At 44.7% G+C, this 72,089-nt stretch overlaps 1 protein-coding gene across 2 annotated transcripts; it reads right to left on the bottom strand.

The window, feature by feature from the left end:
* Positions 1–14,801: 14,801 nt before the first annotated feature.
* LOC139583148 (N-myc proto-oncogene protein-like) lies at positions 14,802–60,193 on the bottom strand. Of its 2 annotated transcripts, none has more exons than XM_071413941.1 (3): positions 60,054–60,193; positions 20,333–21,035; positions 14,802–17,307 (listed from the first exon to the last, which is right to left on the bottom strand). In XM_071413941.1, the coding sequence occupies exons 1-3, from the start codon at positions 60,162–60,164 to the stop codon at positions 16,520–16,522; spliced, it is 1,602 nt and encodes a 533-aa protein (XP_071270042.1). In that variant the 5' UTR covers positions 60,165–60,193; the 3' UTR covers positions 14,802–16,519. The 2 variants fall into 2 exon arrangements, with proteins under 2 accessions (XP_071270042.1, XP_071270043.1); XM_071413942.1 differs by lacking the exon at positions 60,054–60,193 and adding an exon at positions 21,650–21,796.
* Positions 60,194–72,089: the final 11,896 nt, after the last annotated feature.

Consider the following 72,089-nt stretch of genomic DNA (forward strand, 5'->3'; position numbering starts at 1 on the left):
TATATGGCACATGGAAACCAACCGAGGGTGGTCTATGGTGATAGGTGGGATGGGCTGAGAGTGGCTGAGGGGTGAGATTAAAGAGCTTATGTTTGGTAATGTATTATTGTTATGAGACTGCTTTATATAAAAGTATCATGTATGTAAAATGTATATGTAAATGTATGTATAAAAATAATAAGAATTAAAAAATAAATCTGCTAAACACGTTTGTGACAAATGTCACGCCCTGACCATAGAGAGCTGTTTATTCTCTATGTTGGTTAGGTCGGGGTGTGATTAAGGGTGGGTTATCTAGGGGAATTAAATATCTACGTTGGCCTGATATGGTTCCCAATCAGAGGCAGCTGTTTATCGTTGTCTCTGATTGGGGATCATATTTAGGTAGCCATTTCCCCATTGTATTTGTGGGATCTTGACTATGTTTGTGTGTAGTTGCTTTCTGCACTGCATGTAGCTTTACGTTCATTTTGTATTTGTTGTTTTTTCGGTGTCATTTAAATAAAAGAAAGATGTACGCCTACCACGCTGCACTTTGGTCCAATCCATCTTTAAACGAACGTGACAACAAATAAAATTTGATTTGATGTCATCTGATTCACTCTCTGAAAATCCTCCAGAGCCAACCAGGGATATAATATTATCCTCGGAATCTGGACGAGAAATCGGAATGATCCTCACTCGGCTTGGATGACACCCCTATCAACTCCGACCACCACTGCTGCTTTCCCCCAGCCTCAGAAAACATCATTCCCCAGGTCACTTCACCAGAAGAACCTTCGCCAGCAGCCCCAATCTTTCTCAAAAAGTTAGCCTGACTCCCAATGGAAGTTGAACCCAGCCATTGACAATGGTCACACGAACTGAGCCAAAGCCTACTGAGCTTGTTTCCACCCCAGGCAAACAGGACAGCACTTGAGTATCTTTCATTTTCATTTTGAAACCATATTCCCTAGAGCACGGTACAAACTCGACTGGTTAGCCTTTTTGAACTTCCTCTTACCACTGGCCATCTTACTCAAGCAAGGAAGCACTGGCTATACAAGCAGATCAGAAAGTAGTGGGTTTTTAGCAAACACAAATCTTACCCATGCAAGGAAACATTAGCTACACAAGCAGAGCAGAAAGTAGTTAGCTTTTAGCAAACACAAAAACTGATACCAAGACCCAAAACCCTCAATCTAGGGGGACAAGTACCTCTTTCGTAGTCTTCGTTTGAAAAGTTTGTAAATTGCGTGACACGTTCTTTCTTCAGGCGAGGGGGATTCCGAGGGCGGGCTCGGCATCCATTGGCACATTGGGCGTGATTTCAGTTTTATTCAGGTGAATGTGATTGGTCATTGACTCCCCATAGTATGTTATACCAGGTGACCCACTGAAAGGGAACCACTTTAGACTGCTGAGATGTACTCTGGGTTTCCCCTCCTGCCAACACCAGATCCCTCTCTTTCAAGTTATCTTTCTCTCTTTCAGAATGTAAACACTTCAAAGGCGGTCAGTGTTGAGGTGTGCCTCTGCGCTTCAGCAAAGAAAGGTAAAGAAGGGGTGCGCAACAACAATGACAGACATATTGAGAAGGGCTTACCAAGAAAAACTTCCAAAAGGAGATACAGCACTCTACAAAAAAAGTAGAGATTGATATATTTTAGTTAAATAAATCAATCTCTACTTTTTTTTGTTGAGTGCTCCAACTACTTTCTACCTCAAATTAGTCCGTTTGGAAGTTTTTATTGGTAAGCACTTCTCACACTTTAAAGGCTATCCTTTCCCTTCCTGCTTTACAGTTATTCAACCTTTATTCAAGCCGTGCTTCTACTGGCACAAGTTATATTTTAAAATGTTTGCTTGGATTCACACACACTAAGCCCTGCGACTGAGTGCCCGGCATGCCATTGACGCTCTAGGTTGATACATGGGCTGCATGTATAATTCATAACGCAGCGGCACAATAACACTTGTCTTATTCCCTTACATACAACTTTAAGCTGATGTTTGAATACCCTTTTTAGAAACTACGATATGGCAGGCCACCCGCTACACCCCCATAACCTCCCTTCCCCCCTTCTCTCCATTGGAGTGCTCTCTCCTCTCCTCTCCACAGGCCGGTCTAACAGATAATGACGGGGGGGGGGGTAGAAAAAGGAGTATCTTGCCGTGTCCCCCCCCTCTCTGATTCATTAATCCGATTTCCACTGAGCTCTGTCCCACCTTCTACACCTTCCACACATTGATTCCCCTAAACTCAATTGATTGAATGGATATGCTCGTTAGGATGTGGAGAAATTGGGAGGAATTAACACTGCTGAAGCGACACAACATGGAGAGTTTTTCTGGTGAAACAATAGTCCTCCCACCTTACTCTTCCTACCTCTTTCCCAAATCCCCCCTACCCTGTCCACCCAAATATGCAACCCTCCACCCCCCTCCCACCTGCAGGCCTTGTCCATAGGGATTTGTATTGTACACAGCTGCACTGATGCCTGGGCAAATGAATGAGTGGACAGATTTGGGGGCTGAGGGGTAAGGGGAGGTGTGGATGGAGGGGTGGAGGGAGGGATGGATAGAGAGGGGCAGGGGTAGAGGTATTAGAATGGGCGGAAGTAGATTGTATGCAGTGGAGTTTGATATAATTAGTGCGACCCTTCTCCTTGTCCGTTCATACCCACCTAGAAGGACTTGCCCCAAACCCCCAATCTCTTATCCCCTTCAGTCCCACCCATTTCTAACATATACCCAGAAAGTCTAGCCTCCCCAACTCCGCCCCCCTCTGACACCCCTACACCCCCTACCCATCCCCGTCACCTCTTCTCAGTCTATAGAGTTAGAGGTCACAGTTCTTCCAAGCACCTGGAGGAGAGATCAAACGCAGCGTTGATTTGGCCCACGCTGGACACCGTAATTACCGTTATATCGCTGTTACATCGCGATGAATAGGAGCATGGAGCGGGACATTGTCATTGCAGAGAACCCACACACACACATGAACACGAACACACACAAACACAAACACACACTGACAAACTTCCTACCCATTCATGGTGAATTGGAGAGTTTAGGAGCCCCCCCCCCCCCCCCCCGTTCCTCCCTCTAACTCTCTAAACTTAAAACAAGACTCTGGGAGGGAGGAAAACTTCAGCAGCAACTTGCAGCGGTTATAAAAATGTGGTAGCGGAACTTGGTTTGTTTCAACTGCAAACTACACTTGCGACCATTGATTGCTAATGTAAACCACAAGGAGTGTAGACTGCAGCTTGAGCCTGAGGTTAACCCTCAATCAATTGGTCTCTCGCTGGGTTAACCCTCTCAGTTTTTATAGCTGACCTTTTATTTTCTCAGGCTGGGTCGAGTCAGAGACTTACCTAAAAGATGGGTGTAGCTTTCCAATGAGTTATTTACTGTGTGCTGTGTTTAGTAGGTCAGAGGACTATTGGTTATAGGTTTCCTCCAGTGACACAGCTATAAATCAATCCAAGTTTTTATGTACAAACACAGAAGCAGAAATGTGATTCCTGAAAACAAACACACACACAATGGAATAAGTACACACACATACTGTATGTACTGTAAGTGTACACATGAGCATATATACATGGCCGGACTAATGTATGGGTTTTCCAGGGCTGAAACCCCTGGGCCCAGGCCCGTGGGGGGCCAAGATATTACGGAATTATATACCATATTATACTATACATTGTTGTGAAAAGTATTTGCCCCCTTTCTGATTTTCTCTATTTTTGCATATTTTTGATACTGAAGTGCGCCAGAGGAGATGGCTGCCGTTTTACAGGCTCCTAACCAATTGTGTTATTTTGTGTGTTTTTTTGCATTGTTTGTAACTTATTTTGTACATAATATTTATACCACTGTCTGTCATGAACGAAAGAGCTTCTGGACATCAGAACAGCGATTTCTCACCTCGAACTGGACAAAGATTGTTTTCTTTAACTAGTCGGACGCAAAGGATTTACTCGAGATACCCGACCGGGCCCAAATCCCTGTCATTTGCAGGAAGAAGGGGACGCAGGTCGGGGTGCCTTGTGAGAATTTGTTGGCGAGTTAGTAACCCGCCTCTACCATCCATCCTATTGGCCAACGTGCAATCGTTGGAGAATAAACTGGATGATCTCCGTTCAAGACTGTCCCACCAACGGGACATTAAAAACTGTAATACTTTATGTTTCGTCAAGTTGTGGCTAAACAACGACATGGATAATACACATCGGCAAGATAGAACAGCTGCCTCCGGTAAGACAAGGGTCGGCGTCTGTGTCTATTTGTCAATAGCAGCTGGTTCACGAAATCTAAAATGAAGGAAGTCTCAAGGTTTTGCTCACCTGTGGTAGAGTATCTCATGATAATACCACCCTGCATACCACTGCTGGCTTGCTTCTGAAGCTAAGCAGGGTTGGTCCTGGTCAGGCCCTGGATGGGAGACCAGATGCTGCTGGAAGTGGTGTTGGAGGGCCAGTAGGAGGCACTCTTTCCTCTGGTCTAAACAAAGATCCCAGGGCAGTGATTGGGGACACTGCTCTGTGTAGGGTGCCGTCTTTCGGATGGGACGTTAAACGGGTGTCCTGACTCTCTGAGGTCATTAAAGATCCCATGGCACTTATCGTAAGAGTAGGGGTGTTAACCCCAGTGTCCTGGCTAAATTCCCAATCTGGCCCTCAACCATCACGGTCACCTAATAATCCCCAGTTTACAATTGGCTCATTCATCCCCCTCCTCTCCCCTGTAACTATTCCCCAGGTCGTTGCTGCAAATGAGAATGTGTTCTCAGTCAACTTACCTGGTAAAATAACGGATAAATAAAATAAAATAAAAATAAGCTGTAGACCACACAATTTACCAAGAGAGTTTTCATCTATATTTTTCGTATCTGTCAAATTTCCCACCACAAACTGATGCTGGCACTAAGACCACACTCAATGTGCTGTATAAAGCTATAAGCAAACAATATATCAAAAAATATATATATTTCACCTTTATTTAACCAGGTAGGCAAGTTGAGAACGAGTTCTCATTTACAACTGCGACCTGGCCAAGATAAAGCAAAGCAGTGCGACAAAAACAACAACACAAAGTAACACATAAACAATCGTACAGTCAATAACACAAAACAAAAGAAAAATCGAAAAATCTATGTACAGTGTTTGCAAATGTAGAAGAGTAGGGAGGTAGGCAATAAATAGGCCCTAGTGGTGAAAATAATTACAATTTGGCATTAATACTGGAGTGATAGATGTGCAGATGATGATGCGCAAGTAGAGATACTGGGGTGCAAAAGAGCAAGAGGGTAAGTAATGATATGGGATGAGGTAGTCGGGTGTGCTATTTACAGATTTGCTGTGTACAGGTACAGTGATCGGTAAGCTGCTCAGACAGTTGATGCTTAAAATTAGAGAGATATAAGACTCCAGCTTCAGAGATTTTTGCAATTCGTTCCAGTCATTGGCAGCAGAGAACTGGAAGGAAAGGCGGCCAAAGTAAGTGTTAGCTTTGGGGGTGACCAGTGCAATATACCTGCTGGAGCGCGTCACGGGTGGGTATTGCTATGGTAACCAGTGAGCTGAGATAAGGCGGGGCTTTACCTAGCAAAGACTTATAGATGACATGGAGCCAGTGGGTTTGGCGACGGATATGTGGTGAGGGCCAGCCAAAGAGAGCATACAGGTCGCAGTGGTGGGTAGTATATGGGGCTTTGGTGATAAAACAGATGGCACTGTGATAGACTACATCCAGTTTGCTGAGTAGAGTGTTGGAGGCTATTTTGTAAATGACATCACCGAAGTCAAGGATCGGTAGGATAGTCAGTTGTACGAGGGTATGTTTGTCAGCATGAGTGAATGAGGCTTTGTTGCGAAATAGGAAGCCGATTCTAGATTTAACTTTGGATTGGAGATGCTTAATGTGATTCTGGAAGGAGAGTTTACAGTCTGACCAGACACCTAGGTATTTGTAGTTGTCCACATATTCAAGGTCAGAATCGTCCAAAGTAGTGATGCTAGTCGGGCGGGAGGGTGCGGAGAGCAATCGGTTGAGAGCATGCATTTAGTTTTACTAGCATTTGAAAGCAGTTGGAGGCCACGGAAGGAGTGTTGTATGGCATTGAAGCTCGTTTGGAGGTTTGTTAGCACAGTGTCCAAAGAAGGGCCAGATGTATACAGAATGGTGTCATCTGCGTAGAGGTGGATCAGAGAATCACCAGCAGCAAGAGCGACATCATTGATATATACAGAGAAAAGAGTCAGCCCGAATCCTGTGGCACCCCCATAGAGAATGCCAGAGGTCCTGACAACAGGCCCTCCGATTTGACACACTGAACTCTCTCTGAGAAATAGTTGGTGAACAAGGCGAGGCAGTCATTTGAGAAGCCAAGGCTACTGAATCTGCCGATAAGAATACGGTGATTGACACAGTCGAAAGCCTTGGCCAGGTCGATGAAGACGGCTGCACAGTACTGTCTTTTATCGATGGCGGTTATGATATCGTTTAGGACCTTGAGCGTGGCTGAGGTGCACCCATGACCAGCTCGCAAACCAGATTGCATAGCGCAGAAGGTACGGTGGGATTCGAAATGGTCGGTAATCTGTTTACTAACTTGGCTTTCAAAGATTTTAGAAAGAAGGGGCAGGATATATTTAGGTCTATAACAGTTTGCGTCTAGAGTGTCTCCCACTTTGAAGAGGGGGATGACCGCGGCAGCTTTCCAATCTTTGAGGATCTCAGACGATACGAAAGAGAGGTTGAATAGGCTAGTAATAGGGGTTGCAACAATTTCGGCGGATAATTTTAGAAAGAGAGGGTATCTGGAATTAGGTGAAGGAGAAGAGGGGGGTATTTGGGCAAGTTGCTGCAGGGGGTGCTGAGATGTTTGCCGAGGTAGGGGTAGCCAGGTGGAAAGCATGGCCAGCCGTTTAAAAATGCTTATTGTTTCCTATCCTCAGTGCAGTGGGCAGCTGGGAGGAGGTGCTCTTATTCTCCATGGACTTTACAGTGTCCCAAAACTTTTTGGAATTAGTGCTACAGGAAGCAAATTTCTGTTTGAAAAAGCTAGCCTTCGCTTTCCTAACTGACTGAATATATTGGTTCCTGACTTCCCTGAAAAGTTGCGTATCGCGGGGGCTATTCGATGCTAATGCAGAACGCCACAGGATGTTTTTGTGCTGGTCAAGGCCAGTCTGGGATGAACAAAAGGCTATATCTGTTCTTTTTTGGAATGGGGCATGCTTATTTAAGATGGTGAGGAAAGCACTATTGAAGAGCAACCAGCCATCCACTACTGATGGGATGAGGTCAATATCCTTCCAGGATACCCGGGCCAGGTCGATTAGAAAGGTCTGCTGAAGTGTTTTAGGGAGCGTTTGACAGAGATGAGGGGTGATCGTTTGACCGTGGACCCAGTACGTACGCAGACAATGAGGCAGTGATCGCTGAGATCTTGGTTGAAGACAGCAGAGGTGTATTTAGAGGGCAGGTTGGTCAGGATGATATCTAAGAGGGATTTAGGGCTGGTTACGGATTTAGGGCTGTACCTGGTAGGTTCAGCCCTAAATGATGATTTGTGTGAGATTGAGGGCATCTAGATTGAGGGTGTTAAGCATGTCCCAGTTTAGGTCACCTAACAGTACGAACTCTGAAGATAGATGGGGCGCGATCAATTCACATATGGTGTCCAGGGCACAACCTGGGGCCGAGGGGGGTCTATAACAAGCGACAATGGTGAGAGACTTGTTTCTGGAATGGTGGATTTTTAAAAGTAGAAGCTCAAATTGTTTGTGCACAGACCTGGATAGTAAGACCGAACTCTGCATGGTATCTCTGCAGTAGATTGCAAGTCCGCCCCCTTTGGCAGTTCTATCTTGACAGAACATTTTATAGTTAGGGATGGAAATTTCAGGATTTTTGGTGTCCTTCCTGAGCCAGGATTCAGACACAACTAGGACATCTGGGTTGGCGGAGTGTGCTAAATCAGTGAATTAAACAAACTTAGGGAGGAGGCTTCTAATGTTAACATCCATGAAAACAATGCTTTTACAGTTACAAAAGTCAACACATGAGAGTGCTTAGGGAATGGGAGTGATGCTGGGGGCTGCAGGGCTTGGGTTAACCTCTTCATTACCAGAGGAACAAAGGAGGAGTAGGATAAGAGTATGGCTAAAGGCTATAAGAACTGGTCGTCTAGTGCGTTCGGAACAGAGAGTTAAAGAACCAGGTTTCTGGGCATGGAATAATAGATTCAAGGCATAATGTACAGACAAGGGTATGGTAGGATGTGAGTACAGTGGAGATAAGCCTAGGCATTGAGTGATGATGAGAGAGGTTTTGTCTCCAGAAGGCACCATTTAAGCCAGGTGCGGTCACTGCATGTGTGGGGGGTGAAAGATAAGAGCTAGCTAAGGCATATTGTGCAGGGCTGGAGGCTCTACAATGAAATAAGACAAATTACTGATCAAAACAGCAATAGACGAGGCATATTGACATTAGGGAGAGGTATGTGTAGACGAGTGATCATAGGGTCCATTGAGTAGCTATGCAAGCTGGAGGCACGGCAATTCAGACAGCTAGCAGGACGGGGCTAGCAGCTGTGCCTCAGAGGGACGTCGCAACAGGAGAGTCTGTTGAAGCCCCCTCGGATGGTTACATCGGCAGACCAGTCGTGATGGATCGGCGGGGCTCCGTGTCGGCAGCAAAGGGTCCAGGACAATTGGTGAAAGAGGTAATTGAATCCCAGGGATTGCTTGATCTCTTCGGCTAGTCGGGAGATGGGCCTAGTTCGAGGCTAGCTCCAGGCTAACTGGTGCTTGCTTCGGGTCAGAGACGTTAGATAGGAGTAGCCACTCGGATAGCAGCTAGCTAGCTGCGATGATCCAGAGTAAAGGTTCAGAGCTTGCAGTAGGAATCCGGAGATGTGTGTAAAGAAAAGCAGTGCTCTGTGCTCTGGGTAGATATTGCGCTGTGCAGGCTGGCAAAAGTTGCCCGGGCTGAGGCTGGCAGTCCGAGTTAACAGTGATGACCGCTAGCAGTGGCTAACTGACTATTAGCTAGTTAGCTGGCTAGCTTCAGAAGGGGGTTCCGGTTCAAAAGTGTAAAAATAGCAGATCCATACCACATTGGGTGAGGCGGGTTGCAGGAGAGTATGTTCAGATTTTTTTTTAAATAATACAAATATATACTAAATATATACGAAGAAAAACAATATATACAAGGGACAAGACAGTCAAAACAAACATCCCCACTGCTACGTCATCTTGGCGTCAGTGAAGAGCACTTTTTGCCAGTCCTGTCTGGTCCAGCAACGGTGGGTTTGTGCCCATAGGCGATGTTGTTGCCGGTGATGTCTGGTGAGGACTTACCTTACAACAGGCCTACAAGCCCTGAGTCCAGCCTCTCTCAGCCTATTGTGGACAGTCTGAGCACTGATGGAGGGAATGGCCTCTTTAGTGTCCTAAGTTTTCATACCTGTGCCTACCGTCTGGAAGCTGTTAGTGTCTTCACAACCGTTCCACAGGTGCATGTTCATTCATTGTTTATGGTTCATTGAACAAGCATGGGAAACTGTGTTTTAACACTTTACAATTAAGATCTGTGAAGTTCTTCGGATTTTTACAAATTATCTTTGAAAGACAGGGTCCTGAAAAAGGGACATTTGTTTTTTTGTAGAGTTTATCTTATACTGCTACCCAATAGGCAAGCGAAATAGTGCAGCTAACTGCCCCAGCTACCTAGCTAGAAACTGTACCTGATTTCAAAGGTTAGGTAACTGGCTAGCGTGCTAATCCAAAAACTAGAAACTCTGTCATGTCGATATTAGCTAGCTGTCTTCTAACGTTTGCTAGCTAGTGAAGCTAACCAGCTAACTAGCCAGCAAATGTGATCTACTTAGCTAGTTAGCTATATCATGCCAAATATGATCTCATGCTAAATTGTCAAGCAGAATGTCTATATTCAAAATAGGTTTTAGGTTTTACCTAATGCTAGCTAGCTGGCAAGCTAACATTTCCTAGCGAGCTAGGTAGGACAGAGCTGCTCACAAATGTTAGCTAGCTTGCTCTTAGCTAGTTGAGCAGAATGCTAAATCATTTAGCAGAATGTCTGTATTCAAAAGTTTCTGTCAACACTTTTATACTTTGAACAATGTTTCTTTCTAGAAATCTCTTCTGTCTGGCTTTTGCACACTTCTCATAGCCACTTCCATCATGGTTCTTCACAATGCACTCTCACATAACGTCAACACAACATTCTGGGCATCTTTATTTCAAGCACGTTTCACAGATGAGTAGATCTGACGTCGGGGGCATTTTTCAGAAACCAGCGCACCTCACCAACAATATGGCTTGAGATCTCGAGATAACGTCTTTATTCTAGGAATAATGAAGTTTTACCAACGAATCGTCGTGGTTTCAAACATGGGACAAGACACATCTTGGGAGTTGACTGTGGTCTGAAAAACAACCATTTCTGTTTCCTGGGACAGAGCAACAATGCATCACACCCAAAAGTGAGAAAATAACTATTGATTAACTGTGCGACCATTGAAAATAAGGTTGAATGAGTATACATAAGGGTTCAATATTATACACATATTATTTTAATGTGTTACCAGAAAGGCAGAAGTACACCGGTCCTCAAGGGCAGTTGTTGAAAAGTGACCAATGAGATGATAGATAAATCACAGTGTCATAGTAGTACTGTACTGCTGTCTGGCAGCAACAGCCGCTATTCCCTACATAGTGTACTACTTTTTTACCAGAGACCTATTGGTCCGGGTTAAAAGTAGCGCACTACAGTATATGGAATAGGCCATTTGGGATGCAAACATAATGACTAACAATGACAATGACACATTTATAGAACTGTCTCAATGGTGAAACATAAGAGGTGAAACACAATCATTGGCTGTCATGTCCCATAGGAGCTTGGGGAGTGACACACAGTTTGAGGGACACTTAGCCCAGCAGGCTAACAGCCGTTAGCTTCAAAATTCAACAATGGCTTCAAAGCATAGCCTGGCTAATATAAGAGGACTCCGATCGCATGAGCAACAATGGCATTCAAAACTCATAGGGACAAGAGAAAGAACGACTTGATGGATGGATGGATGGTTGGATTATTCCATATAAACATGCAATGCTTATTGTTCTTTTCATTCTGAGATACTAGTTGATACATGCCCTTTAAACCCATCTGTAAAGGTCCTATTCAGATGGGTTTGAGAAGCTTTTCATGACATGAAATTAGGTTTATCATTGTGATTCACTTGATTGAAGTTGGAGCCACAGTGAAACTCAGTACCAGTGGAGTGAAGGAAGAGTCCCACAGAATAGGCTTTGTCCCGTCTAGTAATTATATTTCTATGGGCCTTACATTCGCCACCTTCACCTTTTCTTTTGAACCTACTTGATCAGGATTCTCTGGACGCTCTCCCAGTTCTTGGAACTTCAGCATTAAGTCCTCTGTTTCTGTCTCTCTCTCTGTCTCTCTCTCTGTTTGTTTGTGTATCTACCCTCTCTCTCTTTATCTCTATCCATCTCTCTCCTCTTTCTCCCTCATGCTCGCTCCCTCTCTTTTTTTTCTCTCTCTCTCTTCCCCACTCTCTATCTCTCTCAATCCCTCGCTCTCACTCTGTCTCTCTGTCCTTCGCTGTGTGCTGTGGCCAAGGCTTTTTTTCCCTTCAAAACATCCACTTGAAAGGCTATTCAAGGATTTTTCAATGAGTCCGCTCTGCCACTGTGCGCACACATGAATGTGTGTGTGTATGAGAGAGAGAGAGAGAGAGAGAGAGAGAAGGGGAGGAGAGGAAAACGGAGGATGATGTTTTCAGGGCCGTGCTTCAGTACCATCTGTATGCTAATCTACTCAAACTTTGGTAAACTTTAATCAAACGCTCAGAGGCCTCCCTCTCTCTTTCCATCTCTCTCTCTCTCTCATTTTCTCTTTCCCTCCCTGCTGCTCCTCTTTCTGTCTCTCGCTCGCTAGCTCTCCCTCTCTCTCCCACCCTCTTCTTCCCCTTTTCTCTCTCCTTTCTTATACAAACATACGCACTTTTGCTATCTCTCCCTCTCTCCCTCCCTCCCTCCTTCCCCCTCCTCCCTTCTCTGTGTGCACAGCAATTACCGTAGCTCCACCGCCCTTTGTGTGGGCCACATATTTTACCCCCTATATCAACAGCAGCGGGCAACCCTTGAGTAAACCCCCCCCACCCCCCTCCCCAGTGCCCACTCCCTCACCCTCACCCCCACTCCTCACCCCAAAGCTCACCCCCAAACAACCTCCCCCCTCCTTAACACCGTCCTGCTTATCCCTTCCACGAATACCCCCCTTCCCCTCACCCTCTACACACACACAAATCCTCCCTCAGCACCTGCGACTATATTGCCCTGACCCACAACAGATGGATACCCCCTGGCATCAATGGCAAGGCCCTTGGCAAACAGAGTCAGTCGTGGCACAGTGGGCATGCTTTGTCTGGGCAGAGCTTGGCCACGTCTCACGGATTAAAATAACAAAACAATAACAAAAAATAGTAGCTGCTGAAGATGGCATTGGAAAGAACAGGAATGGATCATTTGAACACACCACACACGTTCACACACAGGCGTGTGCAGGCACACTCATATAGTAGGCACACACACAGACAGACACACACACACCGTACCTACTGTACTGTTCTGACCATATGGAGAGGTTGACATGCTGAATACAGATTCAGTGTCTCTGCAGTAGAGTGAGATGTAAACAGTGTTGTCAGCGGTGCAAGTCGTAAAGAAGGTATAAAATGGATGTGTGAGACACACACACACACACACACATACACCCTACCCCAGTCACACATCCCACCCCACATGGTGTGTGTGTTTGTGTAGGCCAGTGGGTGGGAAGGCAAGCAAGCAGGCAGGCAGGCAGAGGCAGGCAGAGGCAGGCAGGCAGGCAGGCAGGCAGGCAGGCAGGCAGGCAGGCAGGCAGGCAGGCAGGCAGGCAGGCAGGCAGGCAGGCAGGCAGACAGACAGACAGACAGACAGACAGACAGACAGACAGACAGACAGACAGACAGACAGACAGACAGACAGACAGACAGACAGACAGACAGACAGACAGACAGACAGACAGACAGACAGACAGACAGACAGACAGACAGACAGTGTATATTAATCAGGGAGAAGCCCTGGCAATATGTCTGCTTAATGCAGGAGACTGCTGGCCAGGGACTGACAGCTACAGAACATTAACAATTAGCCTAATTTCAGCTTTACAGTAGAGCAAGTTTGAGGGTACAGTGGGGAGAAGTGTGTGTGTGCGTGCGTGCGCGTGCGTGCGTGTGTAATAGATTAAGACATTGGCAATGCAATGTATGCCAGTGTTACTGTATATCAGAGTTCTCAAATGTACAGTATTGGTTTTCATAATCCATGCAGTCCCATGCAATTGTATTTGTTATTGTCCCTAAAAAATGTTATCTGATAACCAAGCATGATAAGCATGATAAACCATTAGGCAGATGGTAAGGGGTGACTCCCATAAAGACACACACACGTGTATGCAGAAACACACAGAAACACACATACAAAATCATACAAAGACACCAGACCCCTGTTATGTAATCCACCCTTCCACTCACCCAGTAAGACTCCCTCCCATTACCGCCCCCACCCCACTCACCCTCAGGTGGCTCAATCCCAAAATGGCCAAATCCAAAACAGAAGTCATTTGTTGACATAAGGCACTCTCATTCGGGTATGCAACAAGAGCGTTCAATACCTAGTCAAAGAGGGATAACTTGACACACAAAGTGCACAAACAGATATACAATTTAGACTCATGTCTTTTTTTATGACAGTGCCCCTATCCTCTCCAAAATATGCGTCCCTTTCTCCCCATCTCTTTTCTAACTCCAACGCCCCCTCAGTCTGGAGCAACAGATTTCTCTTTCAGAGCACTCCAGCGAGAAAGAGTGTTGGCCAGACTCCTGCCCACTCCCCCCAGAGTGTGTGGTGTGTATGTGGCACGTAGTTGGCTGAAGTACAGCATGGAGAGACGAAGGGATGGGCGAGAGGAGAGGGCGGGAAAGGGAGAGGAAAGGGAAGAGAAAAGAAAAGGAGGGGAGGAGAGCCATGTGGTTGATGTTAGTAAACAGTATCCAGTGTTGTTTTGGCATTGTGGTGGAGAGGAGTGGAGCGATATCAGTGGGGACAGGCCACACACGAGCAGGGATACAACAAGCAGACACACACACACACTCAAATACACACACTCTCGCAGACAAATAAAAGAAAACACACACGCTCGCTGTCTGCCACTTTGCAGCTGCACCAGTTTCCATGGCAACCGGGTGAACAATGTAGGAGGGTGTTTGTGTGTGCGTAGGTGTGTGTGGGTGGGTGTGAGTGGCTATGGGGAGGGGGATATAGCTGTGGGGTGCTGAACTGTGGATTCTAAGGACACACACCCACACAAACTCTCTCCTCGTTTTCTTTTGTGAATGAGAGACAGACACTAGTCTACCAGTAGAGAGAGAGAGAGAGAGAGAGAGAGAGAGAGAGAGAGAGAGAGAGAGAGAGAGAGAGAGAGAGAGAGAGAGAGAGAGAGAGAGAGAGAGAGAGAGAGAGAGAGAGAGAGAGAGAGAGAGAGAGAGAGAGAGAGAGAGAGAGAGAGAGAGAGAGAGAGAGAGAGAGAGAGAGAGAGAGAGAGAGAGAGAGAGAGAGAGAGAGAGAGAGAGAGAGAGAGAGAGAGAGAGAGAGAGAGAGAGAGAGAGAGAGAGAGAGAGAGAGAGAGCACGAGCACACAAAGACAGACAGAGGTAATTCTTTTCAATGTCTATTTATTTGTCAAAATGAGGTATTTCAAAGTGCTATGAGTCGCAGCACTAAATGTACATTATAAGAATGATACAACAAACATAGTATATCTGTTTCCCCAGTAAGTTCTATGCACCGATACTTACAAATACATAAACAAATGGGGGAAAAAAGAGAAAGAAAAAGGGGTCAGGTACATGATGATAGAACACATTTCTGTACAAAATGATTCACTTTGAATAGAGAGAAGAATAAGAAAATGATGAGATAAAAAGATATCTACCAATAAACTAATTTTCTTACAAAAATATAAGTATCAAATTTTTCACGATCAACACTAAAGCGTAATAAAGATGTGTAGAATTAGTATCATGGTTACAGTACAAAGTAGGACGATAGAAAAAAATGAAAACAATATGTCGTTATATTACAATGTTTCGCTTTGCCCGCGAGGCATTACAGTACTTTATTTTAAAGGTATAAAGTTTCCAGTCTATTAATTGGCAGCTTTTGGACAAAATGTATAAAAATCCAAATAAAAAAATGTATATAAAACAAGGCAGATTCTGAGTGTATTTCTGTTATTTACAGTAATGTTATTTACAGTAATGTTATTTACAGTAATGTTATTTACAAAAGTGTCAGCTAGCAAGGTACACAGTTAGTACATCCATTAACTTGGGGCGCTATTCAATCTGTATCGCTGGTCACCTCCCATTGAGCCGACATACGCAGAGTTTACCATGAATGCAGTCTCCACTAAATTCAATCACCTTGTAACGCCGAAGTTCCGTGAGACGGATTGAATAGAGCCCTTAGTTTGAGCACCAGTGCACGAGAGGAAGAACAAGAGGGAGAGAGAGAGAGGATGAGAGAGAGAGAGAGAGAGAGACGCCAAAACTTCTTGACATCATTGTCGTGAGCCAACGCGTGACAGCGGTACAGTCTTTGTTATACCGTGGTTTTACTAGTGTCTTCTGTTTGCAGTGGTGAAGGCATAGAAAGCGTACTCTGCTCCTAAGTGAGAACTTTGAACTCTGAAATACACCATGCCCGGGGTGTATTTATTACGCACCCAATGGTAGAAAATGGACTGAAACAGGGGAGGGAATACCTGAACTTGTCCATTGAGAAATGCGGGTTTTTTGCTTTCCGTTACAACATGATTTGCCATGGTGGCCCTAACGAACGTGACCTCTTTGAAAGTCACTAGGTTTGGGGCTATGTAAGTGTCACATTCAGTTCAAGAAAACAAGGTACAAAAAAAAGAAAAATGATACAAGAGAGAGGACCCAGAGAAGCATGCTCCTGCTTTCCTTCCTTTCACCTCCCTCCTTCTTTTCTCTTCTTAATTTTTTCTCCAGAAAAATGTAAAACTCGAAACATTCTTAACGTCAACAAATGTGCAAAGAAAGTGGCGGAAGTGAAAGTCCTGTTGTGTCCCGGCCACCCGCCTCTCCTGTGTCGCTCCAAGTGTGTGTGTGTGTATAAATTGAGACAGAGAGAAGGGGGTTAATCTGGGTTTGTGTGTGTGTGTGTGTGTGTGTGTGTGTGTGTGTGTGTGTGTGTGTGTGTGTGTGTGTGTGTGTGTGTGTGTGTGTGTGTGTGTGTGTGTGTGTGTGTGTGTGTGTGTGTGTGTGTGTGTGTGTGTGTATATATATATATGAGTGTGTGTGTGCCTATGTTTGTGTGTACGTGTTTGCGTTATGTGCCACTGACAAGTCTTAGCGAGTCCTGGCCTGCTCCAACGTCCTGATCAGCTGTTGCCTCCGCGCCTGCAGCCTGTCCTTCTCCTGTGTCAGCCGCAGCTCGTCCACCTCCAGTGACAACACATACTCCGCCGCCTTCTTCAAGATCAGCACCTTGGCCGCCTTCTCGTTCCTCGCCAGCTCGGGTACGTGGTCGCGGAGCGTGAGGAAACTGGAGCGGAGATCGTTGCGCCGTTGGCGTTCCAGGATGTTGTGGTTTCGCCGCCGCTCGGAGTCTTCGGAGTCGGAGTTGCCAGAGGAACCGCCGTGCGGGCTGCTGTCCCCGCTGGCGTTGCGTTTGCGTTTGGATCCTGCCGTTGCCATTGTGAAGGAGCCAAATGACGTCAAGGTCGACGACGACGACGATGAAGAGAGGGTGCGGGAAGGTTGGCGAGGAGCGTCAGAGGTCTTGTGTTTCCTGGAGGGGGGCGCGTGGTCATCGTCAGAGGCGTATGGCGAGGGAGCGGCGTAGTTGTGTTGCTGCTGGTGGACCGAACTCTGCTTCAGAATCAGCTCCTGACCGTAACCGTTTGACCCCACTGGTCCCCGGCTGCTGACGAATCGGCTCACGACGCCAGATGAGGCCACGCCCCCGGAAGCGGCACCCGTCTTCGGCCGCACTGAGATGGTGACCGTGCCGGTGGCCAAGGGCGACAAGCCACGCCGCTTCTCCACGGTGACCACGTCGATCTCTTCGCCGTCCGAGTCATCTTCACCCTCCGAGTCATCTTCGTCATCCTCTTCTTCATCATCGTCTTCATCTTCTGGGGAAGGAAAACAGAAGAGTGAGTTAGGTAATTGTTCTGACTCATCAACTGTGGGAACTGTCACCTGTGTGTGTGTGTGTGTGTGTGTGTGTGTGTGTGTGTGTGTGTGTGTGTGTGTGTGTGTGTGTGTGTGTGTGTGTGTGTGTGTGTGTGTGTGTGTGTGTGTGTGTGTCTTTCTGCCTCCATGTGTGTGTATGCCTGCGCGCATAAATGAGTCTGTATGTGTATGTGTGTGTGTGGGAGTAGTGAAATCATTACTAAACTCTCTGATCACTGCACAAAGAGAGTACTCTTCATGCTTATTGTCAGTCACCTGTAGCACTAATCTAGTCCACAGGCTTTTACATGCTTCATCTGACTGACTTGTAGACAGGTTGTATTCTTTGTTTTTCAGTCCTACAACCCTTCTTTGGCCTTTCCTGCTCAACTTTACCCACTACAGACATGTTTGAGTTGTGTCCATGTTCTCTCTCTCTCTAGAAAAGGTTTTGACATCACCAAGTGGGCAGTTACTGATGATGAAATGGGATACGCAAAGCATTTCAAAAGTCGTAGTTCCTGATCGGTGTTAACTTGAAGGATTTCAAAACAAAATATTTAGCTATTTTCCTAATTTACCGCCTTCTTTATCTCCATTTCACCTAAGCTGGTATATTACTGCCGCTGCTTATCACAAGAAGTAAATAAATAAATAATGTGTAGACTTAAATAAATAAAAATAATAATGGGTAGGCCTCTTTGAAGCCGCGAGAAGAAGAACGCAGTCGTAAGCAGTTGGTAATTGAGGTGGCAGCCCCAGTTAAAATGCCTTTCTGATAATGGCTATCATTATCAGCTTAGTCATTCGTAAAGCACTGTGGCATTTTACGGCTTACAGTAACCCACTTCTGACGCCTAGACCCTCCGGAGGCCATCTAGCACACACGCACGCACCCACCCACGCACGCACACGCACACACACACACACACACACACACACACACACACACACACACACACACACACACACACACACACACACACACACACTGAGAATTTGGCACAAGAATCAAAACAGAACCACAGCACAGACTCAGCTGGGTGGTAAAGGGGGTGTGTCTCGCTTCTCCCTCTCTTTTCCCCTTACCCTCTCCTCTCCCTTCCCTCTGTTTTCCCCCCTCTCTCTAGACAGACCACATGTGAAGCTGAGACAGCCTGGGTGATATGATACCTGGCTCACTGGGAAAATGGGTCATACTAGGAGTGAGTGAGTGAGTGAGTGAGTGAGTGAGTGAGTGAGTGAGTGAGTGAGTGAGTGAGTGAATGAGGGAGTGAGGGAGTGAGTGAGTGAGTACTAGTGAATCTCCAAGGTGCAAATGTCAATTGTCTAAAGTGGCATCCTCTCCTCGTCTCCTTTCCTTTTCCTACACTGACGTGAAAGAGATGGTCTGGTGAAAGCCAGCACCTGGTTGTCAGATATCCACCATATTGCTCAAAGCTCCTTTATTTTCCCAAATGATCAACGCAGATGAAGTGGAGATGGTGAAGAGAGGGAGCCACTTCATATGGAGGTGTATCCTTCATTGTTTTAAATGAATGACTACAGATAAACATGTGACAGGTGCCTTTGGCTTCCAGGCATACTGTAGGTGTTCTAATACGTGTTGTATAAATCAACATTTGATCAGAGAGTCATCCCATGATCTGCTATTGGGTACCAAATGCAGGAGGCCTATTCTGTGTCCATAGGACTTGGAACATGGATAGGATATACGTTGGTATCTATAGTGACACTGTCTAATTCTGCCTTTCAAGTCTGCAGGGCGTCTACTACTCTTTTTGATTGCAAGGTGAGGAAAGCGCGTAGAGAAAAAAGCGAGAGATGCGATTTATTAACGCTGCGAGCAGAAGAGGCCCATGCAAACGGTTTCATCTGCAGGCTGGCGGGGCGGGGGAACGTGGTGTGATTGGATCACCGGCTTTAAGCCGAGGCGCTGGACCGGCGCCAGAGAGACAGCTGTCGAGATGGGAGCGCCTGTTCAAAGCTGTCAGCCCCCTAAAGAAACAGGCCCTCCTCCTCTTCTCTCCAGCTATCTTTCTTTTGCCAGCGGGACGGTTGCTTTTGGCAAGGCTCTATAGCTCAAGCTTCCAGCCGGCGCTGCCCAGTTGGAGGTCTCGGTTTTACTACCGTTTCGCAGGCGTCACAAAAGAGCTCTAGTAACGACTCGCGTGAGTTCGTCGTACCATGGGTCCATGCCAACTGCCAAACGAACGTTGGGCTATTTAGAGTGTTAGAAGAACCTATTATCCTGTTATTACAGAGGTTGAATTTTCCACTTTGTTGTTATCACCGACCCCCTTTCCGAAACACACTCACCGACATCCTCAACACTAAACACTATAGATGGCTTTTTACACAATGCTGTCTAATTCATGCTGGCATGAATGGCATTCGTTGAATATGTAAGAAGCAATTTCACACCCGCGGGAGCCCTAGTTATTTCAATAACCCTAGCGTAAAGTGTGTAATCATAGCATCCAACGAATCGTGAAACAAGGCCCTTTATCAAGTAGTCCGTTTATTTAGCGCGTTCTAGATTGGGACTATTTGACTGCGCCAAGTACATCGCCCTATACAACCCGTGTGTCTAGATGTTCGGTGTAAAAGGGATCTAAATTCGTAATGCACACAATCCTCCAATTTTACTGCCATCTGCCGGTGAAGCGTCTGCCTATTACATAAACCCTCATTCACTGTGGCACAACCACTCACTACAAGGTAATCCTATTCTGGGCCAGTCATTTGAACTCTTAACTTCCAATCACCCCAATTACCATTACCCGAACAAGACAATAATAATAACAATAGCCTAATAATAATGACATCTGTTATTTGAAGCAGAATGATATCAATTCAACAAACTAAAACTGGGTTTTAGCATTAGTATTGAGGTTTTAGGCTGTTAGCTGTTGTATTGTAGGTTACTGTAATCAAAACGAAGGGTATTTTGCGTATGCATCCTCGCCGAAGGTATTCGCTTACCAGAGTCGCTCTGAGTTTCCTTGGCGCTACAATGGACAGTAGAGGCGGGGACCGTCCCAGGTGGACATCTGCTGCTGCTACCGTTTCTTTTGTTGACAGGGAAGGGGAAGACTATCGTGGGGTCCACACACTCCGACACGGAGCGGCTCAGCTCAGACGCCTTGGTAGTGATGACAGCGGCAGTAGTGACATTTTTACTAACTCCACAGGCAGCCGCTGTGGAAATGGCTTTGCTCAGCTTCTCTGTGACCACCCTCTCTAGCTTTTCCCTGGCGGAGAAGCCGCTCCACATACAGTCCTGAATGATGATGGAGTTGGGGTTTTTATTCAAAGCGGAGCCGCCGAACAGGTCTCCATCCGACGCACCCCAGATATCTTCCTCGGGCAGGAGCAGAAGCTCCGAGGTCCATTCGCACCCAAGCGGGTCGCCTAATCCAAAACTCATGGGACCTGCTGCCGAGTCGCCCCAGTCCCCCACGGACGCGTAGGCCAGCTCCCCCGGTAGCGCCGCTCGGCTCGGAGAGAGGGGCGGCGTAGGCAGTAACTCAAATTTCTTCCAGATGTCCTCCCCGGGAGGCGCAGAGTCGGGACCGCAGAAATAGAAGTCATCCTCGTCTGGATAGAAGCAGGGTTGTAGTGAGTCAAAATCCATGTCGGAATTTTTACTTATAATCGCCGGCATTCTATCCCACACTTGGAAAGCCTGTAGAGAAGGACACGGAGATAGTTTAGACACAATGGAATAAGGCAGACACACATCTCCATATAGTTCCTATTGTAAAGCCCAGACAACCTACACCGTATGCACAACATTCTACAGCCAGCCAGCCAAGTGCTCAAACGTATTGCAAGTCCTTTGGAAAGAACAGAGGCGAGTGTGGGTAAACTGACATGAAGTCACCTTTTCCGCTATGATGGTGTTCTTGGCATATTATTCAAAAAAGAATACCAGTTGTATTTTTTATTTGTTAATTTGATTTATTTAACTAGGCAAGTATTAAGTAGGCAAGTATTAAGAACAAATTCTTATTTACAATGACGCCTACACCGGCCAAACCTGGACCAATTGTGCGCCGCCCTATGGGACTCCAAATCACGGCCGGTTGTGATATAGTCTGGAATCGAACCAGGGTCTGTAGTGACCCCTCTAGCAATGAGATGCAACGCCTTGGACCGCTGCGCCACTCGGGAGCAATTATAACTATTAAAAAGTATATCTACTCTAAACGTCCCATGACATTCGTATTCGTTTGCAGGGTGACCATTTGGCAGTCAATAAAATAAGCGACTCTTTCACCCAAAAAGAAAGATGCTCACCTCGCGTTGACTGAGGTTGTGGTGTGAGTCGTGTGTTGTCTCGTCACTCTCTCTCGCAGTTCAGTTCTAAACTCTAGGAGCACACATGTACTCTTGTGTCGCGCAGACAGATCTCTGACACACATTGTATGGGCTACGGAGTGTTATAGCCTACACTCCAATCTACTGTGTGTGTTGGAGGGGAGCTCCGCCCACGGAGGGGCGGGTCCGGGCTTGGTAGACGGCGTGAGGCAGACGGGCAGGCATGTTGGCTGGCTCGCAGCGTAGCTTTCTATAGCTCACGACAGGCTTTAATCCCTCCCCAGAGAATAAATATTACATTATCATCCCTTATCCTCCATTATGGCTAATTTCCTCCCCTTTTCAGAAATGGATAGGGGTGAACTATGGGCAAATGCACAAAATTATCATACTTTTATGTATAAAGGCTCCAATAATCTATACCATAATGATTTGTTATCCAACCTCTAAGATACATTTGATGTAAATTATATTTGTTTAAAGATAAGCATATATGCTGTTATACTGGCTTGTTATAACAGGGACGGCACGATGGCCTGGCGCATTGCTCAGTCCTAGAGCGGAACCCAACTCTCACCATTGACGTAACCGCATATCTGGATCAAAAAGTCGGGATCACTGCGCCCTCATGTGGGCATGATTAAAACATAAACCTGAGCGTTTCAACAGATTAAGTGCTGTTGTAGGTTATCTGCGGTAAATTGTCGAATCATGGGTTGAAAGCGAAGTACGGATTTTGTTCTTAATAGTGAATAATTAACATGTTATTTATAACCATTACTTACACTAAACACACCTATAGGCCTACATTGAATTGATAGGCTACACCTTTAAAGCTGTCATCAAAACGTTCTTTGTCTTCTTTGTCTATGCACCTCCATGTCTCAGAATCAGCTGTGCTCAAGCCTGTTTATGTAACTCCACTGGCAGTGGTTGATGTAGAAGACATCCCCATTTCCTTACTCTCATAACAGGTTTGCAGGAATGTACAGTGCATCTGGAAAAAAATCAGACCCTTTGACCTGGGAGACAGGTCAGGATTGAGGGAAAGATGAACGAAGCAAAATACAGAGAGATCCTTGATGAAAACTTGCTCCAGAGCGCTCAGTACCTCAGACTGGGGGCGAAGGTTCACCTTCCAACAGGACAATGACCCTAAGCACAAAGCGAAGACAATGCAGGAGTGGCTTCGGGACACGTTTCTGAATGTCCTTAGATATTGTTGAAGAGTTGTGATCAGAAGCAGTGGTGGGAGATGAGAGGGAGGGTGACGACTCACAGCTGGGATCAGTGCAAGAGTACTGGGAACTATTTGTGAGGGACAGGGTTCAGTTTCCTGGGAATACAGACCCGGAACGTCGGATGCCTGGGATTGGAGACGGGATGAGAGCTGTGATGTGATGTTCTCTCATGTTTTCCCCAACCACTGCTCCGACTGTGACCCAACAGGAACAGCTTCCTGTGTGAGAGCAGCGAGGACAGAGAGTGGGAGTGAGAACTGAGAGAGAGGGAGAGAGGTAAAGGGAGGGAGAGAGAAAGATGGAGAGAGAGAACGAAGGGAGAGTGAGAGAGAGAGAAGAGGGAGTAAGGGAAAAGGATAGAGAGACAGAGAGAGGGGGAGAGACAGAGATATAGAGTGAAGTCATTGTCCCAAGGGAATGGGAGAGGGAAGCAAAGAAGAGTATAAACTAAAGTTGCATGGTTCATATGGTCCAACAGAGAACGGAAGGAAAGAAAAATGGAGGGATAGCGGACAACGATCAGCCCCTTTGGTCTTTCTTGGCATAGCAGAAGGCGTGTGTGAGTGTGTGTGTCCTCGCCATGGAAAGGGGACGGTGGTGGTGGAACATCTATAATTTGGGATATACTACTACACATCCTCATTCACCTCATCAAACAATAATTACAGACGGCACTCTTGTACGTCATATGATTACAATGTTGGGCTGATGTTTGAATTTGATTGAATGTATGCTATTACATAAATAGATGCTATTTCATGTCTAACGCAGGAATCAGACTAGTATCACACACACACACACACACACACACACACACACACACACACACACACACACACACACACACACACACACACACACACACACACACACACACACACACACACACACACACACACACACACACACACACACACACACACACACACACACACACACACACGAACAGGACTGGAGGGCCAAGTCTAGGTCCAAAAGGCTCCTTAACAGCATCTACCCCTAAACCATGAGACTGCTGAACATTTAATCACATGGCTACATAGACTATTTGCATTTACCCCCTTTTTTTTTTTACGCTGCTGCTACTCGCTGTTTATTATCTACGCATAGTCACTTTACCCCTACCTACATGTACATATGACCTCAATTACCTCGACTAACCCGTACCCCCGCACATTGACTCACTACCCGCACCCCCTGTATATAACATCGTAATTGTTATTGCTTGACTTTTTTTTTAACTTAAGTTTATTTAGCAAATATTTTTTTACTCTGCATTGTTAGTTAAGGGCTTGTAAGTAAGCATTTCACAGTAAGGTCTACAGCTGTTGTATTCGGCGCATGTGCCATTTTTTATTTATTTGATTTGACAACATATCAGAAAATCCACTTTAAAACCAGCTCAGGCACATGGATGGTTAAGCCATTGGGCCAGTTTGTGTAAAAGATTCATGTCAACGTGTTTAGAAGGAAAAACAAAAAGCCAACGACATGACATCCGGCTGTGATGGCAAGGGGGGAGACCGTGTCCCAAACGGCACCCTATTCCCTACGTAGTGCACTACCTTTGATGGCTCTGGTCACGGGTACTGCACTATGTAGGGAATAGGGTGCCATTTGGGACGCACTGTTCATCAATAAAACACAAGACCGGAACAACTGGTTATGTTTTTAGTTCAGGGACCAATTTGGGGTTGCTGTTGTTTCCTCTCTCTCTCTCTCTCTCTCTCTCTCTCTCTCTCTCTCTCTCTCTCTCTCTCTCTCTCTCTCTCTCTCTCTCTCTCTCTCTCTCTCTCTCTCTCTCTCTCTCTTTCTCTCTCTCTCTCTCTCTCTCTCTCTCTCTCTCTCTCTCTCTCTCTCTCTCTCTCTCTCTCTCTCTCTCTCTCTCTCTCTCTCTCTCGACTATGTGTAAAAAAGGGTCTGAAGCAGGTTAAAGGCTCATTTGACAGCAGACGTGGGGCTAGAACACAATGTTACATTCATTCAGGTCGGGAACAGGGTTTGAAACATGAGCCACAGGTCTACAAAAGCAGGGCTAAAAGTTATCGTTATAGGTCTAATAGTAAGGCGTTTTATTGGCATTCTTTGAAGTGCACAAGGTTAGGAGGATTTACACACCATAGACAGAGCCCAGAGTGCATGAAGTCTGGGAAACGCATTAGGACTTGCCTTCTTCTTTAATCATTTGGGCTGTCAGATTCCACAGTGGCAGTGGCATCTCCCCCTTAAAACAAACTAGTCAAACAAGGCTCTTTACTTTACTCTGCCGCCACACACCATTAGATCTCAGCCACTCCCACGTGCGCACGCATGCAGTCACGCACGCTCACACCGAAATGCTGAATATTTCTTATTTTTCTTCTTCTTCATGAAAGGGAAGACTACTGAATGATGTTGCTGTTGTAAACATCCTGATTGGTTTCATCCTTCCAACTAAAAGTCCCAACACGACATACAGTATCACTTTACATTTGTATTTTGGGAGAAATTGGGATTTGTGACCCGATTCAGGTAACTAGGCATATGTCACAAGTCACGACTTCACACGAGAGCTGTTTGAAAGTTTTAAAAAATATATATTTTTATCAAAATGTGTTTTTTGGGAGAAATGTCTCGAAAAATTTTCGAAAATGTCAACTTTCATGTGCCTTAATATAAAACTTGTATGCCATCTGTAAATACAACTAAAATTGTTAAATTACGAGCCTAGTTGGTTTAGCCACAGAAGAGAGCAACCTGGATTACATCATCAAAATAAGGGCATCAGACAGGAGGCGCGTCCAACCCTGATGTATACTGGTTAGATAGTCTAGCTAGTTACATTTTCAGATATTACGTTTCTAATTTTGACAGAAAGTGGTTTCATTTCAAGTGTACTGTTAGCTAGCTAACGTTAGCTGGCTGGGTCGCTAGCTAACGTTATGTACATGATCTTATTCTTCATATCTCAGACACATTTGCTTGACTAGTTATAGCCATAGAACCTGGTTGGTTAGCTACCTGCAGATTCATGCAGGGTAGTAACGTCATGAGTTGTGATTATGGTCCATTGTTTAGCTAGTTAGCTAACTACATGTCTTAACAAAATATTTTCATTTCAAGTTTGAAATTCATTTTTGAACACTCAACACCCGTTGAATATCAATCAATCAAATGTATTTATATAGCCCTTTTTACATCAGCCGAAGTCACAAAGTGCTATACAGAAATCCATCCTAAACCCCAAATAGCAAGCAATGCAGATGTAGAAGCACAGTGGCTTGGACAAACTCCCGAGAAAGGCTGGAACCTAGGAAGAAACCCAGAGAGGAACCAGTCTCTGAGGGGTGGCCAGTCGTCTTCTGGCTGTGCCGGGTGGAGATTACAACAGTACATGGCCAAAATGTTCAAACATTCATTGATGACCAGCAGGGTCAAATAATAATAATCACAGTGGTTGTAGCGGGTGCAACAGGTCAGCACCTCAGGAGTAAATGTCAGTTGGCTTTTCATAGCTGATCATTCAGAGTTAGAGACAGCAGGTATGGTAGAGAGAGAGAGTCGTAAACAGCAGGTCCGGGACAAGGTAGCACGTCCGGTGAACAGGTCAGGGTTCCATAGCCACAGGCAGAACAGTTGAAACTGGAGCAGCAGCACGGCCAGATGGACTGGGGCCAGCAAGGAGTCATCAGGCCAGGTAGTCCTGAGGCATGGTCCTAGGGCTCAGGTCCTCTGAGAGAAAAGAGAGAGAGTTAGAGGGAGCATACTTAAATTATGTCTGGTGTCAGTAAATGTCCGGTGTCAGTAAACGTCGGCAACAATGCATAATTCAATTGTTGCCAGCAGCACAGTTACAGACACCAACGCTCTGGATAACATGAACACTGCCTAACCAGCTCTGCTAGGTAGGGGGAATAAAATAGTCAGAGTGGGGTGTTCTTTCATTATGAGTCTGGAAGTAGCTAGCCAATGTTAGCCAGTTCGCTTGGGTGCTTGATTGTCGTTGTGAGGTCAGAGCTTTCGGAACAAGCCTATTTATTGGCCAGAGCGTCCAGTGTGCACTCTGAACGCAAAAAGCTCTGAATTTACGAATGGACAATCTGACAGCAGAGTTGCAGTCACCAATGCTCTGGATAACATTACAGCCTAACCAGCTCTGCTAGGGCGAGTAATGTTCAGTGAGCTGTTCTCGCTCTCTTAGATGTCTGGAAGTAGCTTGCAGAACGCTCGGTTCAACCCTTAAAGAGATGGGTGGGGCTAAGGCGTAAGAGGGTGTGAACAATGCTGAATGGGTGTAGACAAAGAAAAGCTCTCCAATAGTAGTACAAAAACATTGAAAGACAGTTTTCTCAGGTGAGTTTACAAGTTGATCAACTTTCAAAGCAGAATAACTTTCTCATTGTTTCCTCAAATGCCGTGTATGATATACCATTTTGTAGCTGAGTCTACTTTTATCCAATGTAAAAAAAAAAATATATAAAACATTTTGCTACATAAGACCGAATCCAGGTGGTGAGTCACACTGTATCAGAATTTGACCGAAGTCATGTCAAAAGTGACTTCAAGAGAAGAACACAAGTGAATACACAGCAGGAGTGAGGCCACTGTCCACATAAGACTGTAAAGACCCACATCATACCGAGTCCAATTGTTTTAGAACAAATATTTTGGCACTGAATAAGGCCAACTTATCATCTTACCAAATCCTGTGATTTCATTTTTCTGTATAAGCAAAACAATGTGTCATCACTTGTACAGCATGCAGGCTTTTAGCATAGCCCCTTCTCCACCCCTGCTGGCTTACCCCTACTAGCTAACCACTAGCAGCCTTGAAACACATCACTTATTAGCAGTTCGGCACGTCAGCATTTCTCATACTTTTACACAAAACCAAGTTAAACCTTTACCCTCATAGTAGACATTGAACATCTATAACCAAACTCGCTATAACTCTGTTGTTAGCCGATGGTAGCTATAGCTAGCCACATGCTAACCTGAGTGCTAACGTTACAAACGTTGGCTACCATGATATCTTGTAAGTTATATCGGCCAATAAAGATCAAGCAGTTCAGCAAAAATAAAGACATAACTTGAAATAAACAATGACATTAATACGATTGGTATTTGACCATTCTTTTCTGCAAAACGTGCAGTGTTGATGGAGTTGTTGTAGATCGCTTGCTAGCTAGCTTATTCTATCGTCAAACACCATGCTAGATCCGAGTGGGCCAGTTAGTTTTTCATGGCCTATCACCGATGCCACGAGCAGGCTGTTCCTTTATTTACTTCAGAGCCGCAATGTATTGTTGGTATATGAGTTTTTGATCAATAATATTCAATTTGCGACAAAAGAAGTGTATAATATATACTTTTTACATTAAGACTATTTAGAAGGAATACATTTAAAATCAATCTACATTGTTAGATTTGTGGAATATTTATTGTGCAACCTTTCCTTTAAGAATGTAGGTTAGTAAGCAACCTGGTCTCATGCCGTTTTCGTAAAATATATATTTATAGAGTATTTGTACTTTTGGCATTATTTTGTTGTTGAAATCTTATTTCAACTATCGACTTCCTAGGGATCCAGTTTGGAGGATGAGTTTGGCAAAAACATTGCATACATGTCAGAGGAGTTCACAGTCACAGGTTTCAAACCCACCAGGATGTGATTGCAAAACAGTGATTCATGGGAAAAGTAGTTTTTTGGCTTGATTCGTTGCCAGATATGACTTCACATGGGCTGCGTCCCAAATGGCTACTATTCTCTATATAGTGCACTACTTTTGACCAGAGCCCTATGAGTAACAAAGCTGTCAGGATTTTAAAGACCTACAAATACTGTATATTATTGTATGATTCAGTCTTTCCTCAGTAATTCAATGTAATAATTCAGTGTTTGTGGAGAGACTGATATGATAGATATCATTGATCTATAAAAATGTTGCTTTCCCATCTAGTTTATTTTGGGATGCTTGTTTCCCATCAAATCAAGTTTATTTTGGATCAATACACTTGGTGAGAAACCAGGCCGGCCAGTAGTGGTCAGAAAGCATGTTGAAGTATTGTAGTCAGAGGTGTGTGTGTGTGTGTGTGTGTGTGTGTGTGTGTGTGTGTGTGTGTGTGTGTGTGTGTGTGTGTGTGTGTGTGTGTGTGTGTGTGTGTGTGTGTGTGTGTGTGTGTGTGTGTGTGTGTGTGTGTAATAGGGATGCGCGGGTCAGCTATTTGTTCACCCACACCTACCGTCAATTGCTAGTAACCCATCCGCAACCGCCTAACTATATGTGCTAAAGTTTAAATCTGAGACCAGTACCTGACCCTAACCCAAAATATAGAAAAACCGCTGTACAGTCAGATATGGCGGAACAGTTTGTAGATAGGCCTATGTTTCGGGTTCTAATTTGCAACATTTTGGAAGGATATCTGTTAGTCAACTTGTCTATAAATAGATATATGTCTCGGTTTCTAAGGATATATGTTAGTCAACTTGTCTATAAATAGATATATGTCTCGGTTTCTAATTTCCAACATTTTGGAAGGATATCTGTTAGTCAACTTGTCTATAAATAGATATATGCAGGTTCTCTTCATTAGCCTACTTGTTGCCCTAGAATACTAAATAAACCTTTGCTCATCAAAATAATTGTCATAAATCGATAGATTGAATGCTTCAATCTAATTGACATTGGTAAAGTTTGTTTTCTCTTTCCCCTTTCATCTCTGCTTCTCTTGTGCAGCAAAGACATTTAGGGACCGGGAGAAAATGCAATAACGGAAGAAAATAAAAAGGGAAAGTTTCATCAGTTTTAAGGAAATTAAAAGCTGTTAAAACCACCCCAACATTTTTTGAGAAGATTTAAGTTCGTCTTGGATGCATATTTTATGTGGTGGAAATACTATTGGCTTTTATGATGCTGATAAAAATAGCACCGCCACAATTACAGACGGTCCCTAACAGCATATCCATTCTCTCAAGATTCTGAAAGAAATCAATCATATTTCTCCACTCCTGTTCCCTAGTCAACATGTATATTTGGTGTATCATTTTACTGCAAGAAATTGTTAATTATGCAGGGGTTAATACTGTATTATATTAGGATATGTGAGAGGTTATAGACCTACAGTCAGTGTCCAGATTTCAGTTACTATTGCATTTAGCTCATCTGAACAGTACAGTTCCCATGACGTTGTCACGACCTCCGCCGAAGTCTGTTCCTCTCCTTGTTCGGGCGGTGGTCGATGTCGCCGGTCTTCTAGCCATCGCCGATCCACTTTTCATTTTCCATTGGTTTTGTCTTTCTTTCCCAAACACCTGGTTTTCATTTCCCTATTACTGGTCATGTATTTAACCCTCTGTTTCCCCCATGTCTTTGTGTGTTATTGTTTGTTGTTCAGGTCGGTAAGTTTCCGGCTATTTTTTTTCGGGTGCTGTTTTCACCCGTGCTTTGTGGCAACCGTTATTGTTCGCACATTGGTATTGTTACTTTGTGCTATTTCTTAAGTAAAGTGCATTGTTCACTCATCTCTGCTCTCCTGCGCCTGACTTCATGCACCAGCTACACCCGCCGCCTGACAGACGTGCCATTTTGAAGTTCCTGTCTTGTGACTGTCAAATTTGAACATGCCCTCACAATCATCACACGTAACATCAAAGTTTAATGTTCGAGTACACAGTTCAGCAGATGTTACAGTGGGTGCAGCGAAATGCCTATGTCACTAGCTCCTAACAATGCAGTAAAATGTAAATTAAAAAACATCCTCTTAATTAATACCCCTTTTAAAACTGTCATCCTCTTTTACCACTTCACCCACCACTTGGCATTTTGTTGTGTATTGTGCACGCTACAGTTGGGCCCTAGGCTACACACTAATGCCAGATCAAAATAAGGAAAGAAAACCTCAGTGTACTCTATAGATAGGAATTGCACAAGAATTATACATTTATGGATTTTTAATGCATTGTTTTCTCTTAATTTAACCTGCCCGCTTCTGCTGTCTTAGCGATGCCCCCCCACAACACACACACATGCACGCACGCACACTCACATACACGCGCACACACACACACACAATCAGTCTAACCTTGCTGTCGTCCACCTGATACAGGACCCCACAAACTCACCAAAGCAACAATAGGCTTGTAAAGCTGTCTCCCCGTGCAGAATATACACGCTACATTTTAAAGTCAGGTGAACTGTTTCCCCCAGTTAAAAGGACGTTTTTAAAGGGGACATATTTCACCGTGACACGACATCTAACTTAGACTAAGCGACTGGAGAAAAACTGATTGAGAAGTTTTTACTTTCAATTTGACTGAATGTGATCCTAAATGATCCGGGAGCGTCTGGTAATGTCTGGTAAACCTGGATCCAATGGCGATTTCTCCTCTCGGGGTGTTAATCCATCACTGTTATTGATCTCTCATTGACCGTAGACCGGGCAGTCTAATGACGTTCACCTTCAGGGCCACCGCCATTGATTCATTGTCGATTCACAGTCCGACCAGATCCATAACTTGGAATGGAACCCAGGATCTAGAATCCAACAGGAACATTGCACGATTACCTCACATTTCAGTCTTCTGGGAATCGGAAAAGTCTCATACAAAGAAATCAATTTAATGAATAAATAAACATAATCCAAAAAATACAAACCTCTTCAAAATAAAATGTAAGAAGTAATCTTGAATCATAAAAATCATAAGTCATAAGTTACATTATTGACAATATCAACATTTACACAGATAATGGTTCATTAATACAATGTTTTTTTTTGTTGTGTTTTATGACATTGGCTGTAATTTCTATGTGGTCATTTTTTTGTGGCTCACATAAGTTCTATTATCTAGGAAATTGACACGATTTAATGCCGGAAATTGCTTCTGGGGTTCGATTCCATCTTTAAAAAACGATCAGGACTCTGTAATGGGATATTGCTTTCCATTCTCTTGAGGACAACCCAACAGACCCATGTAGGAGAGATTCCACTGGGCACAGAAGTCAATTCAACATCTATTCCATGTTGGTTTATCGTAATTAAATGTGTCATTCCTCATAGGGTTTAACAGTAAATGCAGGACCTTGTCCAGTTAAATGTGTGTGTATGTGTGTGTGTTAACTGGAAAAGCCTGGCCTCATTGGACCCCTCTTCGTGCCAATGTCATTTGGTTGTGTTTTTGAAGGTGTTAGTTTACATTAGAATACAAAATGTAAATACCTGAAAGAACATAATAAAATTTTCATTCGTTTGTTACTGTAGGCTATATGTAAAAATCACTAAAAATAGAATTTTAACACATGAGAAGAAGGTGAGATACGGTAGTTACTGGGAAGCTGAAACCTATACTTCACCTCGTTGACCCTCCGGAGAACCTTGTACGGCCCCACAAACCGGGGGCTCAGCTTCTTGCAGGGCAGGCAGAGTGGGAGGTTCCTGGTAGAAAGCCAGACACAATTCCCAGGGTGGTACACAGGGATCTCACTGTGGTGGCGGTCTGCCTGCTCCTTTTGACAGTGGACGACGTGCTGGAGTCTGACGGGAGCATCGCTTCAATTCTTTTGCTTGCCTGAACCACTCATCAACCACAGGAGCTTTGGTCTGGCCCGGGGTCCACAGAGCAAGGGCCGGTTGAAAACCCAGTACACACTGGAAGGGGGTCAACCCAGTGGAGGAGTGACGTAGCGAGTTCTGGGTGTTCTCAGCCCATGGAAGGAATCGAGCCCACTCTCCCTGCCGGACCTGACAGTGACTCCTCAGGAACCTCCCCAGCTCCTGGTTCATCCTCTCCACCTGCCCGTTGTACTGAGTCCTATACCCGGAAGTGAGGCTAACCGTGACCTTCGCCATAAAGGCTCTACATACCCGTGATGTGAATTGGGGGCCACGGTCGGAGACGATTTCCTCCGGAAGGTCATAATGCCGGAAGACCTGCTGGAATAGGGATTAAACGACATGATTTTGAAACTCTATCCACAACCACCAAAATGGTGGTAAAACCATCAGAGGGAAGATCATAACAAAGTCAATGGATAGATGGGACCAGGGACGCTGAGGCACGGGAAGGGGAAGGTGTTTGGTTTGGGCACATATGGAACAGGAGTTGACATAACGAGTGACGTCCTGTGCCAAGGTAGGCCACCAGTACTTCTCAGAGATGGATTGGGTAGTGCGAGAAGTACATGGATGTCCAGCGACGACAACTGTGGGTGCCCAGGTCAGCAGCCGATCCCTTATCCCGTGGGAACGTAGATGCGCTCGGGAGGACAGTTAGTGGGTGCGGGCTCCCTCTCCAGAGCCTGGCGAATGTCCACATTTACGTCCAAACCACAGGAGCTACGACTTGGGAGGATGGGATTATATGTGCAATCTGGACAGGACCCTCTCCTGAATCGTAGAGAAGGGACAGGGCATCGGCCTTGGTGTTTTTTTTACCTGGGCAATAGGTCAGCGTGATGTCGAACCTTGTGAAGAAAAGGGCCCACCTTGCTTGGCGCGGATTCAGCCTCCTCGCTGTCCGTATGTACTCCAGGTTCCGATGGTCGATGAGGATGACGAATGGTTCCTTGGCGCCCTCCAGCCAGTGTCTCCACTCCTCTAATGCCAATTTCACCGCCAGCAGCTTTCGATCACGGACGTCATAATTCCTCTCTGCAGGGGACAGTTTCTTAGAATAATATGTGACCTGTTTCAGGTAACTAGGTGTATGTCACAACTTCACAGGAGAGCCATTTTAACGTATTTTATGTATATATATTTTTAGGGGGCAGAAATGCCTTCTGGAACATGTGAACTTTATCTGATCCTTAAACAACAAGACTCGTAATTTTACAATTGTATAACTATTTACAGATGGCATACAGGTTTGTAATGAAGGCACATTAAAGTCAGCAACCTTCCCACTAGCCATGATAGGCTGAGATAATGAGTGTGCTGGACATGCCGAGAGAGGAGATCAGATTGGTCTGCCATACAGAAGGCTTCTGTCTATTTGAGCTGGTCAGTCTTTGTTGGTAATCCGGTCAAACACCGCTTTAAAACATTTTAGTGTCCCCCCGCTTGACGCCGGAGAGAAAAATATATTTTATCTCCTGCAATTCTACACGTTTTGCCTTCGGGCTGAGAGTACATTTCGCAATTTGATAACAAATAAAATGCAATTCTACTCATTTTGCCATTGGGTAAAGGTGAACCATTTTGTAGTTTCACAGCTCATTTCCTGCATTTCTACCAATTTTTCCCGTTTGGTGAAGAGATATCTTTGCAGTTTCGAAGCTAATTTCCCCAAATTCTACACTTGGCTCGAGTGGAATCTTGCTGCTGCCTTGGCCCTGATGTCTCTCACTTAGCCCGTGTGCCAGATTCATGATGAAGTCTATCCTGCTCATGGTGTTTGAACAACGCGTGTGCGTTGATAGCAGCAAAGGACGGCATGTTGTAGAACACAGCATCAGGCCAGCATCTAGTTCCTCCTTTCAACTAGTACAGCCATGCCATCTGATCCGAAACATTATGCGACACTCGCTCACCTGCTGTATGACATATGGAAACCTGTTCAGCATGAATCAGAACAATAATCATCAGGGATGTCATGATCCAGTTCTTCACAGCCATCTGAGTCTTCTTCATACAGATCTTGTAGCAATGCTAACGCAGCATGTGCATCCAGTCGACTTGGTCTTGCCATTGTAAATTATGCAAACTCTCACTGTGTAGCCTACTCCAAGTAGGTCTAGAGTAGAGTAATAAAACTGCTTGGATTTGGTGAACTGATATAGGGTACACCGTTTGGAGATTATCATTTGAATAGATACATACAATAGAATGGCTCTGTTCTTCATTCACAATTGGGAATTATGCATTGCTTACCCTCACTTGTCAACTCACCCATTCGTACCTTTTCTCGCCCATCATACTATACTTTATTTATTTAATCTGTTGTTATGTATGGGAAATTAGTTTAGATAAAAACTCAGCAAAAGAAGAAACGTTCTCTCACTGTCAACTGCGTTTATTTTCAGCAAACTTAACATGTGTAAATATTTGTATGAACATAACAAGATTCAACAACTGAAAAAGTTCCACAGACATGTGACTAACAGAAATGGAATAATGTCAAAATCAAAAGTAACAGTCAGTATCTGGTGTGGCCACCAGCTGCATTAAGTACTGCGGTGCATCTCCTCCTCATGGACTGCACCAGATTTACCAGTTCTTGCTGTGAGATGTTACCCCACTCTTCCACCAAGGCACCTGCAAGTTCCCGGACATTTCTGGGGGGAATGGCCCTAGCCCTCACCCTCCGATCCAACAGGTCCCAGACGTGCTCAATGGGATTGAGATCCGGGCTCTTCGCTGGCTATGGCAGAACACTGACATTCCTGTCTTGCGGGAAATCATGCACAGAACGAGCAGTATGGCTGGTGGCATTGTCATGCTGGAGGGTCATGTCAGGATGAGCCTGCAGGAAGGGTACCACATGAGTGAGGAGGATGTCTTCCCTGTAACGCACAGCGTTGAGATTGCCTGCAATGACATTAAGCTCAGTCCGATGATGCTGTGACACACCGCCCCGAAACATGATGGACCCTCCACCTTCAAATCGATCCTGCTCCAGAGTACAGGCCTCGGTGTAACACTCATTCCTTCGACGATAAATGCGAATCTGACCATCACCCCCGGTGAGACAAAACTGCGACTCATCAGTGAAGAGCACTTTTTGCCAGTTCTGTCTGGTCCAGCGATGGTGGGTTTGAGCCCATAGGCGACATTGTTGCCTGTGATGTTTGGTGAGGACCTGCCTTACGACAGGCCTACAAGCCCTGAGTCCAGCCTCTCTTAGCCTATTGTGGACAGTCTGAGCACTGATGGAGAGACTGTGCGTTCCTGGTGTAACTCAGGCAGTTGTTGTTGCCATCCTGTACCTGTTCCGCAGGTGTGATGTTCAGATGTACCGATCCTGTGCAGGTGTTGTTACACATGATCTGCCACTGCGAGGATGATCAGCTCTCTGTCCTGTCTCCCTGTAGTGCTGTCTTAGGCGTCTCACAGTACGGACATTGCAATTTATTGCCCTGGCCACATCTGTAGTCCTCATGCCTCCTTGCAGCATGCCTAAGGCACGTTCACGCAGTTGAGCAGGGACCCTGGGCATCCGTCTTTTGGTGTTTTTCAGAGTCAGTAGAAAGGCCTCTTTAGTGTCCTACGTTTTCATAACTGTGACCTTAATTGCCTACCGTCTGTAAGCAGTTTAATGTCTTAACGACCGTTCCACAGGTGCATGTTCATTAATTGTTTGTGGTTCATTTAACTGGCATGGGAAACAGTGTTTAAACCCTTTACAATGAAGATCTGTGAAGTTATTTGGATTTTTACGAATTATCTTTGAAAGACAGGGTCCTGAAAAACGGAGGTTTCTTTTTTTTGCTAAGTTTAGTTTAGGTTAAGTTTTGAGGCAATTATTGTGTGATTATCAACTGGGCATGGCAGATTCAAATATTGGAGAAGGAGCTGTGCAGACCGGGGGAAACCATACAAAAAATCACATGCACTCCGTGAAACTCCAGTTCTGTTTGTGATATTCTAACAACCACAGTGTGTTCTAACAACCACAGTGTGTTACAACCACAGTGTGTTACTTTGACTTGTTTAGGAAAAGTCAAGGAAGACTTTAAATTTAAATGAGTTCTGAGTCATTATGATGCTCTCTGCCTTTCTAGAGTTGATATACAGAATCACAAATCAATCCATTTAATTTAGGAAAAGGTCATAAAAAACATAATACAAGGAAATGTATTTCAGGTGAACAGAATATCATGTTTTAAGTTGTGTTTATCTGTACTTAGTAGCCAAGGCTATGGGTTGTGTCTTGCCAATGAAATCAAATTGTTCGTTTAGTAGACATCACAGGCTTTGCCCGACCGCAGTCAACACACATATATTTTACAGTAAGAATATAATGGAATATCCCAAATGGAAAGTAGCCTACTCACATGAGGAATGCATGGAACCATGGCTATTCTAGGAAGAAGTTATATTTTGAAACAGAGACCATCCGCTCAAGTTGTACAATTGTTTGGCCGAAATAGGTTCATTGGAAACCTTGGAATCTCCTCTTTCTGATAGGGTATATCAATCAAAACGTCTGGCCTGTAAGGACTTCTGTAGAATTATATGGAAGCAGGGCTAGTTGGTAAGCTCAATGCGCAGATCATCAGTCTTGTCATTCTCTATTTAACAATTTATAATATTGTCACACATCAGACTATTGTCAATGTAATATTGTCTTTAGGCCACATCTATTATTATTATTATTATATGTGTGGATTTAGTTTTAATATAGTTTAGGTGTAGTTTGAATGGGCCAGCTGAGCAGGCAACTGTTCTCTTACAGTCAGAAAATACAGTATCATCTTATTTTAGTATTTACAGTCCATGCGCTTCTGGATCAATCAACACATTTTCTGACTGATTACAATTTGAATTTAGTGTGCTGAGGTTTCTTATGACCTATTTTATCAAAATAAATGCATTAATGTAGCAATTTATTGTTTATTATTGTACAGTATATTTATACAATTGAAATATCAACGGTCAGAATGACCGGCTCACATACTGCTACGCTTGGCTAGCCAGGTTAGCATGACACTGTGGCAATGCTGACAAGAGGCAAGGCTACGCTGACCCGCACCATAAACCATTAATTTACTATAGCCCAATGGGAGCCATGTTGAGTTTAATGGATTATCATGCCAAATAGTTGAACAGCATCAGTATTGTGTTAAACTTAGAGTTTATATGCTATTTTCTGTCATATCCAAATCCGTTTATGATGTTTCAATGCTGTGAATCAGCATATATGGCAATTTGACACGCACACGCGCGCACACACACACATCCAAAGAAGAGTATTTGGATCTACTTAATTACATTTTGAACAGTAGTTACACCTAATGGAAACAGGTAATTTTTTACAGTAAATTATGAATACAGATCTACTTAATTTAATAGTGTTATTTAAAAACTATTGAATTAAGAAATAATAATTAGAAATAATTATGTCAGATTGACAAAAAATGGAGGTAATCATGTTTCAACTCAATTAGAACAAGTACCTCCCAAATGAATCAGTTGCGTCGTCAGTTCAATCTCTTAGAGTTGAGTTAGTCCTAACTACTAAGTGAAAAAAACACCTCTTCACATTCAGAACTTTTGTTTCCAATTCATCTTAAGAAGCTAGGTGGGACAACCACATATGGGACTGGTTTCAGGAGAGGCATTTGTTCCATGTTATTACTTCTCATTTGAACGTAAACATATATTTTTTATCAAAATGCGTTTTTTGGCAGAAATGCCTTCTGGATTGTGTGAACTTTCATGTGCCTTAATAACAAATGTGTATGCCATCTGTAAATACAAATAAAATGGTTTATTACGAGCCTAGTTGGTTTAGCGATGGAAAAAAGTCAGGATCCTTCCCGCTAAACATGATTGGCTGAGATAATGGATGGGCTGGACATGCCAAGAGATGAGTTCAGATTGGTTTGCCATATAGCACTCTTCTATCTATAACAAAGGGTGTCTCAGTATGTGTAGCTAATCCTTTCAAATGCAGCTTTTTTTGAAGGATATCACAAATAACTGCAAAAGTTCTGCTCTCCACTTTGCTGGAGAACAGAGTTTTGAAATCAGTGGAATGCTCGGTGGAGCAGAGTATGATAGCTAAGGAGATGGAGAAAATTCTGGTGCTTGATTGGAAGTATGCGGAGGGATTCGAAAAAAGAAAACACAGAAGGCTGTATATAACACCTGTCCCGGATTACATCTTAAAACTATGGGCCATGGCATCCGAGACAGAGAGGGAGAAGCATTCATACATGTATGCATGCGGGTAAGAGATCCTGGCTAACAACATTTTCAGATATTATACATTTCTAATTTTGTCAGTCTTTTTCATTGTATCTCAGAGCCATTTGCATTGCTAGTTATACCCTAATGTTAACTAGCTAACTAACATTGAATCTAGTTGGTTAGCTACCTGCAGATTCATGCTGCCCTTCCATAGAGGGAGGAGGCCCAAGAGACTGAAGGTGCCAAAACATAAGTAGTCGGGTTGGTGTGTAGGGTTTGAGCAGAGCCTGAAGGTAAGGAGGGGCATTTCCTCTCCACAGGCAAGTACCGTGGTCTTGTAGTGGATGCGAGCTTCACTGGAAGCCATTGGAGTGTGCCGAGGCGCGGGCTGATATGGGAGAAATTGGGAAAGGTGAACACCAGGCGGGCTGCAGCATTCTGGATAAGTTGCAGCAGGGAGCAGGGAGCCCAGCCAACAATGAGTTGCTGTAGTCCAGACGGGAGATGAAAAGTGCCTGATTAGGACCTGCACCGCTTCCTGTGTGATGTAGTAGAGCATGAACCTGCAGGAGCGAGTTACTGCTTTGATGTTTGAAGAGAATGACAGGGTGTTGTCCAGGGTCAGGCCAAGGTACCATGGAGTTGTCAACCGTGATCGAGAGGTCTTGGAGATGGCAGGCCTTCCCCAGGAGGAAGAGCAGCTTCATCTTGTCGAGGTTGAGCTTGAGGTGGTGGGCCGACATCCAAGTTGAGATATCTGCCAGGCACGCAGAGAAGCGTGTTGCTGCCTGGGTGTCAGAACGGTAGAAGGAGAAAAAGGGGGAAGGAGTATCATCCGCATAGCATGATAGGAGAAACCATGTGAGGATATGACAGAGCCGAGTGACTTGGTGTATAGAGAGAAGAGGAGAGGGCCTAGAACAGTGCCCTGGGGGACACCAGTAGTGAGAGTACATAGTGAAGACAGAGATCCTCTCCACGTAACCTGGTAGGAGCAGCCTGCCAGGTAGGGTGCAATCAAAGAGTGTGCAGAGCCTGAGACGGCCAGCCCTGAGAGGGTGGAGAGCAGGATCTGATGGTTCACGGTGTCGAAGAGCAGAGAAGAGCAATCTCGGTTGAGTGACACGTCTTGAAGCCTGACTGGTTAGGATCAAGAAGATCGTTCTGTGAGAGATAGCGTGGGAGTTGATTAGAGAGAGCACGCACAGGTTTTTGAAAATAAAATAAAATAAGGGATATAACTTTTGACATCAGAGGGGTTGAGTATTGGTTTCTTGAGGAGGGGAGCTTCTCAGGCCATTTTGAAGTCAGAGGGATGCAGCCAGTGGTCAGGGATGAGTTGATGAGGGAAGTGAGGAATGGGAGGTCTTCAGAGATGGTCTGGAGAAGGGAGGAGGGGATGGGGTCGAGCGGGCAGGATTTCATCTGGAGAGAGAGGGGAGAAAGAGGTCAAGGCGTAGGGTAGTTCTGTGTGAGTGGGACCTGTGGACTTAATAGGCTGAATGAATAAGGATTGGATGTTGTCAGTCTTTCTTTTTAAAGTGGTTGACAACGCCGTCTGCAGACCACAGGAGGTTGGTGGCACCTTAATTGGGGAGGACGGACTCGTGGTAATGGCTGGAGCAGAATTAGTGAAATGGTATCAAATACCATTCCATTTGCTCACTTCCAGCCATGTATATGAGCCGTCCTCCCCTCAGCAGCTTCCACTGCTGCAGAGAGGGAGGAGGGACGGTAAGGGGTGCAGGACTAAGCAGGGAAGAGAAGGTGGAAAATAGTTTCCTAGGGTATTTTCAAGTACTGTGGTGGCAGCATCATGTTGCCGGCAGGGACTCAGGGGTTTTCATAATCAAAAGGAAAATGAAAGGAGCAAAGCCCAGTTATAAAGTTATAGGAACCTAACCCTGGTATAGTTTTATTTTTCAGTGGGACAGTTACACACATTTGTATGCCAGAAACACCCAAAATGACTTTCCAAGAGGTGTTGAGTGTTCCTGAATGGTCCGTTCTCAGTCCTGAGACTTAAATCTGCTTTAAAGTCAGAGACAAGGTTTGAATTTTGCTGTCCGTCAATGATTCCCAACCAAATTTACTGAGTTTGAGCAATTCTCACAAAAACAATGGATCTTCGTTGCCCTAACAGTTGTGCAAAATTGGTAGAATCTTATTCAAAATAATTCACAGCTGTAATAGCTTCCAAAGATGCTTCCACCCAGTATTAACTCTGGGGTGTGAAGACATACGCAATCAAGACATCTTAATAAAAAAAACATATATGAATCTGGAAACTTTTCTATAATTGTCTTTTACTTTGAAAATGTGGAGTAGGTTGTGTAGATCAGTAGGAAAAAAAATATAAGTTGAATCCCTATTTAGATAAAAATTCAGGGCAGCAAAATGTGAAGACTGTGCAAAGGGTGTGTAGACTTTCACTAGAAAAATACCTGCAACCTCACACGCACAAATGTCTGCATACACTGGTGCATGCACACACACACCACCCATCTACACACTACCCTTCGCCCCTCGTGAACCCAAGGTAGCCCTCAAAGAGGTCAATGGGCCCTTTTTTAGAATCCCTCCCTCCCTCATCCCCCTGTATTTATCTCTGTGCATTTGTTTTGATCCTGGGGGTCATTTGCCCAACTAAATGTTTGCCCCGCTCACAAAGGGGGAGATGGCAAATGTGTTTGAACACATCCATGTGTCAGGCCCTTGTCTCTGCCGCGCCGAGCGTGAAAGAAGAGCTCTGCTACTCTGAACTGGCATTTCAGGACTTACAAGCATTTCAACACTTCCTGACAGGAATGCATATAGTTCAGGTTGGTGTGTGTGTTAGGGTATGTGTGTGTGTGCGGGTGGGTGGGTGGGTGGGGTAATGTGTGTGTGTGTGTGTGTGTGTGTGTGTGTGTGTGTGTGTGTGTGTGTGTGTGTGTGTGTGTGTGTGTGTGTGTGTGTGTGTGTGTGTGTGTGTGTGTGTGTGTGTGTGTTTGCACGCCTGTGTGTGTAACGCAGTGCTGTCACTCAATATGCATTCCTCACAGAGAGGGTTGGATTGTTCCCAACCTTCTGGTCGATATATCAAGCCTGATATCATCAATGTTTCGTTAGAGGAGTAAAAAAAAAAAATTGTCAAATGGAATATCCCTGCAACTTTCTACAAACATGCCCTGTCCTGCGCCCATCAGATTGAATTACTTACGACAATGAGGTGGGGGAGAGAGCAGGGCCGGCCCGCTCATTAGGCAGGCCTCCTATGGTGGCAGATGGATGAGGGTGGCATTTTCTGAGCTAAACTGACCAAGACGCACATCCAACAGCACATAAAACCTCACATTATATTCTGACCCAAAACAATGACAATTTCTCTCAAGCAGTGGCATATGGGCTTTTTAGGTGAGCGGTGATCCCGCCCTGTTCATAAGCAGTGCCCAAAGGCAGGGATGTCAAATATTTATCTTGTCAATTCCCAGTGTCTTTACAGGGTGCTGATGGAGAGACACATTGCTGCGGTGTTCCACCAACATTCCGTCCAAAGAATAATCGAACATTAATCATATAGCAGATATAGCTTCTGGTAGAAAGAGAATACCTATTTGGCCTTTTCTGTAGCCGACAGGCTGGAGATAAAATGTTTGACAATGGGAAACGTTTTACATCATGTAGGTTTCTCCAATCAAATAATCGAACCTAAATGGCGCCCAATCACCAATTCTCTTTTTAACAAACAACATATCCTAAAAACAAGACAGGTCAAAGTAAAATGGACAATATGGATTTGACAATCAGGCTACACACAACTGTTGTCCAGGAGTTTCATCCCATGGGCTAAATTGTCTTGATCAGTGGTTTCAAGTTTGAATCCGTCAATTTTTGACGAGCTGATCATAGGGAAAAAGAAAATACCTTTACATTTCCCACTGTGTAAACACATTGCAAATAGTCTCAGGATAACTCCTCCTGATAAAGTTAGGTAGCTGATATTCAGAGCTCAAATAGCCAAATTGATTAGTCACAGAAATCAGGGGTAATAAAGCCAATCCAACGGCTTGTTTTACAAACGGTGGGCCTACCACATGGATGGGCATTCCTAAAATTGAATTTCAAGCGACACTGTAGGCTGTACCTCAGTAAGCATGGAGCGACGCCGACACCTTTATGGACGTCCTTTTTTGGTCCTGTCCAGACTGGCCTTGATTTCCACGTCCACGGATGTTGGTGTTTGGACGTCTTTTTATGTTCCTGTTCCGGACTGGCCTTGATTTCCACGGATGTTGGTGTTTGGATGTCTTTTTTTGGTCCTGTCCGTACTGGCCTTGATTTCCACGTCCACGGATGTTGGTGTTTGGACGTCTTTTCACCTTTCACTTAGAACCTAAATTGCACTTAACTTCAATGTCTAGAAATTAATGAAAATATTTGAGACATCACTTTGCTTACTGGTCCTATTCTAGTTTTTTGTCTGGGGTGTCATAGGGTGGCAGAACGGCCCGGACCGTCCCTGAGAGAGAGAGAGCGAGAGAGCGAGAGAGAGATGCAAAGAAAGAAGCAAAGAAAGAAAGAAAGAAGGAAAGATAGAGAAAAATCATTCCATTACCGAAGAAAAGAGAAAACTAAATAATATTTTGTGAGTGAGAGGAAAGCTAATAAATTAACGAGGGGGATGTTTCAGTTGACAGGAAGGAGTGCTGTTGGCACCATTTGAATGGCATCTCTGCTGATTGGCTGAACCCTGGCTTAAACAGGAAGAGGCAGTAAAAAGTGAAAATGCTGTTGTTGTTTGAGTTATCATCACTGGTCAGGGGATCCATTTGTCTTTGTGTTAATGGATCACTTCCTCCTGTTCTAGACCTCTGTGTGGTGGGTCTTCAGAGCACTAAGTTCTGCAGTTCCGGTCATAATTCTAGGCCTTATGGTGTGTCACATCGCTCACAGACACTGCATACGTGACCTTAATCGTGCTGTTTGAGCATGTGTGCACGCTCGTATGTGTGTGTGTTATAGAGTGTGTTATAGGGAACCAGTTACTAAATGGATTATGTGAATGCATCATACCTTCTGTACATGTCATTGTACATGAGCACATAAACACACGTCCGTGAGTGTGTGTAATTGAGTGGAGAATGTGTGTATGTAACAACTCGCTTTAAAAGACTGCTAGGTCCCCCCTACCTCCTCCGCCCCATCCCCCCTAATCCATCCCTAGTGAGATGCAAATGACTGAGGGGGATTGGGAGGGGATAAAAGGGCTTCTGTATCTCTCAGCAGGGAGATCACTCCAACTTCAAGTCGAAATGTGACGTTTTTGAAGGGCCACAGGATATCGGGAGACTCCTTAAAAACCGTACACTAGGGGCCAAAAAAAGATAAAACGAGTGCCCGGAGCTGGGATTGTACTTGGGTCTATAAAACAGGAGATTCTTGCTTAAATCACTGCACCAAGGATAGCGTAATTCAACCATAATGTGTTGGCAAAACAAGTCTCATTAAATGGCTAAACTTGACCGTCGAGTTGTTTCTCTGTTTATCCCAAATCTTAATCCTTAATTTAAGCAATCGGGAAATTCATGCATGAATTGTTAACCAATCGGAAATAATGCCTGAATTTAACCCTAGAGTGGTATGTATCCTAAACCTTAACCCTTCATTTAACCTAATATGAATTAATGCTTTAACTTAATGGTAGAGTTGTTTCTGTGTGCCTAACATGCCTAAACCCTAATATAATCTAAACTTAACCCACATTGCCACTAGAGGCAACAATGAACGTTATTATCATCAAGTATGCTTGGGTTTTGCTAGGGCGTTGTGAACGGGGATGGTGGATGGGTGTAATCCACACACTCTGCAGACTCCAGATCCAAATTTGATGTTAAGAGAAACATGGACACACGTCTAATTTTGCTGTGAGACTGTGAGAGCTTGTTGCGCTCAGCGGGGTGCCACCCCACCTGTGAAGTCCTGATCTGGGGTCTCAGGATTGCCAATGCGATGCCCTGTGATCACCCCACACCCTGCCCCCCACACCCCTGGATTGGGTGTGAGTGTAGGCATGTGGCAGCCTTCTCCTCCTCCTCCTCTTGCGCCTCCTCAAATTCTACTTTTCTCTACCACCCCCTTTCTCTATCTCTCCCTGAGTTTCTTTATCATTAAGCCGAATGACAGATATCTAATACACTTTTCACATAGGATATGCCTGAAAAAAATATATGAGCATTGTTTACACTCCACAAAAGTATGTGGACACCCCTTCAAATTAGTGGATTCGGGTATTTCAGCCACACCTGTTGCTGACAGGTGTATAAAATCGTGCACACAGTCATGCAATCTCCATAGACAAACTTTGGCAGTAGAATGGCCCATACTGAAGAGCTTAGTGACATCCAACATGGCACTGTCATAGGATGCCACATTTCCAAAATGTCAGTTCGTCAAATATCTGCCCTGCTAGAGCTGCCCCGGTCAACTGTAAGTGCTGTTATTGTGAAGTGGGAACGTCTAAGAGCAACAACAGCTCAGCCGAGAAGTGGTAGGCCACACAAGCTCACAGAATGGGACCGCCGAGTGCTGAAATGCGTAGGGCATAAAAAGTGTCTGTCCTCGGTTGCAACACTCACTACCGAGTTCAAAACTGCCTCTGGAAGCAACGTCAGCACTAGAACTGTTCGTTGGGAGCTTCATGAAATGGGTTTCCATGGCCGAGCAGCCTAAGATCACCATGTGCAATGCCAATGTCGGCTGGAGTGGTGTAAAGCTCGCCGCCATTGGACTCGCTTCACCATCTGGCAGTTCGATGGACAAATCTGGGTTTGGCAGATGCCAGGAGAACGCTACCTGCCTGAATAAATAGTGCCAACTGTAAAGTTTGGTGGAGGAGGAATAATGGTCTGGGGCTGTTTTTAATTCCAATGAAGGGAAATCTTAACGATTCTGTGCTTCCATCTTTGTGGCAACAGTTTGGGGAAAGCCCTTCCCTGTTTCAGCATGACAATGCCCCTTTGCACAAAGCGAAGTCCATACAGAAATGGTTTGTCAAGATTGGTGTGGAAGAACTTGACTCGCCTGAACAGAGCCCTGACCTCAGCCCCATCGAACACCTTTGGGATTAATTGGTACGCTGACTGCGAGCCAGGCCTAATTGCCCAACATCAATGACTGACCTCACTAATTATCTTGTGGCTGAAGGGAAGCAAGTCCCCACAGCAATGTTGCAAAAAATAGTGGAAAGCCTTCCCAGAATAGTGGAGGCTGTGATAGCAGCAAAGGGGGACCATCTCAATATTAATGGCCATGATTTTGTAATGAGATATTCAGCGAGCATTTTGGCCATGTAGTGTATATGATCCCCTTTCAAACAGTCCCATTTTTACCATATTCTTCTTTTATACAGACGGAGCGGTCTTCTGGTCAGGCTCCGTAGACGGGCACATTGCGCACCGCTCCCGAGCATACTACTCGCCAATGTCCAGTCACTTGATAACAAGGTAGACGAAATCCGAGCAAGGGTAGCATTCCAGAGAGACTTCAGAGACTGTAACGTTCTTTGTTTCACGGAAACATGGCTCACTCGAGACACGCTGAGTCGGTACAGCCACCTGGTTTCTTCACACATCGCGCCGACAGAAACAAGCATCTCTCTGGTAAGAAGAAGGGCGGGGGTGTATGCCTTATGATTAACGAGACGTGGTGTGATCATAACAACATACAGGAACTCAAGATCTTTTGTTCACCTCACTTAGAATTCCTTACATTCAAATGCCGACCGAATTCTCTTAGATTATAATCACAGTCGTGTGTATTCCCCCCCAAGCAGACACATCAACGGCCCTGAAAGAACTTAATTCGACTCTATGTAAACTGGAAACCACATATCCTGAGGCTGCAATTATTGTAGCTGGGGAGTTTAACAAGGCTAATCTGAAAACAAGGCTCCCCAAATTCTATCAGCATATCAATTGTGCTACCAGGTCTGGCAAAACCCTAGACAATTGTTATTCTAACTTCCGCTACGCATATTAGGCTCTCCCCCACCCTCCATTTGGAAAAGCTAACCACGACTCCATTTTGTTGCTCCCAGCCTACAGACAGAAATTAAAACAGGAAGCACCCGCGCTCAGGTCTGTTCAACGCTGGTCCGACCAATCGGATTCCACGCTTCAAGATTGCTTCGATCACGTGGACTGGGATATGTTCCGCATTGCGACGAACAACAACATTGACGAATACGCTGATTCGGTGAGCGAGTTTATTAGCAAGTGCATCGGTGATGTTGTACCCACAGCGTCTATTAAACATTCCCCAGTCAGAAACCGTGGATTAATGGCAGCATTCGCGCAAAACTGAAAGCGCGAACCACTGCTTTTAATCAGGGCAAGGTGACCGGAAACATGACCGAATACAAACAGCGTAGCTATTCCCTCCGCAAGGCAATCAAACAACTAAGCGTCAGTATAGAGACAAAGTGGAGTCACAATTCAACGGCTCAGACACGAGAGGTATGTGGCAGGGTCTACAGTCAATCACGGACTACAAAAGAAAAACAGCAGCATTGAGTAGCTTGGATGAATAAGGTGCCCAGAGTAAACTGCCTGCTACTCAAACCCAAAAGCTAGAATATGCATATTATTAGTAGATTTGGATAGAAAACACTCTGAAGTTTCTAAAACTGTTTGAATCATGTCTGTGAGTATAACAGAACTTATGTAGCAAGCAAACCCCGAGGACAAACCATTCAGATTTTTTTTTTTTTGAGGTCACTGTCTGTTCAGTGTGTTTTCATTGGGATACTAGATTTCTAAGTGACTTGTTTGCAGTTCCTACCGCTTCCACTGGATGTCACCAGTCTTTGGAAATTGGTTGAGGTTATTCCTTTGTGTAATGAAGAAGTACGGCCATCTTGAATGAGTGTCATTTGAAGTGTACTTTTTGAGAGAGGCGCATGACTCGAAAAGTAGCGTCAGTTTGTTGTCTTCCTGTATTGAACACAGATAGTCCCGTCTTCAATTTGATCGATTATTAACGTTTAAAAATACCTTAAGTTGTATTACAAAAGTAGTTTGAAATGTTTTGGAAAAGTTTACACGTAACTTTTGAGATATTTTGTAGTGACGTTGTGCAAATTGGAAGCTGTTTTTTTCTGGATCAAACGAGCCAAATAAATGGACATTTTAGATATATATGGACAGAATTAATTGAACAAAAGGACCATTTGTGATGTTTATGGGACATATTGGAGTGCCAACAACAGAAGCTCGTCAAAGGTAAGGCATGAATTATATTTTTATTTCTGCGTTTTGTGTCGCGCCTGCATGGTTGAAATATGCTTATCTTTCTTTGTTTACAATGGTGCTAACTCAGATAATAGCATGTTTGCTTTTGCCGAAAAGCCTATTTGAATTCTGACATGTTGGCTGGATTCACAACAAGTGTAGCTTTAATTTGGTGTCTTTCATGTGAGATTTCATGAAAGTTGGATTTTTATAGTAATTTATTTGAATTTGGCACTCTGCATTTTTACTGGCTTTTGGCATCCCACATATCCCAGAGAAGTTAAGCCACACGCCGTTGTACATTCCTCTGGTGTGAGGTCATATCAGCATGTCCTCCGATTCCTTTTCCCTCCTTCTCTCATGCCAAAACATCTCTCTAATGATGAGAGGGGGTACCTGTATTTTAGATGTATCCAAATGCTCTTTATTGAGTTTTTTTCCCTCTCTCTCTCTCTCTCTCTCTTATATACTATATATATATATATATATATATATATGCTGGGAGTCACAAGGAGAGGGCGAGGAATGGAGGAATGTGTTTCCGACTTCAACAGTGGCTCAGTGTTGCAGCAGAGTTCCAGGCTATTGGGTGATTCTCACAAAATCTTGGTTTCAAATATTTCATACTTGAAAAAGACTTGCATCAGCAAATTTCCTTTTTTAGACATTATTAACAAGGTCTGAAGTGTTTGTGGGCATTAATATATAAACATTTACTGACAATTTAACACTTTTTTTGGAACATATTTTGCAAAACAAGTCCTTAAAAATCTCATTACCGCAACGATCTGAAAACATCAAGACCATTTGGAAAGCTAATACATTTTAAAAAAAATTAAAATTGATTATTAACAGACATGCACAGTTTTTTGAAACTCTGAAATTATATATATTTTTTAAATTAAGATTTTGATTTGATTTGACTGATTTTGTTCATTACCTCAACACCTTCCACAATTTGTATATAGATTTATTTTTCTACTGTATTATTGACTGTATGTTTGTTTTACTCCATGTGTAACTCTGTGTTGTTGTATGTGTCGAACTGCTTTGCTTTATTCTTGGCCAGGTTGCAGTTGTAAATGATCACTTGTTCTCAACTAGCCTACCTGGTTAAATAAAGGTTAAATAAAAAAATGTAAAAATTGATGGATTCAAACATTTCCAAAAATCAGTCCTTGGGTACCTCCAACCATTATACTTACTTGTTCTATTACAATACATTACAAGCATATCTGTTATAACTAGTCAAGGGCTTGATGATGCTTTCACATGCATACACTGTATGTGTGTGTCCTATATGATGTACATAATCACACTGCTAATCACAATGAGTAATCAGGGGGGATAAGGGATAAGAGGAAATCGGGCCTATGCAGGAAATCAAAGAGCTACTTATCTACTCATTGCTCCTACTAGTGTAGTGTAGTGTAACCCAACGTATGCAGTTAGATGCAACAGTTTGGCGATCTGATAAACATACTGGAAAACTTAAGTTAATAACCAAGGCGTTTATTTGCTTCAATCACCGAACACAACCGACGCGCGTTATAGAGAGGCTTCTATTTGAGCCAGCCGTCTATTTCCCGAAATGCAGCTTTTGCTCAATGAAATGTTGAGAAGACTACCACACTGTTTATTGTGCCCAGTATGACCAATATAGACATTGTAATAACAAATCCATTGCAAATTAGACTTGCAAAGACTAGGCTTCCTTTCATACACCCTCTGATTTCGAGCTTCAGCACCATTCTCTTACTTGTTGAGCCTCTTGAATAACACAGTTAAACCACAGTGCTGAAATGCGTGCAGATGCCCGACTATTATAAGTTATTATAATATGAAGTCAGGTCCATATTTATTGACACCCTTAATAAAGATGAGCAGAAATCTGTATGAAATAATTGGTCCTAATACAAACACTTTGCTATAATATTGCATGCTCCAAAAAAGCAGAACATTATTTTTATACTGTTAGAATTACTAAGCGAAATAGATTTTTTTTAAAGTAACAGCAAAAAAATCTCTGAAAGATAGGTGTCAAAATGATTGGCACCCCTGTTTTCAGTACTCCAGCACCCTACGACACCGAGGCACAGATGATCCATTATACTGATCAGATACTCAAGTGCCCGCTCTAACAATGAAAAGAAATCTCTTCAAAAACGGAAGGCAGTCGGGAGGAGGCAAGATCAGGTGGTACGCTTCTAGCCAGCTAGAGGAAAGATACACATGTGAACAACGGGCACAATGGTTTACACTATCATAAAAATTATTTAGTTTTTTTAGGGTGCTATTTGGTATTAATCTTGGTTAGGTTTAAGCATTTTGTATTTTATACATTTTTATTTAACCTTTATTCAACTAGGCAAGTCAGTTAAGGACAAATTCTTATTTACAATGACGGCCTACCCTTGCAAAACATGGACGACGCCGAGCCAATTGTGCACCGTCCTATGGGTCTCCCCATCATGGCTGTGTAACGATCTTCTTCGTCTGATGAACAGGAAGGATCGGACCAAAACGCAGCGTGGTAAGTGTTCATGCTTTATTGAAAACAAACCACTAAATACAAAATAACAACGTGAATAAACGAAAAACGAAACAGTCCTGTAAGGTGCAGCAACACAAAACAGAAAACAACTACCCACAAAACCAACATGGAAAATGGCAACCTAAATAGGCTCCCCAATCAGAGACAACGAGAAACAGCTGTCTCTGATTGGGAACCAACTCAGGCCACCGTAAACCTACATACCCCTAGACCATACAAAATCCCCATAGATAAACAAAAACCCTAGACAAGACAAAAAAAACCTAGACAATACAAAAACTAAACAAACCACCCTTGTCACACCCTGACCTAACCAAAAAAATAAAGATAACAAAATATAACTAAAGTCAGGGCGTGACAGGCTGGATGTGATATAGCCTGGATTCAAACCAGTAGTGACACCTCTTACACTGAGATGCAGTGCCTTAGACCGCTGTGCCACTCTGGAGCCCTACGGTTAGCAGTGTGGTTAAAGTTAGGTTAAAAATCACACTTTAAGAAGAGAAAAAAGAAAGAAAAAAAATCAAATAAAGGGATGGGCGGCTATTTGAGACGAAAGCTGAAGAACATAAGCACATCCAGGTACTTTCAGCAGGTGCTGGAGTTGTAGGCAAACTCATGGAAAACAGGAAGGAAAACGCTGAACACTGCTGCTCATGCTCCCATGTGATATTTATTCATAACGTTTCGACCTTTAGGTCTTCACCGGGCATCCATATCCCAGGTGGGGGGGTGGAAGGTCCTATATATAGGGGCAGTACTTAACGACATCACTTCCTGAAACAGGAGGTAAAAAATGTATTACATAGGTTCACAATATTCAATGTGTCAAAATATATGATCATACACAAGGAATGTGATCAATATTTACTGTAATATACATACACATAAAATATTGAATTAGGACTAAAAAACTATTTGGACCTTTTGAAACAGTAAAAATGGTTTCAAGTCAAACTCCTCGTTAAGGCCAAGAGGAGAGTGTGTTGAGCATGTGGATCTAGAAAGATTCCCTTTGAAGAAGTTTCCTCTCAAAGTCCCCTCCCCATTTCTATTCCAATGTATCCCAGAGAACTAATAGGATGTCCAGCTTGTACGAAATGAACAGCAATCAGATTTTGGGTCTCAGCTGTCTGTATATTGCTGCGGTGCTCGCTGATCCGTATCTTAAGGCTTCTACGGGTTTTGCCTATGTAAGACAGACCACAAGGACATTTCAACATGTAAATAACATTGGTGGTCATGCAGGTAATTAGGCTATTTGAGACTTCATTTGATTGAAGTTTTAAGGTATGTGTGTGTGTATGTGTTTGTGTGTGTCTTTTTGTGTGTGTGTATTTTGTGTGTGTGTGTGTGTGTGTGTGTGTGTGTGTGTGTGTGTGTGTGTGTGTGTGTGTGTGTGTGTGTGTGTGTGTGTGTGTGTGTGTGTGTGTGTGTGTGTGTGCCTGTGTGCCTGTGTGCCTGTGTGCCTGTGTGCCTGTGTGCTAGCGTGTGTGTGGGCATGGGCCAGGGTGTATGTCTTTCACTGCCCTCACAGTATCAGGGAACACTTTATCCTTCAATGTGTTCTTAATGAAAACTGGGAAATGCAAAGGAAAGACCATATGTGTGTGTGTATGTCTGCAGTGTTTAGAGTATAGCATACTGGAAAATGTAGTTATAGGACTACTGAGTTTCAATGGCAAAATGTATTTTCGTCCGTAATTCCTGCAGCAATGAGATGAGGTACTGTGTTCCCTGGTTACCTTGGGGACCGATTGTGTTTGAGTGAAACTTGGTGAGTGGGGTGGCCTCCGCGCCCCCAGAACACTACAGGAAGACAGACCGCCCGTGGCAACTGGGACTTCATGTACAGAGCACAGTGCACTGTAAGTAGGAGCGAAGTGTGACTCTGGGGGTAAATGGTCTGTAATCGCAATAATCAACGTGATTAGCCTGGGCTAGACCCAGCAGACCCAGACCTCCAGCCCCTCAGAACTGCCACCCAGGCTGCTGCTGCCTGTTGCTGCCCTGGACTACACACACTCTTACTACAGGGATGCAGGGAAGGAGGGAGGGAGAGAGAGAGAGAAAGAGAGGGAGAGGCAGGCAGGCAGGCAGATGGACAGAGGGACGGACGGACAGAGAGACAGACAGACAGACAGACAGACACGGATGGATGGACCGACTGAGGGAGAATATCAGTGCTAGAGAAGAGGAAAGAGAGAAAGTGAGCGAGAATGAGAGTTTAATAATAGGTCAACAGTGATGTCTTGAAAGTCCCTTCTTCAGGATCGGTGGGTCCCCCACCGGACGGTTGAGCTAATGTAGGCTAATGCGATTAGTATGAGGTTCTAAGTAATTTCCCAGGACATAGACATATCTGATATTGGCAGAAAGTTTAAAGTCTTGCACTGTCCAATTTATAGTAGCAATTACAGTGAAAGAATACCATGCTATTGATTGAGGAAAGTGCACAGTTTTGAACTTGAAAAGTTATTAATAAATCAATTAAACACATTTGGGCAATCTTGATACAACATTTTGAACAGAAATGCAAAGGTTCATTGGATCAGTCTAAAACTTGGCACATACACTGCTGCCATCTAGTGGCCAAAATCTAAATTGTGTCTGGGCTGGAATAATACATTATGGCCTTTATCTTGCATTTCAAAGATGATGGTACAAAAAAATACATTTGTTTTGTGCTTTTTCCTTTGTACTTTCTTTTACCTTTCTTTTTCTATTATGTTATATTCCCCTACATTCATTTCATATTTCCACAAACTTCAAAGTGTTTTCTTTCAAATGGTATCAAGAATATGCATATCCATGCTTCAGGTCCTGAGCTACAGGCAGTTAGATTTAGGTATGTCATTATAGGTGAACATTGAAGAAAAGGAGCAGATCCTTTAAGATTCCAGATATTTTACTCAAATTATGTGGGAAGAAAAGTGGAAATGGGGACAGGGAGAAGATCTGCCCCTTGGAGAGTTCAGCTGTCTCAAAATCACAGAGAGCCAGGGCTGTGTCACATACAAAGACCTGGGAAACACAGAGCAGAACAGAATATAAATTGTAAAAACCGGAACTGTCTATTATTAAGCTATATGTTATTTTCCATTGACCAGTGTTATTAATGGATTGATTAGAAGAGTCAGCAGCCTCCCACTGTAGATATGTTGTGTATAAACAGCCTGTCAATCAAGTCGCTGGCGTTTCCTGTCTTGCTGTGCTTTTTAGAGTGCCACTGCTGCTGAGTGCACTGTCAGGCTCAGACACACACACACACACACACACACACACACACACACACACACACACACACACACACACACACACACACACACACACACACACACACACACACACACACACACACACACACACACACACACACACACACACACACACACACACACACACACACACACACACACACACACACACACACACACACACACACACACACACACACGAACACACGCACACACGCACACACAGAGTTTTCTAAGTTAAAGGCAAACACACAGACACACATACACAAACACACAGGGTTGAGCCTTCACAGACAGGCCTGTCCAGTGAGTTAGTGTGCTCAGATAAGGACAGACACTTCCTGGTCCAAACACAGAGAGAGAGAGAGAGAGAGAGAGAGAGAGAGAGAGAGAGAGAGAGAGAGAGAGAGAGAGAGAGAGAGAGAGAGAGAGAGACCATTGAATTGAAGTGATGGTACATGCATACATGTGCCATACTCACCTTTCCCTCTACCACACGATACAAAACAACACCACACATCACAATAACCAAAACACCACACCATTTCTACAACCGTATATCCAAAACATCTTCCCCAGCTATACAGACAGCTCCCCCAACAACACCATATCTCCTGAAACATCTCCACACTTTTTATCAATCTATAGAACTCAAACTCAACCCTAAGGTGCGCAGAGACCATCCCATTAAATATTAGTAAAGGGTCTGTTATCCCCTCACCTTTGACCCTGTTCCTCCTTGTTAGCCAAATAGCCAACTTTGCCTGCGCAAACAGAAAATTCTGCCAAAACACATTTGACATTTTCCTTATTTGAATACCTGTATTTTTTTAAATAAAACTCCACTGGGAGTCCATCGACCCCCGGTGCACGACCAGGGGACATCTGGGTTATGGCCTCTGCCAGTTTATGGGACAACAAAGGAATGTCCATTTCATCCTTCTGTGCCAGAGAGAGCTTTGGGAGTTCTGCGAACAAGACCTGAGCACACATAGGATCACACATTTCTGCCCTACACAAATCAGTATAAAACTAGTTCGCTCCCACATCTCCCACACCACACACCACAGAGGTCACCCACCCATCAGACAGCCATAGACAATGCATACCCTTGGCTTCACTGCTCTGTCTTTCCAAACCAAAGAAGAATGAGCTGGGAGAATCCATCTCCTTGAGCATGGAGAACCTGGCTCTTGCAAGTGCTCCCTTTGCTTTAACCTGGAAAAAACTGCCCAGGTCCCTACGTAATTCAGCTAAATTAGCCTGGAGGCCTACATTTCCTTGCCCCACCATCTCTACCTCCATCTCACTAATACTATGCTCTAGTTCTCCCAATACTCTCCTAGGATGAGAGAGTTATATACTGTTGACAGAAAAGCCAAAAATTTAGACTTTTCCCACATCCCACCATTGACTCAGAGACTCATACTCCTCTCTTTGCTGTCCCCACCTTTCCCAAAAGGTCTGGAAACCTGAGCAAAAAGTGGCATCTTGTAAGACCTTTACATTGAACTTCCAATAGGATGCCTGCCGGGGCCCTGGTGAAATAGACAGCTGAGCCATGGTAATGTGCTGATCTGAAAACCCCACTGGGAGAATGGTAGCGCACAGCAGCCTATTGCTCCGATTCCTGGACATGTAAAAACGATCAAGTTGGGCTGCACTCACCCTAGTCCCAAAAACCTTCACCCATGTATACTGTCTTATGTAAGGATGTTTAGTTCTCCAAACATCCACTAGGTCAAACTGATTAATGATGTCCCTTAACACTCCCACTGACCCTGAATGAGGCTCTTCCCCATTTCTGTCTTTCGTAAAAATCCATTGTACAGTTTCAGTCCCCGCCGGCAACCAGCGTCTCCTCAGGCGCTACCTGTGAGAGTTCCTGTCTAAGACCCAAATAGAACCCCCCTCTCTCTCCCTGTGTTAGGTGCATACACATTTATAAAGACAAAACCCATGTTGTTAATTTCTGGTTTTACAACAAGCAGCCTACCCCTACACACCTCCTTTGAAGAGCACATTTTTACAGACAGACCCGGTACTGCCGGACTGCCACCCCTGTCCCATGGCTCAACACACTTGCCCCTTTCCACCAGAGCTCCCAATCGACTTCATTCACCACATCACTATGCATCTCCTGCAGAAACAATATGTTTCACATATTCACCCAACACACTCCTCTTTCCCACATCTCTGGCGCCATTTATAATAAGCGAGCCTACTCGAAGAGTCTCCATAAGACCACACATAAGACCACACCACCATCCATAGCATTACTAGACCCAGCCTCAGCTACACCACCATCTATAACATGACTAGACCCAGCCTCATCTACCCCACCATCTATAACATGACTAGACCCAGCCTCAGCTACACCACCATCTATAGCATGACTAGACCCAGCCTCAGCTACACCACCATCTATAACATGACTAGACCCAGCCTCATCTACCCCACCATCTATAGCATGACTAGACCCAGCCTCAGCTACACCACCATCCATAGCATGACTAGTCCCAGCCTCATCTACCCCACCATCTATAACATGACTAGACCCAGCCTCATCTACCCCACCATCTATAACATGACTAGACCCAGCCTCATCTACACCACCATCTATAACCTGACTAGACCCAGCCTCATCTACCCCACCATCTATAACATGACTAGACCCAGCCTCAGCTACACCACCATCTATAACATGACTAGACCCAGCCTCATCTACCCCACCATCTATAACATGACTAGACCCAGCCTCATCTACCCCACCATCTATAGCATGACTAGTCCCAGCCTCATCTACCCCACCATCTATAGCATGACTAGTCCCAGCCTCATCTACCCCACCATCTATAGCATGACTAGTCCCAGCCTCATCTACACCACCATCTATAGCATGACTAGTCCCAGCCTCATCTACACCACCATCTATAGCATGACTAGTCCCAGCCTCATCTACCCCACCATCTATAGCATGACTAGTCCCAGCCTCATCTACCCCACCATCTATAGCATGACTAGACCCAGCCTCAGCTACACCACCATCTATAGCATGACTAGTCCCAGCCTCATCTACCCCACCATCTATAGCATGACTAGTCCCAGCCTCATCTACACCACCATCTATAGCATGACTAGTCCCAGCCTCAGCTACACCACCATCTATAGCATGACTAGACCCAGCCTCAGCTACACCACCATCTATAGCATGACTAGTCCCAGCCTCATCTACACCACCATCTATAGCATGACTAGTCCCAGCCTCATCTACACCACCATCTATAGCATGACTAGTCCCAGCCTCATCTACACCACCATCTATAGCATGACTAGTCCCAGCCTCAGCTACACCACCATCCATAGCATGACTAGTCCCAGCCTCATCTACACCACCATCTATAGCATGACTAGACCCAGCCTCAGCTACACCACCATCTATAGCATGACTAGTCCCAGCCTCATCTACCCCACCATCTATAGCATGACTAGTCCCAGCCTCAGCTACACCACCATCCATAGCATGACTAGACCCAACCTCATCTACACCACCATCTATAACATTACTAGACCCAGTCTCATCTACAACACAATCTATAGCATGACTAGACCCAGCCTCATCTACACCACCATCTATAACATTACTAGACCCAGCCTCATCTACACCACCAGCCTGACTAGACCCAGCCTCAGCTACACCACCATCCATAGCATGACTAGTCCCAGCCTCATCTACCCCACCATCTATAGCATGACTAGTCCCAGCCTCAACTACACCACCATCCATAGCATGACTAGACCCAGCCTCAGCTACACCACCATCCATAGCATGACTAGACCCAGCCTCATCTAACCCACCATCTATAGCATGACTAGTCCCAGCCTCAGCTACCCCACCATCCATAGCATGACTAGTCCCAGCCTCATCTACACCACCATCCATAGCATGACTAGACCCAGCCTCATCTACCCCACCATCTATAGCATGACTAGTCCCAGCCTCAGCTACACCACCATCTATAGCATGACTAGTCCCAGCCTCATCTACACCACCATCTATAGCATGACTAGGCCCAGCCTCAGCTACACCACCATCCATAGCATGACTAGACCCAGCCTCAGCTACACCACCATCCATAGCATGACTAGTCCCAGCCTCATCTACCCCACCATCTATAGCATGACTAGTCCCAGCCTCAGCTACACCACCATCCATAGCATGACTAGACCCAGCCTCATCTACCCCACCATCTATAGCATGACTAGACCCAGCCTCAGCTACACCACCATCCATAGCATGACTAGACCCAGCCTCATCTACCCCACCATCTATAGCATGACTAGTCCCAGCCTCAGCTACACCACCATCCATAGCATGACTAGACCCAGCCTCATCTACCCCACCATCTATAGCATGACTAGTCCCAGGCTCAGCTACACCACCATCTATAACATTACTAGACCCAGCCTCATCTACAACACCAGCCTGACTAGACCCAGCCTCAGTTACACCACCATCCATAGCATGACTAGACCCAGCCTCAGCTACACCACCATCCATAGCATGACTAGACCCAGCCTCATCTACCCCACCATCCATAGCATGACTAGACCCAGCCTTAGCTACCACACCATCCATAGCATGACTAGACCCAGCCTCAGCTACACCACCATCCATAGCATGACTAGACCCAGCCTCAGCTACCCCACCATCCATAGCATGACTAGACCCAGCCTCATCTACACCACCAGCATGACTAGACCCAGCCTCATCTACACCACCATCCATAGCATGACTAGACCCAGCCTCAGCTACACCACCATCTTTAGCCTGACTAGACCCAGCCTCCGCTACACCACCATCCATAGCATGACTAGACCCAGCCTCAGCTACCCCACCATCTATAACATGACTAGACCCAGCCTCATCTACACCACCATCCATAGCATGACTAGACCCAGCCTCAGCTACCCCACCATCTTTAGCCTGACTAGACCCAGCCTCCGCTACACCAACATCCATAGCATGACTAGACCCAGCCTCATCTACACCACCATCCATAGCATGACTAGACCCAGCCTCAGCTACACCACCATCTTTAGCCTGACTAGACCCAGCCTCAGTTACACCACCATCCATAGCATGACTAGACCCAGCCTCAGCTACACCACCATCCATAGCATGACTAGACCCAGCCTCATCTACCCCACCATCCATAGCATGACTAGACCCAGCCTTAGCTACCACACCATCCATAGCATGACTAGACCCAGCCTCAGCTACACCACCATCCATAGCATGACTAGACCCAGCCTCAGCTACCCCACCATCCATAGCATGACTAGACCCAGCCTCATCTACACCACCAGCATGACTAGACCCAGCCTCATCTACACCACCATCCATAGCATGACTAGACCCAGCCTCAGCTACACCACCATCTTTAGCCTGACTAGACCCAGCCTCCGCTACACCACCATCCATAGCATGACTAGACCCAGCCTCAGCTACCCCACCATCTATAACATGACTAGACCCAGCCTCATCTACACCACCATCCATAGCATGACTAGACCCAGCCTCAGCTACCCCACCATCTTTAGCCTGACTAGACCCAGCCTCCGCTACACCAACATCCATAGCATGACTAGACCCAGCCTCATCTACTCCACCATCCCTGGCATGACTAGGCCCAGCCTCTGCATCTCATTTCCCCCTGCACGTTGACCTCGATTTCCCCCACTGGCCCATGTGCCCTCACCTTGTCTACGGCCTTTATGTGGGCACGCAAAGCTCTTATGCCCCAAATGCCCACACTCAAAACACCGTAGATTTTCTGTGCTGGCAAACCCTGCGTAGAGCCCCTCCCCATGCCTCACTTTAAAATGCACATTTAGCTGATGCTCATTGTTATTCAGAAACATAAACACTTGCCTCCGAAATGAAACAACGTGCTTAACGGCATCTGCCTGAAAACCTGCCGACAAGACAAGAAAACCTCTAGCAAACTTACCAAAACAACTCAGCTCTTTCCTGATTTGATCATCCGTAATAAACGGATGCAAATTTGCAACTACCACCCTTGTCGAAGGGGTAGAGAGAGGCGAAATTGGCACCAACACACCCCTTACAAATATTCCACTAGCAATTAGCTTATCAACCAAATTTGCTATTTTCATGAACACAACCACAGCTTTGTTCATTCTGGAAGCGGAATGTATAAATTCACCTCCTACCTGTTCACCGACTGCGAGCAGAAACGCCTCCACTTTAACTCCATTCTCAGGAACACACCTGAATCCATGCCGTATCGACAGCGTCTCCTCCGCACTAGGCTGAAAAGCCATCGCGCACACCACACCTTCCAAACCCCCGGAAACTAACTCTGTATCCTTCCGCCCTAACTTTGAAAAAACCTGTGGACACCGCTAAAACAAATAGTGCATTAACCCTCCACCATAGAAAATAAAACAGAATCAAGAAAATTAGTTCGGACAGAGCCCTCCACACCAAACATTCAAACTCCAAAAAACTCCCAGCATTCACTGCGAGAGAGAGAGACCTTTGAATTGAATTGAGAGAGAGAGACCATTGAATTGAGAGAGAGAGACCATTGAATTGAATTGAGAGAGAGAGAGAGAAAAACCATTGAATTGAGAGAGAGAGAGACCATTGAATTGAGAGAGAAAGAGAGAGACCATTGAATTGAGAGAGAAAGAGAGAGACCATTGACTTGAGAGAGACCATTGAATTGAGTGAGCGAGAGAGACCATTGCATTGAATTGAGAGAGAAAGAGAGAGAGAGAGACCATTGAATTGAATTGAGAGAGAGAGACCATTGAATTGAATTGAGAGAGAGAAAGGGAGAGAGAGACCATTGAATTGAGAGAGAGACCATTGAATTGAGAGAGCATTGAATTGAACTGAGAGAGACCATTTAATGTAATTGAGAGAGAGAGACCATTGAATTGAATCTAATAGAGAGAGAGAGCGAGACCCTTGAATTGACTTGAGATGAGAGAGAGACCCTTGAATTTAATTGAATTGAAAGAGAGAGACCCTTGAATTTGAACTGAAAGAGAGATACGCTTGAAAAGACTTGAATAGAGAGAGAGAGAGAGAGAGAGAGAGAGAGAGAGAGAGAGAGAGAGAGAGAGAGAGAGAGAGAGAGAGAGAGAGAGAGAGAGAGAGAGAGAGAGAGAGAGAGAGAGAGAGAGAGAGAGTTAGTCTCTATAGGTAACTGCCAAAATAAAGGAAACACTTGAGTAAATGAGGGATACAAAGTAGAGTACATTCAGAAAGTATTCAGACCCCTTGACTTTTTTCACATTTTATTAGGTTATAGCCTTATTCTAAAATTGATTGAATCGGGGTTTTTTCCCTCCTCAAAGCAAAAACGTTTTTCTTTTTTTTATGTTTACAAATTTATACAAAAAAATATCTGAAATATCACATTTACATGTATTCAGACGCTTTACTCAGTACTTTGTTGAAGCAGCTTTGGCAGTGGTTACATCCTTGAGTCTTCTTGGGTATGACACTACAAACTTGGCACACCTTTATTTGGGAAGTTTCTCCTATTCCTCTCTTCAGATCCTCCCAAGCTCTGTCAGGTTGGATGGGGAGCGTCGCTGCACAGCACACAAGGACATTCAGAGACTTGTCCCGAAGCCACTCCTGAGTTATCTTGGCTGTGTGCTTAGGGTTGCTGTCCTGTTGGAAGGTGAACCTTCGCCCCAGTCTGAAGTCCAGAGCGCTCTGGAGCAGGTTTTCATCAAGGATATCTCTTTACTTTGCTCCGTTCATCTTTCCCTCGATCCTGACTAGTCTCCCAGTCCCTGCACTGGAAAACATCCACACAGCATGATGTTGCCACCACCATAGTTCACCGTAGGGATGGCGCCAGGTTTCCTACAGACATGACACTTGGTATTCAGGCTAAAGAGTTCAATCTTGGTTTCATTAGACCATAGAATCTTGTTTCTCATGGTCTGGGTCCTTTAGGGGCCTTTTGGCAAACTCCAAGTGGGCTGTAATGTGCCTTTTACTGAGGAGCGGCTTGTGTCTGTCAACTCTACCATAAAGGCCTGATTGGTGGAGTGCTGGTTGTCCTTCTGGAAGGTTCTCCCATCTCCAGAGAGGAACTCTGGAGCTCTGTCAATGTGACCATCAGGTTCTTGGTCACCTCCCTGATCAAGGCCCTTCTCCCCCGATTACTCAGTTTGGCTAGGCGGCCAACTCTATGAAGAGTCTTGGTGGTTTAAACTTCTTCCATTTAAGAATGATGGAGGCCACTGTGTTCTTGGAAACCTTCAATGCTGCAGAAATTTGTTGGTACCCTACCCTTCCCCAGATCTGTGCCTCAACATAATCCTGTCTCTGAGCTCTACGGACAAATCTTTTGACCTTATGTCTTGGTTTTTCCTCTGAAATGCACTGTCAACTGTGGGACCTTATATAGACAGGCGTGTGCCTTTCCAAATTATGTTCAATCAATTGAATTTACCACAGGTGGACTCCAATCAAGTTGTAGAAACATCTCATGGATGATCAATGGAAACAGGATACAGTCTCACAGCAAATGGTCTGAATACTTATGCAAATAAGGTTTTTCTGTTTTTCATTTGTAATATATTTGCAAACATTTCTATAAACGTACTTTCATTTGTCATTATGAGGTATTGTATAGATCGATAAGGATAAAAAATAAAAATAAATCAATTTTAGAATTAGGCTGTAATGCAACAAAATGTGGAAAAAGTCAAGGGGTATGAATACTTTCCTGAATGCACTGTATATGTGACTCGTTTCAGGAAACTAGGAGTATGTCGCAAGTCACAACTTCACAGGAGAGCCATTTGAATGTTAAAAAAAAGAAAAAGTAAGTGAATATTTAATCGCTATTTGTGAATTTATGAAACCTGTGCTGGTTGAAAATATTTTGATGTGGTCACTCCGTCCTCAAACAATTGCATGGCATGCTTTCGCTGTAAAGCCTATTGTAAATCAGACAATGCAGTTAGATTAACAAGAATCTAAGCTTTTAACTGATATAAGACACTTATATGTACCTAAATGTTTAATATCCATAATTTTAATCATTATTTATTTTAATTGTGCGCCCTCCAATTTCACCGGAAGTTGTCGACAGGTGTCCCGCTGACGGGACGCCTAGCCCCAAAACAAATTCTTATTTACAATGACTGCCTACCGGGGAACAGTGGGTTAACTGCCTTGTTCAGGGGTAGAACGACAGATTTTTACCTTGTCAGCTCAGGGATTCGATCTAGCAACCTTTCGGTTACTGGCCCAATGCTCTAATCACTAGGCTAAACTACCGTTATTTAACGAGGATGATAACACATAATCACTCCGGACAGACACAAATGTTGCAGCAGCCTAGGCTACACCGAAACATTCTAAATCTGACATGCTGTATGGGATGAAAACAATACTATTTTTCAGTCTGATCAACTGTAGGCTACTAATAAGAGTTGCTTCATACAGCCTATGTACCTGTAAGAAATTGTAATAGATACTGGCAACTTGTTTTAACAACTTCTCAACACAAGCTATACTTGACACAACATGCACCCATCCCCCTCTATACCCCCACACTTCGTACCCTTATAATAACCACAGACCCACACACACTCCCCTCCTCCATGAACAGGCCCCTGCTAAAACAAACGCACATGCATTCTGCTCGAGGTTGAGACTCTAAGACAAAGAACTATGTTAAGAGCCAATGGAACGTCGACATCAGGCCCGAACAGGACTACCCACGACCCAGATCGACCAATCGGAAGGCCAGACTACAAGATCTACCTACTTCATTTGTTGCATATATAATCAGCACAAAATGTTTAGAGGTCTCTTTTCCGACGATTCCATACGAGTCAGACAGAACGGGGCCGTGCTGCACGATTGCTAAGATATTTTTACCTGTGAATAAACTGCCTTATTATACAATATCCACCTCGTCCTATGTCTCAACTTGATCTCCTGTCTCCAGTAAATGTTTTATCAACACACCCTGTCCATCTGGTCAGGGTAAACAAATTGGTAACGTTATGTATTTATAGTCCATTTGTGTGTCAGGAGAAAATGGGAATGTGATCAAATTTGGTTTATATTCAAACGTGGGCTAGCTAGGCTGCCTATACGTTTTCAATCCAGAATGATTAACTGGAATTACTCAATCAACATAATAGTGGTGAGTTAATGTTTCATTAGGCTTACAGTTGCATAGGCTAACATGATGCAAACATGCATAAAGCAAGCTCAGCCCTGTGAGTTCTATTGTCAGTTGTTGTCTATGTGTCTGGGTAGAGGAAATCCCCCTCCTTATCTAGTCTAAATATAATTTATATGAACAAATATAAGGTAGCTGCAGTTTGAATGGGTTCAGCCCCGCCAGTGCCAGGAGTTTTTTAAAACCATGTGACCTGATTATGAAAAACTGGTCCCGTCATAGCCCATATAAAACCTTTTTACAACTGATTAATCACTGTCATACCTTATAGGGTACAGAGTTCTCCTGGTTGGGTTAACAGATATATAAAAACTCTGTGCCCCAGGGGGTAAAAATTGCCTCACCACTCTGGGACCTATGGTGCCACCAGTCGCTTGCAGTTGTCAGATATCATCAGGTATGTGGATGATCGGGGCTTCATTCAGGAACGTTTCTTGGGCTACTTTGATGTGTCAAGTGGGCGAGATGCGTAGTCTGTGTTTGCCTTCATGAATTTTGAGACGTCGGAGTTTAACTTCGTAGAGAAACTCGTTGTCCAAACCTATGACAGCACAGCTGTAATGTAATGCATCTGCTATTTGTAGTTACAGGCAAGTCCCCTCCTGTTCCCTGATTAGGAGGTGATGACTACTCCACTCCGCTGCCATTGTCAACTTTCTCCTGACATGAACTGAAGACACGATGTCTCATATGCCCGCTCATCCACTGGCACATTTAATGTTTCCCCTTCATGCACTGTGAGTACCTCTATCAATTTTCTCTCATTACTGTATGTAGAGTCAAATCACATACACAATCACATTATTACACATCAGTGATTTTACTCCTTGCTTGGACTAACTCATTCTCAGCTCTTTTGTCTAACTGTGTAGTGTGTTGTGCTATTGTGTTTTGTCTTCCCAGTCAAATCCTGTCCTGCACTGAAGTCAAGCCTCTGAACACCTCAACTCATGCCTCATACCGTCATTCAATCACTGCTGTGATCCCTTCCCAACACTGTGTAAGTAGCCCTCTCATTCCCATTACCCATTATATTGTACTATAAATGTCTTTAATAAATGCTTTAGGTTAAAATAATTAATATTTGATGATTTTTGAAAACACACTTTGTGGTCTCCATGCTTTCCCGCCCCTATAACGTGCAGTCTCCCATCCTCCTCAATTGTTCAAGTATTTTCCCATCATTTTGGCTACCACAGCTAGAAGAAGAAATCCCAGTAACTTTAAAAGAGGGGTCTCAAAAGAGCATTGGGGATTTAAAGTGTGTGCGTGTGTGTGTGTGTCTCAGTCACCAGATCTCAACCCAATTGAGCACTTCTGGAAGATTCTGAAAAACCTCTATTAATTAACAGTTTGTAAAGGATTAACTTACCCTTTATGAATCATAATTCCTACATGTGTAAATGTCAATAAGCAATCTCTAAATAGTAATTACACATTTATAAACACTATTTAAAATGATTTATTAATGATTAATAAGATAATTAATAAGGTGTTTGATCATAGTATGTTCACAATTTGAAAATGATTAATTGAATAATACACGTATAAACCCTTTGTAAAGGAGTAATTGTCAACTCTGACCCAAGATGGCGTAGCAGTCACACGTCTTTGTCCTCGTCTTGTCGTGTCCCATGGATATATCTTTTTATATATTTTTTCTTTGCATATCTTTTCTACATTTTTCTAAACCTAAACTTCAAAATACTCTCCTGCAACCCCAACACAACCCCAACAGAAGCTAGTCAGCTAACTAGCTACTAGCTAGTAGTCATCTAACCAGCGGTCATCAGCTAACCTTTAGCTCGGAAAACTCTCGCCAGTTTGCACAACGCGAGTCAAACCACAGCATACCGGACTTATTTTCTCTCCATATCCCCGGATTCCTACAGCAAGCTCTGAACCTTTTCACCTGGATCATCGCAGCTAGCTAGCTGCCTAGCCTGGAGCTAGCCAATGCTAGGTCCATCTCCCGGCTAGCTGAAGAGGTCCATCAGCCACTCCTGGGCTACAATTCATATTTTGCCAATTGGCCTGGACCCCTTTTACTGACGGCCCGCCCGATCCTTCACAACTGGACTACCGACTTAATCCGCCCGAGGGGGTTGTTCAACTGGCTACTGCATCGCGACGTCCCCTGAATGCCCATCTGCTAGCCTTCTAGCCGCGGCCCGCTAGCTGTGTAGAGCATACTACACTGTTAGCTGAAGAGATCCATCGGCCAATTTCTTGGGCCACTATACCTATTTTGCCAATTGGACAGGACCCCATTACTACACGGAACCCTACTAATCCATCACGACTGGACTAACGGTATAACAGCACGACGAGGCTCCGCACGAGGATGCTATAACAGACTTCTTCCATCGCGACATCCCTCTAAGGCCCTTCTGCTAGCCTGCTGCCAACCCCGGGCCCGCTAGCTGTCTGAATCGCCGTGTCTCCAGCCTGCCTAACTACTCACTGGACTCCTATGATCACTCGGCTATGCATGCCTCTCCCTAATTTTAATATGCCTTGTCCATTGCTGTTATGGTTAGTGATTATTGTCTTATTTCACTGTAGAGCCTCTAGCCCTGCTCAATATGCCTTAGCTAACCCTTTAGTTCCACCTCCCACACATGGGGTGACATCACCTGGTTTAAATGATGTTTCTATAGACAATATCTCTCTCATCATCACTCAATGCCTAGGTTTACCTCCACTGAATTCACATCCTACCATACCTTTGTCTGTACATTATGCCTTGAATCTATTCTATCGCTCCCAGAAACCTGCTCCTTTTACTCTCTGCTCCGAACGTTCTAGAAGACCAGTTCTTATAGCCTTTAGCCTTTAGCCGTACCCTTATCCTACTCCTCCTCTGTTCCCCTGGTGATGTAGAGGTTAATCCAGGCCCTGTAGTGCCTAGCTCCACTCCCATTCCCCAGGCGCTCTCATTTGCGGACTTCTGTAACCGCAAAAGCCTTGGTTTCCTACGTTTGTTTTATTCACTGCTTTAGCACACTCTGCCAACCTGGATGTCCAAGCCGTGTCTGAATCCTGGCTTAGGAAGACCACCAAAAACCCTGAAATTTTCATCCCTAACTATAACATTTTCCGACAAGATAGAACTGCCAAAGGGGGCGGAGTTGCAATCTATTACAGAGATAGCCTGCAGAGTTTTCTTACTATCCAGGTCTGTACCAACACAATCTGAGCTTCTACTTCTAAATCCACCTTTCCAGAAACAAGTCTCTCACCGTTGCCGCTTGCTATAGACCACCCTCTGCCCCCAGCTGTGCCCTGGACACCATATGTGAATTGATTGCCCCCCATCTATTTTCAGAGCTCGTGCTGCTAGGTGACCTAAACTGGGACATGCTTAACACCCCGGCCATCCTAAAATCTAAGCTTGATGCCCTCAATCTCACACAAATTATCAATGAACCTACCAGGTACAACCCCAAATCCGTAAACACAGGCACCCTCATAGATATCATCCTAACCAACTTGCCCTCCAAATACACCTCTGCTGTCTTCAACCAAGATCTCAGCGATCACTGCCTCATTGCCTGCATCCGTAATGGTCTGCCAACCCTCATCACTGTCAAATGCTCCCTAAAACACTTCAGCGGGCAAGCCTTTCTAATAGACCTGGCCCGGGTATCCTGGAAGGATAATGATCTCATCCCGTCAGTAGAGGATGCCTAGTTATTCTTTATAACTTTTCAGGGAAGTTAGTAACCAATATACACAGGCAGTTAGGAAAGCTAAGGCTAGCTTTTTCAAACAGAAATTTGCATCCTGTAGCACAAACTCAAAAATGTTCTGGACACTGTAAAGTCCATGGAGAATAAGAGCACCTCCTCCCAGCTGCCCACTGCACTGAGGCTAGGAAACACTGTCACCACCGATAAATCCACTATAATTGAGAATTTCAATAAGCATTTTTCTACAGCTGGCCATGCTTTTCACCTGGCTACCCCGACTTCAGTCAACAGCCCTGCACCCCCCACAGCAACTCGCCAATGCCTCCCCCATTTCTCCTTCAACCAAATACAGATAGCTGATGTTCTGAAAGAGCTGCAAAATCTGGACCCATACAAATCAGCTGGGCTAGACAATCTGGACCCTCTCTTTCTAAGGTTATCTGCCGAAATTGTTGCAACCCCTATTATTAGCCTGTTCAACCTCTCTTTCATATTGTCTGAGATTCCCAAAGATTGGAAAGGTGCCGCGGTCATCCCCCTCTTCAAAGGGGGAGACACTCTAGACACACTGTTACAGAACTATATCTATCCTACCCTGCCTATCTAAGGTCTTCGAAAGCCAAGTTAACAAACAGATCAACGACCATTTCAATTCCCACCGTACCTTCTCCGCTATGCAATCTGGTTTCAGAGCTGGTCATGGGTGCACCTCAGCCACGCTCAAGGTCCTAAATGATATCATAACCGCCATCGATAAGAGACAATACTGTGCACCCGTATTCATCGACCTGGCCAAGGCTTTCGACTCTGTCAATCACCACATTCTTATCGGCAGACTCAACAGCCTTGGCTTCTCAAATGACTGCCTCGCCTGGTTCACCAACTACTTCTCAGACACAGTTTAGTGTGTCAAATCGGAGGGCCTGTTGTCCGGACCTCTGGTAGTCTCTATGGCGGTGCCACAGGGTTCAATTCTCAGGCTGACTCTCTTCTCTCTATACATCAATGATGTCACTCTTGCTGCTGGTGATTCTCTGATCCACCTCTACGCAGACGACACCATTCTGTATACTTCTGGCCCCTCTTTGGACACTGTGTTAACTAACCTCCAGACGAGCTTCATTGCCATACAAATCTCCTTCCGTGGCCTCCAAATGCTCTTAAATGCAAGTAAAACTAAATGCATGCTCTTCAACCGATCGCTGCCCGCACCCTTCCGCCCGTCCAGCATCACTTCTCTGGACGGTTCTGACTTAGAATATGTGGACAACTACAAATACCTAGGTCTCTGGTTAGACTGTAAACTCTCCTTCCAGACTCCCATTAAGCATCTCCAATTCAAAATTAAATCTAGAATCGACTTCCTATTTCACAACAAAGCATCCTTCACTCATGCTGCCAAACATACCGTTGTAAAACTGACTGTCCTACCGATCCTTGACTTGGGCGATGTCATTTACAAAATAGCCTCCAACACTCTACTCAACAAAGTGGATGCAGTCTATCAGAGTGCTATCCGTTTTGTCACCAAAGCCCCATATACTACCCACCACTGCGACCTGTACGCTCTCGTTGGCTGGCCCTCGCTTCATTCTTGTCGCCAAACCCACTGGCTTCAGGTCATCTACAAGTCTTTGCTAGGTAAAGCCCCGCCTTATCTCAGCTCATTGGTCACCATAGCAGCACCCACCCATAGCACGCGCTCCAGCAGGTATATTTCACTGGTCACCCCAAAACCAATTCCTCCTTTGGCAGCCTTTCCTTCCAGTTCTCTGCTGCCAATGACTGGAACGAATTGCAAAAATCACTGAAGCTGGAGACCCATATCTCCCTCACTAACTTTAAGCACCAGCCGTCGGACCAGGTCACAGATCACTGCACCTGTACATAGCCCATCTGTAAATAGCCCATCCAACTACCTCATCCCCATACCGTATTTATTTATTGATCTTACTCCTTTGCACCCCAGTATCTCTACTTGCACATTCATCTTCTGCACATCTATCACTCCAGTGTTTAAATGTTTAATTGCTATATTGTAATTACTTCGCCACTATGGCCTATTTATTGCCTTACACGGAACCCAAACTGGCTAAAATGTCAAAACAACTCTGAACCAATTACATTAATATGGGGACATGTCAAAAAGCATTAAACATGTATGGCAATTTAGCTCGCTAGCTTGCACATGCTAGCCAATTTGTCCTATTTAGTTAGCTTGCTGTTGCTAGCTAATTTGGGTGATTGGCATCTAAACTTTCAAAGTATTACCACGACGACCAGCAACAAAGTTCGTATTTCAATCACCCACGTGGGTATAACCAATGAGGAGATGGGAGAGGCAGGACTTGCAGCGCGATCTGCGTCAGAACTGGGAATGACTTCTATTTTAGCCCTTGGCAACGCAGACGCTCGTTGACGCGCGCGAGCAGTGTGGGTGCAATAATTGAATAACATAGATTCCTAAATTTATTTTGCAACGCTCACGACGCGAGCGGTGTAGTCAGGGTATTACCTCCCTTGTCTTATCTCATTTGCACACAAAGTATAGACTACTGTATTATTGACTGTATGTTTGTTTATTCCATGTGTAACTCTGTGTTGTTATATGTGTCGAACTGCTTTGTTTTATCTTGGCCAGGTCGCAGTTGTAAATGAGAACTTGTTCTCAATTAGCCTACCTGGTTAAATAAAGGTTAAATAAAATAAAAAATAAAAAACTCATGATTATCTATGAGGCATTTGTTAATGGTTGATTTATAGTTTGACTCACCATTTATATACATATTTATAAATGGATTACACAGTATACATCATGGATGGGATATTTATTCATTGTAAACGAGTGCTTTTGTACATGTGAGTATATGCACTTACTAATACATCAATTGATGATTAATGCAGAACCTTATAAACAAGTTACAAATTATTAATCAACTATCTCTAACGGCTTTCTTCCTGGGATGAAGGAGAGGACCAAAATGCAGCGCAGTTAGTGTTCAACATGTTTAATAAAGAATGACAATAACGTGAACACTATACAAACTACAAAATAACAAACGTGAAAGCCGAGACAGTCCTATCTGGTGCAGAACACAAACACAGAGACAGGAAACAATCACCCACAAAATCCAAACACCAAACAAGCCTCCTATATATGATTCTCAATCAGGGACAACGATTACCAGCTGCCTCTGATTGAGAACCATATTAGGCTGGACACAGAAACAGACAAACTAGACACACAACATAGAATTCCCACCCAGCTCACGTCCTGACCAACACTAAACAAGCAAAACACATAATAACTCTGGTCAGGACGTTACAGTACCCCCCTCCTGAGGTGCGGACTCCGAACGCACCCCTACAACTCAAGAGGAGGGTCTGGGTGGGCATCTGTCCGCGGTGGCGGCTCCGGCGCAGGACACCACTCCACCACTGTCTTTGTCCCCCTCCTTAGCGTCCTTTGAGTGGTGACCCTCGCCCACGACCTTGGCTTAAGAATCCTCCCCAAGGCCCCCACATGATTTAGGAGGTAGCTCAGGACAGAGAGGTAGCTCAGGACAGAGAGGTAGCTCAGGACAGAGAGGTAGCTCAGGAAAGAGAGGTAGCTCAGGACAGAGAGGTAGCTCAGGATAGAGGGGCAACTCAGGATAGAGGGGCAACTCCGGACAGAGGGGCAGCTCCTGACTGGAGGGCAGCTCCTGACTGGCTGCCGGCTCTGGCAGCTCCTGACTGGCTCAGACGGCGCTGGGCAGACGGATGGCTCAGACGGCGCTGGGCAGACGGATGGCTCAGACGGCGCTGGGCAGACGGATGGCTCAGACGGCGCTGGGCAGACGGATGGCTCAGACGGCGCTGGGCAGACGGATGGCTCAGACGGCGCTGGGCAGACGGATGGCTCAGACGGCGCTGGGCAGACGGATGGCTCAGACGGCGCTGGGCAGACGGATGGCTCAGACGGCGCTGGGCAGACGGATGGCTCAGACGGCGCTGGGCAGACGAGCAGTGCAGGCGGCGTTGGGCAGACGGCCGACTCTGACCTGCTGAGGCGCACAGTAGGCCTGGTGCGTGGTGCCGGAACTGGTGGTACCGGACTGGAAACATGCAGCTTAAGGCTAGTGCGGGGAGCAGGAACAGGGCTCACTGGTTTCTCAAAGCGCACTATAGGCCTGGTGCGTGGTGCCGGAACTGGTGGTACCGGACTGAGGGCACGCACCTCAGGGCGAGTGCGGGGAGAAGGAACAGTGCGTACAGGGCTCTGGAGACGCACAGGAGGCTTGATGCGTGGTGCCGGAACTGGAGGCACTGGGCTGGAGACACGC

The sequence above is a fragment of the Salvelinus alpinus genome, chromosome 8 (genome assembly GCF_045679555.1).
Source record: "Salvelinus alpinus chromosome 8, SLU_Salpinus.1, whole genome shotgun sequence".
Classification (NCBI taxonomy): Eukaryota; Metazoa; Chordata; class Actinopteri; order Salmoniformes; family Salmonidae; genus Salvelinus; species Salvelinus alpinus.

Bases quoted from the DNA above. Each gene is read 5' to 3' on its own strand.
- LOC139583148 (XM_071413941.1), bottom strand. From the start codon at position 60,164: ATGGCTTTTCAGCCTAGTGCGGAGGAGACGCTGTCGATACGGCATGGA. The intron at 21,036-60,053 runs GTAGGAGGTGAA...CCTTCTCTACAG, and splicing joins TGCTCGCAGTCGGTGAACAG to GCTTTCCAAGTGTGGGATAG. The intron at 17,308-20,332 runs GTAAGCGAATAC...TTCCTTCCCCAG, and splicing joins GGAAACTCAGAGCGACTCTG to AAGATGAAGACGATGATGAA.